Source organism: Conger conger, chromosome 14 (genome assembly GCF_963514075.1).
Source record: "Conger conger chromosome 14, fConCon1.1, whole genome shotgun sequence".
In the NCBI taxonomy this organism is placed as follows: Eukaryota; Metazoa; Chordata; class Actinopteri; order Anguilliformes; family Congridae; genus Conger; species Conger conger.
Genome location: NC_083773.1, coordinates 22,868,927 through 22,937,210, shown reverse-complemented (window position 1 = coordinate 22,937,210; position 68,284 = coordinate 22,868,927). Strand labels below are relative to the sequence as shown.

Below are 68,284 nucleotides of genomic sequence, written 5' to 3'. Positions count from 1 at the left end.
GGCTGTGTGGATCTTATTGTGGCTACACTGGGATTAGAAACACCGACCTTCGGTGACCCAGTCAAGTACCTTAACCACTGTGCTACAGGTCGCCTCACACCTGACCGTACCTTATTCACGCCTTTGTACACCTCAATGATTCTGGGTCCAGCTGGGGAAGGGGGCGCCCCGAAACCTCCGACATCACTGTTCCCACCTCCGTTTGCTTCTCTGTTATTTTCTCCATGATGATGTCCGCGAGGGTTCGCCTGCAAACACATTGAGAGTCCATCAATTTTGACAAGACCTGCATGGCAAATAGCTACAGTCCCTTATTCTGAATCTTATTTATTTCATATTTTTGTGAAGGGCAGACATGGGGGGGAAATATTCAAATTAATGTAAACTGCAGGCTGTTATTCTGTTAAAATGTAGATCCTTACATGTAAGTATTGCTGAAAAGATGAAAGATACCAACAAACACAGTGTCCAGTGGGTGAAGATGGCTGGTCATTTCGGGTTGAGAGGTTTGTACCTGAGTGGGGGGTTCTTGTTCATGAACATCTGCATGGCTTTCTCATCATCTGGATCCACCTCCACTTCAGTCCCACATTCGCCGTCATCTTCACCACCTGCTTGGCCGAGTGCTGGCCACTCTTCATCGGAGTCCAAATCCTGAGTGCCAGAACCTATTGGCATATTGCAGTTATTTCAAAACAACGAATGTTTACATGTGGTTCCAGCCCGACTAACATAAAAACAGACTTTAGGATCTAACGAACTAGGAATTAACGCCAGCTATGCATCTATCCAGTTATAGTGTAGTCAGAAACGGTTTACTCACCCAAAACAGTGGATGGCTGTTTCTTGATCTCAGGCTTTCCGAGTCCGTACTCTGTCTGAAGTTCCTCTTGCTGTATTCGGGCTTGCTCCAGGATCTTCCGCGACAGACGCTCATCCACGTACTCGTCTTCATCCTCTTGCCGGCGATCCCTGCTTTTCATCCGGCCACTTACCCTCACCACGTCCCCCTGTAGTATCTGATCAGCAAGACCCACCGTGACTCCACTTTTCTCCCCTCCTCCACCTTTGGACTTCTTCACTTTTGGCATATCTGTAATCCGACTTAACTTGCTATTGTTTTGGATAGTGTGTAGTAATATGTGGGAGATTTCTTATTCCGCCACACAAGGCAGTTCCGAGGGCTGATAGCTAACCAGCAGGCGAAATGTACATGGAGAGTTCACACACGTGCGTTCTAAACCCCGAAACGCAGCCCCTTGCCCTCATTAAAGATGGCGTAACAGGAAACTCAAAAGCTGATTCTAGGTCAGTTTGGGAGTTGTCCTCAAAACTACTTGGATTGAAAATAATGTTACCTATCTGATCCGGAATCACCAAACTTGAACCCGTTCAAGTCTTAGGGTTGCTCGATCTCAAATAGGTCAATTTATTAAATTCAGATTATGTGTGTTTATATATAGGCATATATATATACACTGTTGACATGAAAAGTAGAAAACTTTCGGCATTGACTAATTTATCAATTCGCGTATTTCCTTTCAAGATTTGTAAGTTACTACGTCATTTCCTCTTCGCTCAGGAAGAAATAGTAACTAGCCAGTAGCGGCACTTCAAAGATTAAACGTCATAGGGAATCTCAAAGAAAATATGGGGGTAACTTGGTAAGCTATTGGAGTAAAGACTATTTATGTAATTTATTATTAAGCCGATACATGTTGCGTGTATATAACTGTATTGACTATCTATCCGTTTATGGGAAAACGAAGCAACTGTTTTAGCTAGCTGGGAAAACGGATAACTTACTAGCCCGCTACCTCTCAAGAACAGTACTGTTCGAGCAGCATTCGTTCTGAACTGATGCAAGCAAACAAGCAGTACAATGTTCGCCTTTCAAGGGAGCAGATCTCGCAATGTTCATAACTTGTGGATGTTCTAACAGCTGTTAGCATGAGCCATCCATAATTGAGAAATCACAGTCAAACAAAATATTGTGAGCGATGCAAGGTTTTTTTAAAATGATGGGCTAAGATGGGGTCTTCATTTATGTACATGTTTTTTTAACACACTGGACGAAATTACAATATTATAGGCATCATTTGCAAAACTGTGTGCTTGTTAAATCATGCATATTTGCACTGTGTGTGTCTGCAAATGGCTTAACTTGTGATGCACAACCCTGTTCCTGGAGATCTACTGTCCTGTACTAATCTCTCCATTCCGTTTTCCCCAAGTGTGTGTCAGGTGCCAGTGGCAGAGGGGAAGAGTGTGCAGCAGACAGTGGACATCCTGCACAGAAAGCTGGAACAGCTAGGTGCCGTGAAGCAGGGCAACTTCTGTGTGGACTGTGAGACGTACCATGCTGCTGGCAGCAACACCAGTGGTATGGGCAACTGTGCCTGCCTGCATCCTTAACATCAGCAAGCATGTATATTATTCAAAAACACATCATTCAGATCGGTATCAACACACGGCTTTGGTCCTGTTCCAGTCCCTGTTGAGTTGGGTAATAGCCTTTGAAAGTGACTCACAGTGGCATTACATTGAGTCCATGTTCTTTTTTACTTTACAACTCTACTCACATTTTGCCATTTGTGCTGTACCTCATTTAAAATGGCATGCTCCTTTACTAATCTTTGGGGGTTGCTAAATATTTGTGAGTATTTTTTTATTAAAATATTTTCATAGAGCTTATGACATCTCTTGTAGCTTTGTATCAATCACCCTGTTTGGTTAAATAGTTTTGTCTTTCAGGGCATTGCAACTTGTGTGTGATTGCTTGTGGGAAAAAAATCCATGATATGCATAAATATTTTTGAGAAATACAAATCCTGACATGTTGAATTTCATTAATGTCTGGTTTGGAGCAAGAGTAAGTGTTACTCATTAATGTTAAGTTAATAGCTGGTTCTCCGATATGGCAAGTCTAGATTTAGATTTAAATATATCATTTTAAACTGTTATCAATAAATTGGGAAAGGTTTGTGGAATATTAATTTTGCACTGACAAACTCCAAAGAAAACATCTAGCAGTATGTAGCTTGGGCCCCCAGAACCTATATTTCTTAGCACACATTACTCCAACAGAATACTTATTTCACTTAATGTTCTCACTGCGACTCAAGTGGTTTTTAAGGTTAAGAATGTATACTGTGGGCTCTTCAAGTTTTTTGATCAGCTTTTAAATGTGTGTAGCCCCACACATTATAAAGCACATAACACAGCCCTTGACACAAATCTTTTTTAAAAAGGCAGGAATCTTAGAATCATTCATTTTTGCCAGCACTTAAAACCTTAAGATTTAAATGTAAAAAAATGCACATATTCATCAGATATTGCTTGTGCTTAAAATTGCCTTTTTTCCACTGTCCCCCACAGGCCAGCCTCCCAAATTCTTATATGTGATGCACAACACGGAGACTCCGCTCAGCTGCTTAGCCCTGTTTGAGGGAGGCCCGTACCTCACAGCTGATGGCAACTTTGATGTGCTTATGGTGAAGCTCAAGAGTCACTTCCAGAATGCTAAAGGCCACAAGGTGGAGAGCCGTGGTTCCCGCTACCAGTACTGTGACTTCCTGATAAAGGTGGGCACAGTGACCATGAGCTCCAGTGCACGGGGTATCTCTGTGGAGGTAAGTGATGGAATGGGACCTCATTGCGTGGCGGGACTGGGGGTATCACGTGACTGCAAAACAGGGAAACATTATAATGAGGAATCACCTACAATATAAAGATACCATCAGGTCTGGCCTCCTGGGTGGGTGGTTTGTCCAGCTACAGCACTCGTCCTAGAAGCACCCTGCTCTCTGTAATCACATCCTGAACGTGCCAGTGTTGATTATGGCCAAGAGTCCTGCAGGGTGATGTGCAGTTATGTATAGCATCAGTGCAGAAACACATTCCTTATCTCATTGACAAGTGCACCTGCAGTCTACCTGCAATCTGCCTGTGTCAGCTGCCCATGAACTGCAGTCCTATTTTTGAGCAATGGGTTGATATGCAACTACAGTTAGGGATCCAAATGAGGATATGAAGTGGTTTAAAATGATGTTAGCACAGTCAATTGACCTTTAACCGCATGGATGAGAGGCTTCATGAGCTGTGCCTTTGGACACAGGTGAATTGATGCCAAAGTTTATAGCACTGCCTGTATTGGGTAATTGCGGTGGCATACAGTTAGATCTGAAAATGCCGCCAACCAGGATTGTTTTACATATCTCAATGCTGCAGTTAATATAAGAGAGGGAGATGAATGGGTTCACTGGTATAAAGTTCCTGCTGCAGATACTTGACTTCACATCCTGGAGTTAGTATGAATAGAGAGAACCCAGTCAATGGCCACAGAGGACTTCAAAGTGAAATTGGAGATGGCTTTAAGTACATTAACAAAAGGGAAAAAACTGAAAGCACTGTAAAAAGCAACTACCTACGGTAAACTGCACCATATGACTTTTTTTTTAAGTCAACTGTAACTGTATAATTTGGTATAACATTTCCTTTGTTACTGAACACAGCCTATATGTTAGGAGGGGGCAGGAAGTCGGATGTGAATAAGTAGACAACTGTGCTGTTTCTAACAATGTGGTTGACGGATCCTTGGCTGGTAGGAAGATTTGTGGTGATAAAAGCTTGTCTGTGGCATTGTGTAGGTGGAGTACTGCCCCTGTGTTGTGCCTGGTGACTGCTGGAACCTGATGAAAGAGTTCATGCAGAGTTTCCTGGGTCCCAGCATCCCCGAGCTGCCCTCTGTCTACACCACAAAGCCTGAAGGCCTCTATGTACCTGTGGACTCCACCGACACCATGACTCAGTACCTGGAACTGTTTGGCAAAGTCCGGAAGCAGCAGGTGGTTCCAGGGAGCAGTGTACGCTGAGATACTAGTGGAATCTGGACCTGCTTACACCACATCAACCAATCACGTGCCTGGAACCCATGTAGGCTATAACACGGGGTACCTCAGCATGTTTTCTCCCTGAATTCTGAATACTTCAAGGACAATTGACTCTTGAGTGACTAGACTTTGCAGTTTCCAAATGGACATTTGGAAATTCAATGTGACATTTAAAAAATTATCTTTAGAGTCCAAGCTGTTTTTTGTGCCCCAGAGTTTATTTTGCTAAATAAGTTTTTTTTTTTTAAATATATCAAGGAGAACTTTGGTAAAAGTTTGTTCTAAATGGTCATTAGTATACAGTTTTATGGTTATCAAGAAATACAAAATTGAAATATGAATTTGTCCACCAAATTTCTAATAAAGGTATTTTTGAAGTATTGATAGTTTTACTTCTGTAAAGTGATCCTTTGGGAAGAAATGACATTTTGTCACTGGTTTCCTTCTTGTAAATTACCTGTGATGGTCAAAAAGCACCACATAATTATAAACAATATAATGGCAGGAGAGGAATGGCTAAATTAATTACATTAGCTAAATGAATACTCATTTTGGAGGATAAAGCGAGTAATCATGTTGTGCAGAATGGCAAGGCACATTTATTGAGTTACAGTGGGCCTGAATGTATATTTGAAAATGTGAATGGCTGTGATGCACATTCCATAAAAAAAATGTGTGAAATTTGAAGTAGATTTGAGTATAAAATAACCCTTTTGTCAGATGCATGAATGGTTTTTCTTTTACCCATCCATCCATCCATCCATCGTCACCAGCTCTTTAGGCAAAGCCGGGTATTCCAGGCGTCCCTCTCCCCAGCAACGCATTCTAGCTCCTCCTGGGGGATCCCGAGGCGTTCCCTGGCCAGGAGAGATATATAATCTCTCCAGCGGGCTCTGGGTCTCCCTCGGGGTCTCCGCCCAGTTGGACGAGCCCGGAAAACCTCCAAAGGGAGGCGCCCGGGAGGCATCCTGATGAGATGCCCGAACCACCTCAATTGGCTCCTTTCGATGCGAAGGAGCAGCGGCTCTACTCCGAGCTCCCTCCGGATGTCCGAGCTCCTCACCCTATCTCTAAGGCTGAGCCCGGCCACCCTACGGAGGAAGCTCATTTCGGCCGCTTGTATACGCGATCTCGTTCTTTCGGTCACTACCCAAAGCTCGTGACCATAGGTGAGGGTTGGGACGTAGATCGACCAGTAAATCGAGAGCTTCGCCTTCCGGCTCAGCTCCTTCTTCACCACAACGGTCCGGTGCAACGCCCGCATTACTGCTGACGCTGCACCGATCCGCCTGTCGATCTCACGCTCCCTTCTACCCTCACTCGTGAACAAGACCCCGAGGTACTTGAACTCCTTCACTTGGGGCAAAGACTCGTTCCCAACCCGGAGGGAGCAATCCACCGTTTTCCGGCAGAGAACCATGGCCTCGGACTTGGAGGTGCTGACTCTCATCCCGGCCGCTTCACACTCGGCTGCAAACCGCTCCAGTGCGTGCTGAAGGTCACGGTCCGATGAAGCCAGCAGAACCGCATCATCCGCAAAAAGCAGAGATGCGATTCTGAGGTCACCAAACCGGACACTCTCCTCACCTCGGCTGCGCCTTGAAATCCTGTCCATGAATACCACAAACAGGACCGGTGACAAGGGGCAACCTTGGCGGAGTCCAACACCCACCGGAAACGTGCTTGACTTTGTGCCGAGAATGCGGACACAGCTCTCACTTTGGTTATACAGGGACCTGATGGCTCGTAACAACGGCCCCGGTACCCCATACTCCCGCAGTACACCCCACAGGGTTCCCCGGGGGACACGGTCGAAAGCCTTCTCCAAGTCCACAAAGCACATGTGGACTGGATGGGCAAACTCCCATGACCCCGCCAGCAACCCTGCCAAGGTAAAGAGCTGGTCCACTGTTCCACGGCCAGGACGGAAGCCACATTGCTCCTCCTGAATCCGAGGTTCGACCGTCGGTCGGAGCCTCCTTTCCAGTACCCTAGAGTAAGCTTTCCCAGGGAGGCTGAGGAGTGTGATACCCCGGTAATTGGAGCACACCCTCCGGTCCCCCTTCTTGAAAATGGGGACCACCACCCCGGTCTGCCACTCTACAGGTACTGTCCCCGATCTCCACGCGACACTGAAGAGGCGTGTCAGCCAAGACAGCCCAACTATGTCCAGAGCCTTCAGCATCTCAGGGCGAATCTCATCTACACCCGGCGACTTGCCACTGAGGAGCTTTTTGACTTCAGGAGCTCCTCGAAGTGCTCTTTCCACCGCCCGACAATATCCCCAGTCCGGGTCAGCAGTTCTCCTCCCCTGCTGAAAACAGCCTGAGACAAGCCCTGCTTTCCCTTTCTGAGTCGTCGGATGGTTTGCCAGAACTTCCTCGAGGCCAACCGAAAGTCCTTCTCCATAGCCTCCCCGAACTCCTCCCATACCCGGGTTTTTGCTTCAGCGACTGCCGAAGCTGCAGCCCTTCTGGCCACCCGGTACCTGTCTGCTGCTTCAGGGGACCCCCGGGCCAGCCAAGCCCGAAAGGCCTCCTTCTTCAGCTTGACGGCCTCCCTCACCGCTGGTGTCCACCAGCGGGTTCTTGGGTTGCCGCCCCGACAGGCACCGATGACCTTCTGGCCACAGCTCCTGCTTGCCGCCTCTGCAATGGAGGCTTTGAACATGGCCCACTCGGACTCCATGTCCCCAGCTTCCCCCGGGATGCGTGAGAAGTTCTTCCGGAGGTGGGAGTTGAAGACCTCGCGAACAGGGGCCTCCGCCAGACGTTCCCAGTTCACCCTCACTACACGTTTGGGTTTACCGGGTCTGTCAGGCAGCCTCCCCGGCCACTTGATCCAACTCACCACCAGGTGGTGATCAGTTGACAGCTCTGCTCCTCTCTTCACCCGAGTGTCCAAGACATACGGCCGCAGGTCTGATGATACGACCACAAAGTCGATCATCGATCTTTGGCCTAAGGTGCTCTGGTACCAAGTACACTTATGAGCTACCCTATGCTCGAACATGGTGTTTGTTATCGACAATCCATGGCCAGCACAGAAGTCCAATAACAAAACACCGCTTGGGTTCAGATCAGGCAGGCCGTTCCTCCCAATCACCCCCCTCCAGGTTTCTCCGTCATTGCCCACGTGAGCGTTGAAGTCGCCCAGCAGAACTATGGAGTCTCCGGGTGGCACCCTTTCCAGGATGCCACCCAGTGACTCCAAGAAGGCCGGATACTCTGAACTGCCATTTGGTGCATACGCACAAATGACAGTCAGAGCCTTCCCCCCAGCGACACGTAGTCGCAGAGAAGCGACCCTCTCGTTCCCCGGGTGGAACTCCAACACAGTGGCGCTCAGCCGGTGGCTTGTGAGTATCCCCACACCCGCCCGGCGCCTCTCACCTTGAGCAACTCCAGAAAAGAACAGAGTCCAGCCCCTCTCCAGGAGTTTGGTTCCGGAACCAGTACTGTGCGTGGAGGTGAGCCCAACTATATCTAGTTGGTACCGCTCCGCCTCCCGCACTAGCTCTGGTTCCTTCCCCACCAGAGAGGTGACGTTCCACGTCCCCAGAACCAGTCTGTGACGCCGAGGATCAGCACGCCCGGATCCCCGCCTTTGCCTACTGCCCGTTGGGCAAAGCACCCGACTCCGATGCCGACCCCTGCAGGTGGTGAGCCCACAGGCAATAATTAATGTTGCTTATGATGAGGCAGATTAGAGGGCAAATAGCGGTTGATCTAAACATTATCACTTTGTAGGGGAACAGGTATGTGATGTATTAGACAATTAAAGCTAAATGTTATTTTTACAAATGGCCCAAAAATACATTTGTAAAGTGAACTGTGAACCCTGAGGCAATTATTTGGTTGTACAGTGAAGTCTAGTTTTGTGGAATGTCAGTCTTAATGCACATTCACAGTTATTTGCAGTGCATACAGCCCTAATTAATGTTGCCTGCGATTTAACATGTGCAATCTATAAGAGCAAAGTTCACTAAAGTCGTGAAAATGAATTGAAATAAAGTCTTAAATGTAAATTGACAAGCATGTGCCTTTGAGTGATTTTGAATAAAATGGTAAACTATGAAAACCTTAATGGGAAAGCTTAAACGGGTGTGTCTCAGAAGATGGACAAGCCACAGCGCAAACGCAATCGTGCAATCAATTACCTACACACCTGGGATGTGCACTTTTTAAGATGATTGGCAGTTCAGTAGACTGCTGGCAAACTACAGCAAAGAAAGAAGCTTGGGGTTGAAGATGGAAGCAAACATAATATTGAATTAATTTAAACTTATTTTGTGGACAGCAAATCATACAGGAAGTGGGTGCCATTCATGAATCACAAAAAGTACCCTCATGCTTACTTTCAAAACCTGCAATAACAAAAACAAGCACATGGAGTCATGTTTTTGTGTGATTTGCTTTCGATAGAGATCATGTCTATTGGACATGGGCCCACTCTTCACGGAAAACAGGTGATCTGAAGCTGGGTTTGACTGCAACGGTTGAAATGAAATCCGTTCGATGTAAAGCAGCCTCTTGCATTTCCCTACGGCCAGCATTTGACCCTGTGCTAGCTAGTCACAAAGAGGTGAAATGAGCTCACCGAGCCAGGACAGCAGTCCTTATAAACTTCACCACTTTCCGATGGCATTTGTGACCACCAGTACAAACCTGCTGGTTGGGCAGAAACTACGGATGTAAAACACCTGTTGGTTGTTTACGACTGCGTTCACATGCAACCCATGGTTATTACTTAAATGTACAGGATTTGTTGCATTTTAGTTTAAATTTTAAAAATGTTTGTAATTCTATTGTTACCGTGTTATCTTTATGTGCATAGTTGTCTGCTGTGCTGCTGGATTATCTGTACTGTAGCCCCACATTTTTCTTGTTCATGTTCTGCTTATCTGCGTTCAGAAGCTCCATATGTTGCCCTCGATAACGTCGTCTGTCAAATTAAATAATGAACGAAGTTGCCGCTAGGTTATAACAACAACAAAAAAATCAGAATTCATCGCAACATATGAACTTCCCTGATTGTCCGCAGAAGATGAGGCAGATTTGTAGGCGGAACACCTTAAAATCGTCATAAAACACACAACCAATGGCAGGCGAGGTATTTGTTCTCCGCCGGGTATGGTCCGTCTCCGGCTTCAGCTTGGCCTGCTGGCCTGCGTACTGAGTTAGGTATGTAATAACAGTTTTGCATTTCCGTGTAGCTAGCATCTTTGCTCCTTATCTGAGGAAATGTTTTACAAAGCCGCTTTCACTTCAAACCCAATCACAGATATAGTTACATCCTATTAAAATGGTTCCCACTTCGTTATCCTGAGACCGTTCAAGAGACAACATCTCTAAATAAATTGCCTTAAGCCCTACCGCTAGAATAATTTCGGTCACCACCGAAATCGGTGCTAATTAAGTGCTCAGAGTTCGTTTATAAGCTCTTCCAATACTCGACGGAATGATCGACACTGCGCGTACCAATGGGAGCCAAAGCTTGCAGGAAGATTGATCACTTTCACTCCAATCACAGCGACCCGGGTTCGGGCTTCGAATAGTTCGGTTGTCTCGGGGTCGGTGACAGCTCGCGCGTGTAGATGATGGCGGTAAATAAAAGCTACACACTATAAAAATAAATAAAACGGCTAATATGTTTCGCAAAAGAAATAGAATGGAGTAATTGTTTCGGTTTGGTCAGCGCATTTTACTGTCATAGCGATGAGCCTATAACCTCTTAAAGTTAAGGGGTTTTTTTCTTTAGGAATCAGTGACTTTAATCTGGGTTGACCTCCTGTTGTTTTGTTCAGAGAATATCATGAAAGTTGATTTTTAAAAATAATATTTTTGTAGTAACGTCGTTGTTTTTTTGGCCATCGCCGGGATACGTTCTGTGCCAGCGTGTTGTCGCCTACTTGAAGTTGACGAGTGAGTGTCGGAGAAGACTTTAGCTACGGTCTGAGAGAGTGGTCTTTGTTCTGGTAAGTAGCTAGCCAGCTAGCTATTGATACTGTCTGCATTGTCTGATAAATAGCTGAACACTTTCATAAGAAAGGACGTGGCTGTCAAATCCCAAATATAGTTTTACTAGCATCGCAAACATCTTTTCATAAGTCGACAGGCCATGTAACGGAAGTCTGTGTTAGAAATGGTTTAGTAGCTAGTGCCAGGTTAGCTGCCTAGCTATCTAGCTAGCTGAGAGAAAAAAACTAGCTAGCTAGTGCAGGCTTGTCCGATTACTATCTTGCTGGCAATCCAGATGGCTACCGGGCTCACGAACGTGCCCACAGTCACCACAGTGATTTAAAAGTTTTTGCCAGATACGTACAAGCAAGCAAACCAGACATCTATGCGTTAGCATGTTAATCAAAACCAATTGGCTTCAATGGCTTATTTAAAATCCGATAACCATTTGCTTAACATTAATAGCTGGCAAGCCACCCCGCTAGCTAGCTTTACTAGCTAAGGTTGTGTGGCTACGTAATGTTAGCAAGCTATCCCTGTTGCTCTTGTCAAGCGTGCTTGTTTGTTAGCTCTAGTTAAATAGCACAGGACTTGGGTAAGAAACTTTGTGCCTTACAATAGCCTCTCTGCTCACTTATTATGAAGACTATGTTCATTTATTTTAACCGTGTACTTAAGGGTATCAGGTAGCTGGTAAGCTAACATGCTACTGTCTAACATTATTTATTCGATCATTTTGTTTGCCAGCTAGACAGTTACTAGCCAAGTTTGCTAGTTGGCTCTAAGCTAACGTTATATAAACAGGTTTATATATAACATAGCCTGTAAACCTAAAGAGCTGTAAGTACATTTATTCTGTCGCTGAAGTGGATCGATAGCTGAATATACAGTATGTGAATATTTTTTTATACTGCTGGTTTGGTTCTTTTTTTTTTTTTTTTTTTTAAGTTGCGCGGCCACTGCAGATTTTGGAATGACCATTGCCTTGAAAGTCGAACGTTAGTTAGTTGATTTGTCGTTATACGGGGGATTGTTTTTTCTTTGGGAGGCAATTTGTAACAACCTTTTAATATTAAACAGCTCATCTTTATTTTACTCATATTTACTTTGAAATGTGAGAAACTTGCATTGATTCAAAGTTCGTGCCTTAAGATGGCCTAGTCCTCGACACGTGATTTCTGGGGTGAATTTGGGACAGGTCATTCTTTTTTTATTTACAACGTCTGGAAGTTTCTCTAGCAAGCTGTACTTATTTTATAACCGCCTTATTCCAACAGCCCACAGTCTTTTCTCTTTGTCTCTCCCTTTGTGCTGCAGCGCAAGCATTTGACTGGAACAGTTGCATGGGTCTGGGTGGCGCAGCAGTGTGTCCAAAAGCGTACTGAGGTTGCGATGTTGACGCTGTTCTCTGGTATAAAAGCGTCCTCAAGGCTGTTTTCACTGTAAGTGCAGCACTTCCTTTGCCGTTCGACTTTCAAATTTGACTTCCTTTACTTTTTGTCTCGATCTCAGTTCATGAATACGTGCTCATATTTTACGGATTTGACATTTAATTTTGGATGACCCCATTCACTGCAAAAGGCCATTCTATCTATTATAGCGCCTCTAATCTTACTTTGGTTGTGGATGGGGTGTGGTACCACTGATATGGCAAAGGGCTTGATCATTGGGTAAAATGCAGCAGCTAATAGTCTGCATTAATTAAGTCAATTAATTTATAGTTCATTTAACAGTCAGTTCATAGTTTTGTAATTTACTGATTACATAAAAGCAACAAAGCATTGAGTAGTGTTATTCTACTTAAGATCATCTGTTGTGTTAGTTCCAAATGCTGTATCTGCTGTTTAAATCTGAATGACACCCCACCCACCCCCCCTCCACCCTCAACAGCACAAGCCTTTGCCCCGCGCCTGGGCACGCGTCGTGATCGAGAGCACATGTGCATGCGGAGAGATGGATCGCTGTAAGCATGTGTTACGCCTGCGGCTGGCGCAGGATCACTCCATCCTCAACCCGCAGAAGTGGCGCTGCGTGGACTGCAGCACCACCGAGTCCGTGTGGGCCTGCCTCAAGTGCTCCCATGTGGCCTGCGGCCGCTACATGGAGGAGCACACCCGCAAGCACTTCCAGGAGTCCCAGCACCCGCTGGCCATGGAGGTGCGCGAGCTGGACGTCTTCTGCTACGCCTGCGGCGACTACGTGCTCAACGACAACGCCGAGGGCGACCTGAAGCTCCTGCGGGGGGCGCTGTCCACCGTGCGCACCCCCGGCCGCCGCTCCATGCGCTCCCTGACCTCCGCGGGCGACTCCCCGCTGCGGGGGCCGGAGGCGGGGAGGGACCGGGGCGGGACGCGGGCCTCCATGCAGACGGCCCTGCTGCACCGCCGCCAGGCCCTGCTGGGGGGCGCTCTGCGCGCCTGGAGGGGCCGGCTGCAGGCCGAGCAGGACCGGCGGGAGCAGGAGGCCAACCGGCAGAAGGAGGAGCTGCGGAGGAGGCGGCAGGAGGTGAAACGGCGCCTCCTGGAGGAGCTGGCCAGCGTGCCGCCCCGGAAGAGCGCCCGGCTGCTGACGCAGCTGCCCCGCCGCACCGCCCTCATCCCGCGCAAGTTCCGGGACCCCCCCGAGCGCGCGCCCCCGCCCTCGCGCCCCGCCCCCGCCCCCCTCCTGTCCCGCAGGCCCCTGGGGAAGGCCGGCAGCCGCAGGACGTTCCGCCGGTACTACTCCTCCCACGCCGTGTCGCGGCGGAAAGTGGCGCCGGGCGTGACGGGGCTGCGTAACCTGGGCAACACCTGCTACATGAACTCCATCCTGCAGGTGCTCAGCCACCTGCAGAAGTTCCGGGAGTGCTTCCTCACGCTGGACCTGTGCGAGACGGAGGAGCTCCTGGCCAAGACCAACCGTGCGCAGGGCGCGGGCGGCGTTTCGGGCAGCGTGCTCCCCCCCGCGGCCGCCCCCGCCCCGGCTCCCGGACGTCTGGAGAGGCTGGGCGGCGGCGGTTTGTCTGCGGGCAGCAAGCAGGGTCCCCCGCCCAGCCTGAGCGCCGCGGAGCTGGTGCAGCCCAAGGAGCCGCGCTCCTCGCCCCGCCAGCAGATGTCGCTGTGCCACGAGCTGCACACGCTCTTCAGGGTCATGTGGTCCGGCCGCTGGTCGCTGGTGTCGCCCTTCGCCATGCTGCACTCCGTGTGGAACCTGATCCCGGCGTTCCGCGGCTACGACCAGCAGGACGCGCAGGAGTTCCTCTGCGAGCTGCTGGACAAGGTGCAGCAGGAGCTGGAGTCTGAGGGCTCCAAGCGCAAGATCGTCATTCCCATTTCCCAGAGGAAGCTCTCCAAGCAGGTGCTGAAGGTCCTCAACACCATATTCCACGGGCAGCTGCTCAGCCAGGTGTGTGCAGTACGGGTGTGTGCATGGTGGAGCGCCTTTATTTACTGGAGTAATTATGTGTGTTAGATTATGTGCTATTTGCGGTTTACAGACTATGGTTGGATACAATCTTTCATTGTAAAAGTCCACTCTAGAGCTCAAATAGTCCTGTGATGCATTTGGTAAATGGTTGGCATTTATATAGCGCCTTTATCCAAAGCCCTGTACAATTGATGCTTCTCATTCACCCATTCATACACACACTCACACACCGACGCCGATTGGCTGCCATGCAAGGCACCGACCAGCATGGGGGTTGTCTTGCTCAGGGACACTTTGACACAGCCCGGGCGGGGGATCGAACCGGCAACCCTCCGACTGCCAGACCACTGCTCTTACTGCCTGAGCCAGGTCGCCCCCCCATTTGTGCGTATTGTTTACAGTATGACTACTGTCAGCGGTGATCTGCATTAATGGATCATGCTGATCATGCTGAATATATCATTATTAATATACTGCAGTAACTGGTTATATCACATTGCATTTGCAACTGAATGCAGTATAAAACTTAAGTTTAAGAAGGCAACTGGACTGTACCTATGAAGTCAACAGAACGCTAACATTTCTAATGCAACTTTTGCCTAAGCCAAATGCTGAGAGACATTCAAAATGATGACAAATATGTCCCTTCAAATGCCAGCTGTTGTGTTGTTCGCTGGGGATTTTAGCTGCTGTAATATCGCCTCTGTGCGTTATGGGTACCTGCATTCGCATTCTCACCATGTATCTAGAAGAGTGGAATGAATGAGAGGGCAGGCACCTCAATCTGCTTCTCCTCTCAGACAGAGCATCTGTCATCTGCCCGCAATCAGGAATGCTATCCAAAGTTAACCTGCAGTGTGTCTCAGAGGGAGGACTGGATGTATGCTTCACCCACGCAGCACGCTGTCATGAACCCTTTCTGTTCTGACCCTTCACACGGGTAAGCTGGCAACATATTCATGGGCAGTGTGTCTCGGTTTCCCTGCAGGTCACTTGTCTGTCCTGTAACTACAAGTCGAACACGGTGGAGCCGTTCTGGGACCTCTCTCTGGAGTTTCCGGAGCGGTACCACAGCATGGATAAAGGGGCTGGCTCACCAGCACACCAGCGCAGCTGCTCCCTTACCGAGATGCTGGCCAAGTTCACCGAGACCGAGGCCCTGGAGGGGAGGATCTACGCGTGCAACCACTGCAACAGTCAGTAATGTTACCTTTCAACCAATAATAACCACTGCTACAGTCAGTAGTGTTACCCCTCAACCAATAATAACCACTGCAACAGTCAGTAGTGTTACCTCTCAACCAATAATAACCACTGCAGCAGTCAGTAGTGTTACCTCTCAACCAATAATAACCACTGCAGCAGTCAGTAGTGTTACCTCTCAACCAATAATAACCACTGCTACAGTCAGTAGTGTTACCCCTCAACCAATAATAACCACTGCAACAGTCAGTAGTGTTACCTCTCAACCAATAATAACCACTGCAGCAGTCAGTAGTGTTACCTCTCAACCAATAATAACCACTGCAGCAGTCAGTAGTGTTACCTCTCAACCAATAATAACCACTGCAGCAGTCAGTACTGTTACCCCTCAACCAATAATAAACACTGCAACAGTCAGTAGTGTTTCCTCTCAACCAATAATAACCACTGCAACAGTCAGTAGTGTTACCTCTCAACCAGTATTAACCACTGCAGCAGTCAGTAGTGTTACCTCTCAACCAATAATAACCACTGCAACAGTCAGTAGTGTTACCTCTCAACCAATAATAACCACTGCAGCAGTCAGTAGTGTTACCTCTCAACCAATAATAACCACTGCAGCAGTCAGTAGTGTTACCTCTCAACCAATAATAACCACTGCAGCAGTCAGTAGTGTTACCTCTCAACCAATAATAACCACTGCAACAGTCAGTAGTGTTACCTCTCAACCAGTAATAACCACTGCAACAGTCAGTAGTGTTACCCCTCAACCAATAATAACCACTGCAACAGTCAGTAGTGTTACCTCTCAACCAATAATAACCACTGCAGCAGTCAGTAGTGTTACCCCTCAACCAATAATAACCACTGCAACAGTCAGTAGTGTTACCTCTCAACCAATAATAACCACTGCAACAGTCAGTAGTGTTACCTCTCAACCAGTAATAACCACTGCAGCAGTCAGTAGTGTTACCTCTCAACCAATAATAACCACTGCAGCAGTCAGTAGTGTTACCTCTCAACCAATAATAACCACTGCAACAGTCAGTAGTGTTACCTCTCAACCAATAATAACCACTGCAGCAGTCAGTAGTGTTACCCCTCAACCAATAATAACCACTGCAACAGTCAGTAGTGTTACCTCTCAACCAATAATAACCACTGCAGCAGTCAGTAGTGTTACCCCTCAACCAATAATAACCACTGCAACAGTCAGTAGTGTTACCTCTCAACCAATAATAACCACTGCAACAGTCAGTAGTGTTACCTCTCAACCAGTAATAACCACTGCAGCAGTCAGTAGTGTTACCTCTCAACCAGTAATAACCATTGCAACAGTCAGTAGTGTTACCTCTCAACCAATAATAACCACTGCAACAGTCAGTAGTGTTACCCCCCCCCAAGGTAAAATAAAATAAATGCCCAAGCCCTAACACCCCTAGGTTAGGTGCTTGGCACTGTAAAGAGTAATAGGGAATGTTCAGCCAAACACTCTCTCCCTGGGAAAAGTTTTGTGCTGTTGAGGGCTTTGTAATGTTTGGGGATAAAAATAAGGAATTCAGTTCAGTATTTTACAGGTCATTTTTTGACCGCATCCTTAAATTCTCATTAGGAAATCAGCGGAGGGTAGCATTTTATTGGGTTTTTATCGGCAAGGGATACAGTCATTTAGCCATAACCAGAGCGCAGTACTTTTGCGTTCAGTACAGCGGGTTGCTGGGGCGACGTTGTAAATGCTTAGATGCAGGAGGTGTGCTTTATCTCCGTGTCTGGTGTGCTGTCGTTCGTAGGGAAAAGACGGAAGACATCCCATAAACCTCTGGTTCTCACAGAGGCCCGAAAGCAGCTGCTCATCTACCGGCTACCTCAGGTCCTGCGGCTGCACCTCAAACGCTTCCGGTCAGTTCCGCCGCTTCAGCCTCGTTAGCACTTAATCTCACGATGACGCTTTCCGCGCACGTCGTGCAGCAGAAAGGGAAGTGTCGCACGACGCCGGTCATTTATACCTCGGTGAAGGCCTGCTGGGAGTGTTCTGTTATCTCCATGGTAACGAGACGTCAGACTCCTGACAGTTTGTTTACATTTGTATACTGTGTGATCGAAATATGATGGTGTCAACGATGTGACAATTCCAGAGGTGTGCGCCTGAGGGGGAAAAAGTGTTCTTTTCTCCGTGAAAATGTGTGGTGTTGTATTCAGTGACAAAGTGTAAATTAGGCTTTACATTAAGCTGTACAGAGCAACGGAATGGTACAGTGGTTAGGGGAGTGGGTATGAAAGCTGAGTACGGTACTTCATCTGAATTGCTTCAGTGAAATATCCGGCTGTATACATGGATTGCATGTAAAACTGTAAAGAGAATCTGTTTAGTGCTGTAATGTAATGCCAGCTATAGCTCTCTGGCTTGCCCTCCATGTGTTACAGTAACCTAGTCTCTGCATACGCATTTTATTAGTATGGCTTCTGTTCAAATAAATATCTGAGACAAAGGGGTCTTGGACAAGTGCCAGTCAGTTGTGCTTGTGATCCAGTTAGAAGGCCAGAGTCTCTGTTTATTGGAGCCTATGAGGTGCCTTTGTGCACAAAAGTAATTAAAAAACCCTAACTGATATTAAAGGGATAGTCTTGTTCGATTGTCATAGTTAGATTGATACCAATTTCATCCCTGTGAGTCCAGGACAAAAAATTGATATCATCAAGCTGTGCTACCTCTATAAATGGCTGCAGACAGAAGCCACAGTAGCTTTGCTAATTAATGATGTAAATGCACCTTCCTCCATCTCCAAAAGCTCAGTGATTTACCCCTGCATCTTGTGTGTTTAACAAGTAAAAGTAAAACCAAAAATCAAGATCTCGGTTGTTTTACAGGCAGCTAAATTCAGAACTGTAATTGACAAATCACCATGTGTGCATCCACTGGGCACAGTGATTAGTAGCTGTGCAGCGCTGCTTGAAGCATGAGTTCAGGGTTGCCAGGTTTTGCGCTACTTTTGGCAGTGGAAACCCCCAACTCCCCCTTGCAGTTCCTTCCCTTTGCAACGCTAACGCTGCTTCTGTCTGCGACCGTTCATAGAGGTAGCATGCGGCACTTAATGTTTCATGTTTTTATACTGGATGCACCGGGTTGAATTTCCATCAATGTTATGGTCTCGCTATGGGTAAGATGGCCAAAATGCTGATTTCACAGAATTTGGACTACCCTTCCAGTCCTGGAGGGCCGCAGTGTCTGCTGGTTTTCGGGTTGTTCCCGGCACCTGTGGTTCATTTAAGTAGTTGATTGGCTAAAGAATCCACTCACCTTGTTATCAAGGCCTTAATTGACTGCTGATTGAAAGGAAACTACAAAAGCCCGCAGACACTGTGGCTGCCTGGGAATTCAGTTTGTCACCCCTGCTTTTAGCTGTCTAAAATGAAGCTACCTTGCTATCTGCTACATTATTACATTATTTTGTGCAAGGTGTTCTTTGGCAGTGTGAGTTTTAGTCCTTCTCACAGGGTTTCAGTTACTCTAGCTGGAATTCTCACGAGGCAACTCAACCATTTTTGCGCAAGAGTGGTAAATTTCCTCACACATTTTTCTAATGACTTGTCCACAGCAGTGCCTTGTTGTTTATACCTGCTGGTACTTCATTCTGTGTGATATTTTGACTCCACGGTACATGTTTGTGTGTAGAGCTGCAGAGAGTGTGAGATCACCGTGCCGTGACCTGTTTTCATCTTGTGCATTGCCCCGTTGTAACCCAGCGTTCCTCTGTGCGGCTGTGTCTCAGGTGGTCCGGGCGGAACCACAGGGAGAAGATCGGGGTCCACGTGGCCTTCGACCAGGTGCTGCACATCCAGCCGTACTGCTGCACGGACTCTCTCTCCTCCCTGCAGCGAGAGGGCTTCACCTACGACCTGTCTGCTGTGGTCATGCACCACGGCAAGGGATTCGGCTCCGGGCACTACACTGCCTACTGCTACAACACCGAGGGCGGTGAGCGTCCGGGGCCCGGGGCCTGGGGGGGAACGGGCTCAGCCAGGGTGCAGCATTACGATTGGCTGGTAGCCCCCTCTTGCAAACACACCTGCATTTCTTTTCCCTTCTACTTTGTTTTGTGTTCCCTTTTGGAATGTGTGGTATGTTCAGTTGCACTGTGACCTCTGCTCTGTGGCGTGCTCACGCAGGAGCACTGCGGCTGAGGGCGGGTGTGTCCTCCTCCAGTGCACTGGCCTAGGAGATGGAGCTATTTCACTGGCCTATGAGATGGAGCTATTTCACTGGCCTATGAGATGGAGCTATTTCACTGGCCTATGAGATGGAGCTATTTCACTGGCCTATGAGATGGAGCTATTTCACTGGCCTGTGAGATGGAGCCATTTCACTGGCCTATGAGATGGAGCTATTTCCCGCTCTGCAGGCCCCACAGTAAACTGAATTTGGTGAATCGCTGGTGACCTGTAGGTGTGTCATGGCCAGCTTGGAAGCCCTCATGCAGCAGTAACCCGAGAAACATTTCCCATCCTGCCCCCTCCCCAGAACAAACATGCACATAATGAGCAATACCAGGCACCATGCCAGCCCTGAGACTCTCGCTCTCTCTTTTAACCAATAACAATGTCTTTACTGGTTCAAGGAAACAATTATCATGTGGTTGGTGGTTCCTATATGTCCATCTGTCTTCCATTAAAAAATACAAATAAAAGTGCATTCCAGCTAGGAGTGTTATTGAGAGAACTCCATAACGGAGAGAGTTATCCTGATGGATTAAGGTGTTGCAGACTGGTGCGGATGAGACCTTATTTAACCCCCTGTGTCGGCCCTGCAGGTTTCTGGGTCCACTGTAACGACTCGGAGCTGAACGTGTGCAGTGTGGAGGAGGTGTGCAGCACTCAGGCCTACATCCTGTTCTATACTCAGAGATCCGCCGAAGCCACCGTGGCCTGACTCCGCCCGCCATCCCCTGCCCGTCCACACGGTGGCGCTGCGCCTCCTCGCTGGCGCTGGGGTCTGCTGCTGCATGCAGATCAGGAAGTCCCCCACCCAGCAGGGGGCAGCGTGAGTGACTGAACAGTGAGTAGTACAGCTTCTCTGCAGGTCTCTCCACCATGAATGGACCCCACTGGCAGTGTCTGCCCCACACGCCTCAGTTTTACAGACATTTTGAGGAACGTGTGAGGTTGGAGAGGGAAGGCACCCAAAGCCAATAGATCTTGGGCTGTGACGGCTTATGAATCATGTGAAAGCCCAGGAATTTGGTCGGTAATTTTAGTGTCTGGGAGATGCCAGTCGCCATGCCTCACTGTCCAAGGTAAAACAGCTCTTGTGTGGGCTGAACAGGGAGACAGTGTGGCCTTTTTTAATTCGGTGGGGGTGGGTGGGGGTTGTCCGGGGGTCACATCACACCGAAGTGGGCATTGGAGCAATATTTTAATGACATCATGACATAATGACGGAAAGGAAATTCAGGAATTATTCTTCAAACTTTTTACTGGATTGTTTTCTACTCTGCTGTTTTTTTTATTGGAGTTCTTATCATTGTCTTGTAGACAAGAGATGTAATATTGCTGTCCTTGATATGGAAATAAAAATGGCTTCATGCACTGTAAATTCCGGAAAGATCCCGTGGCAGTGAATGTCCTGCTTATCTGGGGGAGATGCAGTTTTGCCGCTGTGCTGCATTGAGGTCCAGACAGGCTTGTTTGGTGGCTGGCTGTTGGCTTCTAACCTCTGTCCTGTATTGTAAAAGCACCAGGCGTCAGATTCAGGAGCCAGTGGGGCTGCCTAAAAAAAGGCAATTAAAAAGAAAAAATTGTTTTTTCTCTTGTGATTTTTCTGATTCCACATTTCTTGAACTTTAGGACATTCCAGTACACACAAGCATGTCGGGTGGTCAGGCTTGCCCCTTCATACACGTGTTCTGAGAGAATGCATTTTCAAAATCCGTTTCCATATGTGGAAACTGTATACTTGGGTCGGAGTGTGTTTAATTATGGCCATGCTGTTCCACATTTAAAAACTCTGTTGGTTGACAAACTAAATGTTTAAACTTTAATTTAAAGTAGCTAGTAAAAGTTATGGCTTGCCATTACATGAGGAATTTCTTGGGATAATGAATATGGCAATTCAATATTTTCATTTATTATTAGTAGTATTTTTTTATCAAAACACCATATAATAAATTACAATCGCTGTCTTTTTCTTCCCTGCCGAAGGAATTGTTAATGGTCAAACAGAAATATTTTAGACCTGATAGTTTTGATGTTTTCCGGGACTTGCTACTGTGGAAAGGTAAGTAAGTTACGAGTGTATTGGGTCATTTGGAGATAAGGTGATAAATTGCTATCAAAATAGGAAAGTGTATGTTGGTGGCTATTGGGATTCTGTCATTTTCTTGTCCTCAGTCAAGATTGTAGCTACAATGCTTATGAGATTGCCAAAATCTCTGGTGAAATATCCAAAATATAAAAGGAAAGGACAAAAAAAAATCCAACTCTTTTGAGGTTTTATGGAACTTCTCTTTCTGTTGGATAAGGAAATTTGGATTTGGTATATTTACTCTTGCACAAAATATAACCACCTTTTACCATGGAAGTGAATATAAATTTGTATACTTTTCCCTGTATAATTTTAATACTTTTATAATTTTAGACCTGTGCCAGTCCTCTGTCAGTTGGTGACTTAGCGCTATGGGACAAAATGGCGGTGGATACCCTGCTGGCTGAGGCCCTCCCGTCCGTGGGCAGTGCATCTACAAGGCTTCATCTAAAGGAATGACTGTACTCCTATATGTGTAAAATGGCTGCCGGTTGCTGGAAGTGAAATCAGTTGGCAAGGGTATTCACATACCCTTCTGCCTTCACTAGGGCCCGTACGGCTGATGTATATCCCAGCTGTGTGATTTGTGTTTCAGCCCTGATCTTCAAAGCGTCACGCGGTACGCAGTCTAATCTCAGAAATGATTAGATAAATGGCACAGGTACATGAGTAATTACTCCACAAAGGATGCATTACCCAAAGCTTGCCAACACATGTGAAATATTACTTTGTTAATGGGACTCCTTCCAATGCTGAATTTAATTGCAACTGAAACAGGCTGTGATGAGCTGAGGAAAGCAGAGCGTTCTGGACACGTTCTCCAGTTGTGGTTTTGATTGCAGTCTTTCCTACAGTGAAATATCCGCAAAGAAGCGGTTAACTGCATAAAATAATTACTATGACCATCCAAGTATCCGGCCTTGAACTGAGAGTCTGTGGTTTGAATTTAGGAGGGCAGTGCCCACTGCAGACTGAACGCTCTGAATCTGAAGGTTATTGAAAAATTATGTATTAAGAAATGGTCAAAAGCATCACCCGCCCAATATAGTCACCAGTCTCATAAATCGCTAGAAATATTCTACAAGGGTTCAAGTTTTATCCATGTGATCACTCTAGTACTTGGAACCGTACTTCCCTCTTGGGTTTTCAGCGCACTTGTTCCTGGTTATGATTTTCACTTTATTGTACGTCACTCTGGATAAGAGCCTCTGCTAAATGACTATGATGTTGAAGACTGCTGTCCTCTTAAACTTGTGAAGGGAGGGTGCACAAAGGGAAAAAGGGTACCAGTCTGTTTTTAGAGATAAAATGAGTTGGCACAATTTTAAGTTCACATGCTTGGTAGCTAAATTAGATTAATTGAAATGAGTTTTTACCTCAACCGGATCATTGTTTCACAGGAGGCTTGAGAACAGGGAACAGTGCCCTGGTAGGACTGATTAGAATTAGAACTACTGGTTACAACAGAACCGCTCTGGACATTTGCACTGTTCTCTGCGATCCTGTTAATTACCGCATGAGTAGGGAAAGCGTTTGGCGTCCTGTTTTATCACTGCGAAAGCCCAGGGTCACGATCAGCCCCCCGACAAAGTGAGCACTGATCGTATCTTCGTCCGCACAGAAAATGGCATTTAGAATACATTACTTTCGCCAACCATTTCTGTTTCTTGTCACTGGTAAGGACCTCTTCCCAAGAAAATGTAATGTGGTTTCTTAGCCTTCACTACAAGACATTTCATCCATTCAACTTGCTCGTCAAGGAAGGCATTTGATGCAGAATTAAACGGTAAACTTGTATTTTTCATGACCTTTTATTGTTTGAAAAACTACTGCTTAAAAATGATACTCCGCTAACTTTTTCAAATGTATGGTTTTAACAAAATCGGTGACCCCAAAACTAGACAAAAAAAGATGTTTTAACCAAGCACTTGACAAAAAACAAAATTAGCCACCAGGGGGTGCTCAAGTGTAAGACACCGTAAAAGGCCCTGTTTATTTTCAGGAAATCCCATTTAAAGATGCACATTAACATTCCTATGTTCACTTTGCCTGGTCACACGTGCAATTAAATGAATTCTGTTGAACTAGCTTCTATAGTAAATGTGGAGTTCAACCCTCATCTATCTGCCAAGCCTGTGTGCTTTCGGAGGAGATTCTGTACAACATATGCATCAACTGTTAACATTGGATTTACCTTTATTTTTCCTTCAAATTAATGTAATTTCCACGGAGGGGAAACAAGATTTTGGACCTCAAGCTTAAGGAAAGCATTTAGTTGGATGCTCTAAGCACTCATAAAAGAGATTGTGGTCTTCATATTTATCTAGCTGTTGATTTCTAGCATTTTTTAGAGGACAACCCAGGGTGAATGTTATTGCCTGGTAGTATACAGTGGATAGTAGCTGTTGAGAAACCACCTTTTTCCCCCAGAATAATATGTTTCCCAACTTACACAGACAACCTTTCTGCATTTTCAAAGTGACACAGAATAACACTAGCATTCATAATCTGTCGTATTCACATTCTGTTTCCCTGTCCACCTCCACCAGAGAACACGTACACATTCTTTGACAATTTATTCACTTTACAGTCATATGCAAAGATTTGGGCACCCCTGGTCAAGGAGCCTTTTACAATTAATATCTTGGTGAACAGAAGCCAGCTAGTTAAACATGACGCATTTCTTCATATTTTAAAGCAAGAATACTTTTTATTTACATTTTTTACAGTTTCAAAATACTAAATAATGAAAAAGGCCATGTGCCTGTAACATTTTCAGAAAGGTCTCATGTTCGACTCAAACATTTGCAGTTCAGGTTTGCTTCTGCTCACCAAGATGTTAATTGTAAAAGGCTTTTTGACCAGGGCTGCCCAGATATGCATATGACCATATCCTCAGGAAGATTACCCAACACAGACAATTGCATCTTATTTGAAAGTGATTTGTTTGACAGTGAGAGTCCTTGAGTTCACAAGCTCAGTTTAGTGCACCAACAGTGGAGAAAAATGGGATAAGAAAAAAGCAAAATCATGATGGAACTAGAGAAATGCTATTAAAATGTCATTTGAGAGTACCCATGAAAATACTGTGCTAAAACATGTCCGTTTTGTTACCTTAACCCTCCTATTATGTTAATAGTTTGACTGCTTTTATATTTGGGGTCTAATTAAGCCCAACAATTTAAATAAACCCACAATTATTGTAATATAAATAGTTTGACAATTTGGTTGTTGACTTCTTATTGCTTCAAAAATGACTATCCCTTTATCCATAAATCTGTGAGAAATCTCATTTTAGAGCCTGAAGTACAGTAAGCGAAAGTTCGAAACCTCTAATGGAAAGTGCCACCAGAATCATCCACAATGAAATCTGAGATAAAAATGGTTGTATATTTTACAGGTACAGAACATAGCATGTTCATTGCATGTTTACCATTTTATCCCTCCAAATGAGAAAAATCACGCAGTATCAATATGAAAGGTTTTGAACCCGTTTTTTAAGAGGTGTCAAATATTAAATTGGGTTAAATTGACCCCAAACATAAGAATATTTTCATGAATAAACATATAACCGTCCCATGCTTGTTAATATGCCAAATCTTTTGTGTCCATGGAAACAGATTGAATGCATATATAGTATGCATTTACATACTGGATAGCATCTATCTAGTTAGGTACATAGTGTGCTCTAGGTACCCCTTAGTAGTAGCTAAACACAGAGAATTGTTGGGCTGAATGGCTGTTCTCGTCTCTATTTTCTGTAATGTGTAGCCAAATAACAAATCAGTCAATACTACAAGATAAGTCTCCATGTGGACTTTTCATGGTCCAGTTTGGACTAAATATAATCAAATGTTTCTGTGCCATATATTTACCCCTGCACAAGTGGGATTAAGTTTGCCAGATTTGGCAGTCCTCTTGTTGAATATATAGTAAAGTACTGAGGCCAGCTGTGAGTTGTAACAGAATCCTTCAGAATCTGAATATTACAGGTACAAAAATACCCTTGGTCTGTTTGTTCAGAAGTTATTGCCCTTGGCTCAAGGCTGTTTTTATTGAGCCAAAGCTTGGTTTGGAATTGCAAGGTTGTAAACCCTGGGTATTGGACCCATACATGAACCTAAATCAAATTTATCTTAAGCCAGAGACCTTCATATGAAAATTGGTATTGATGTCCAAAGCCACATACTGGTATCTCTTATTGCCACATTGCGCCAACTTCCATAGTGTGTATTTCTTTGTTTTTTGAATATTTTATGGTAGGTATCTACAGTAATGGAGAAACAGTTGAAAGTCAAGCATCTGTTTCAAGTTATTTGTGTAGGCTCAAGAGTATAAAATCTTTAACAAAACATTACTTCATGTCTTCAACAAGTTGTTATTTGTTATAAAATATGTACTGTTGCAATTCAAACTTACTTTGTCTGCAAAGTTGATAATTATTGCGTTATTTGCATTGCTATATTTTCCTGATGTGTTTTTTAATATTAAATTCAGCCAAGCATTGGTTATTAAGGTAAAGGTAATAGCATGGGTCGTTTGTCATTTGCATTAATAAAAAAATAAAATAAAATAAGAATTAACACAAAACTTAAAAAACTGGTAAAATGCTTCTGAATAAAGGCAAATTCACAGCAGAGCAAGAACAAAAACGGACGATAACCTGTTTAAAGCTCTCTCAGATTCCAGTTGAACACTGCACACTGCAGGTTTTCGCTCTGATGTAATGAACTGTTCCCACTGAATGGAACACTAGGTCCAGGTAAACAAGGTAGACAACTGTATTGTGGATATTGAACTGGATAAGATGTTGAAAGAATCCACTGCAAAAGATCAATGAAATATCACAATCTAAGTGGCATGGAATTTAGAGAATATGGTGCAGCCAAATCGATGAGAAGTGAGGGTGCATTGCTGGTTAATCTATTTAAATATATTATTCTAGTTAATGTTGTCTGAATTCTACACTACACTAACTTTGTAGTAAACAAATACAGTTGTGCCAGACAGAATGATTTTTGTCTCTTTGCAACATGAAAATGTGGTAGTGAATTACTGTCTATTTGTAATAAAAGCTATTTGTTAATATACAACAATGAGATAAGATGATCAACATGCTGATTACTTTTGTTTTTTCCTGTCAAAAAATGGATTCAATTTTAATATTTAAAAAATAATCTTGATGTTTATCTATGGAAAGAAAACAAAAGCAAAACATTTGAGATTTTATATATTTTGATCAAGCATTCAAGCATTCAAGCTTAAACTGTGTCTTTCTCTACAGACAACGGAATATCAGCTTGCCAGCCAAAAAACAGTAAGTGCAGTAGATTTTACTACAGTTTCCCTCTTTATCAAGGTAAATGTACATCTCTTGCGTATGTGTGCATTTTGCTTATTGGTGCAAGTGTGATCCATAGTAACCGAAAGCTGTGGAAACAGTGTGTTCCTTTAAAGTGGAAGCCAAGAACAAAATTCTGAAGACACTGCGCTATGTTTGTGTGTGAGAGAATGCGAGTATGTGAGTCTGAGCGTGTGTGTGTGTGTGTGTGTGTGAGCGTGTGTGTGTTTGCAGGCATAAGTCATCAGATCAGGTGTGAATGTGTTTACAGTCTGCTTAAGAGGTAAACTGAGGTGTTGATCTCAGAATCTGAGAGCTGAATATCCCATTCTAGTGCTACCACCAAATCTGCAGTTTGGCTTTCTTTCTGCATTATAGCTAATAGAATCTGTAATTATATAGTTCATGCTGTCAAAAACCAAAATTGGGGAAAAGAACTTGCTGATTCACTGGAAAAAAAAAAGTAATTACCAAAAAACGTTTTTGTGGCAAGTCCCATCGTTTTACAAGCATGGGCTTTGTTGTTCATGGTGGTGTGTAGAAGTACTGGAGGTTGCCAAGTAAACGGTAAACGGTTGGCATGTATATAGCACATTCATCCAAAGCGCTGTAAAATTGATGTTTCCCGTCCACCCGTTCATACACATTTGGCTGCCATGCAAGGCACCAACCAGCTCGTACCATACAGACAATCGCTGCTCCGTCTCAGTCTCACCATTGATGCCAAATACCCCCTGCACTGGCACTCAAATCCTTTGTGACGTCTTTGTCCCTATGTAGGGGATGGTCACAGACAAAGTTTAAAACAGTTTGTGATGTATATTCTGTTCTGTTGTTCTCTCAAACGTGTTACCGGCCTTCCTAGTAAAAGCCCTATGGATAAAATGGATGATGGCTCTCCAAGTGAGAGGATGTCGCAGGAAGCCTGTGTGTGAGTCTGTGCGGCCCCACAGCGGGGCCCCGTGCCTGTCGCTCAGCCGGGCCCCAGCCAGGGCTCCAGGAGCCGCCAGTGTTTCCACAGGGAGCCCAACAGGACCAGGAGGAGCAGCGTGGCCCCGACCCGGGCCCTGGTCTTCATCAGCGGCGTGATGAAGCTGGCCAGCGTGGAGACGAACACCAGCAGCACGGCCATGAGCGTGAGGATGACGTTGATGAGCTTGCCCAGCAGGGCGCGGGCGGTGGCCTTCTCCACCCCCTCCAGCTGCACCGCCTGCTGCTGCTGCTGCTGCAGCTCCAGCTTACTGACCCGCGTCAGGCAGGACTCCACCGCCTCCTGTGTGCGCACAGCAGCCTGTCAGGCCTCACTGAGGGGCCGCTGGGGTAGGGGCCTCACTGAGGGGCCGCTGGGGTAGGGGCCTCACTGAGGGTCAGGGGCCTGAATCACTGGGGTAGGGGCCTCAGTGAGGGTCCGCTGGGGTAGGGGCCTCACTGAAGGTCAGGGGCTTGAATCACTGGGGTAGGGGCCTCTCTGAGGATCAGGGGCCTGAATCACTGGGGTAGGGGCCTCAGTGAGGGTCCGCTGGGGTAGGGGCCTCTCTGAGGTCCGCTGGGGTAGGGGCCTCTCTGAGGGTCAGGGGCCTGAATCACTGGGGTAGGGGCCTCTCTGAGGATCAGGGGCCTGAATCACTGGGGTAGGGGCCTCAGTCAGGGTCCGCTGGGGTAGGGGCCTCACTGAGGGTCTGCTGGGGTAGGGGCCTCTCTGAGGGTCAGGGGCCTGAATCGCTGGGGTAGGGGCCTCAATGAGGATCAGGGGCCTGAATCGCTGGGGTAGGGGCCTCAATGAGGATCAGGGGCCTGAGTCGCTGGGGTAGGGGCCTCAATGAGGATCGGGGGCCTGAATCAGGGTTTGGGGCTCAAATCGCACATGCACATTGGGGTCAGAAGGGGGGCTCTAATATGCTAATTAAAGACTCATTTTGAGTTGTTTGAAAATGAAAATTGTGTTACAATTTAATTGATGTTATTCATATTTTCATTAATTTTCTTCTACTTTACACGTTACCCTGGAGCATTCAAACTTTTTACCTTTAATCTTGTTAAGGCGGAGTTATTATAATAATAAGAAACCAAATTTTCACACTCAAATTGCATCATAACATCTACAGGTATAATGTATAGCTAAAATACTGGCAGGTGTGCCAAACTTGGATCCTTTGACAAAGGAGAGAAGAGTATCAGGAAAAGTATACCCCCTGTGTTCTGACTGTTGTGGAAACCTCCATAAGCATTAACTCCACCACACAAAACACAGTTTCTCACCTGTATGTCTCGCGCTCTCTCGTATGACTGATAGGCCACCTTTTCCTCCATGCTGGCGAGCTCCTGTTTGAGGTTGGTCATTTCATTCTGGTGCAACTCTGTCAGGTCGTTGAGCTGTTCCTCCAGACGCTCGTACCTGCGCAGAGAAGCCAAGCGTATGCAACCATCACACAAGTGCATAGGTCAGTGAGGAAGCCTGCTGCTGGGAGAATGCCTGCTAACGCAGGCTAACGCTTGCTAACACTGGCTAATGCTGGCTAACGCAGGCTAACGCTTGCTAACACTGGCTAATGCAGGCTAACGCTGGCTAACACTGGCTAATGCAGGCTAACGCTGGCTAATGCTGGCTAACACTGGCTAATGCAGGCTAACGCTGGCTAACACTGGCTAATGCAGGCTAACGCTGGCTAACACTGGCTAATGCAGGCTAACGCTGGCTAATGCAGGCTAATGCTGGCTAACACTGGCTAATGCAGGCTAACGCTGGCTAATGCAGGCTAATGCAGGCAAAGTGTCCCAGGCCCGGTGGCGCACCTGTATCTCTCCTCCTGCAGACACTGGGTCATGTAAGAGTAGTCGCTCTGCAGCTGGGCCTTCATGTCCTCTATGGAGTCCTCCAGGTGGGACTGGCTGCCCTTGATCTCCTGCAGGGCCTCCAAAAGGGGCTCCCAGGAGCTGTGGTGGAGGCCGTCCAGCATGGTGGACTTGGGGCTGCCCATGGCTGGGCCCAGGCCCGAGGCGGCCCCCGCCCCGGAGTTGCTCCCGGCGGGGGACCCCGAGGAGGCGCTGGAGCAGTCGTCCTCGCTGCCGTATTTGGGGCTGGAGACGAGGGTGGCGCTGCCGCTGAGGGCCCGGGGGGTCTCCTCCGGCTGGGGCCCCTCCAGCGTGTCCTTCAGCTGGGCGATGTTGTCGGCGCTGCCGAACTTGTTGCGGATCAGGCTGGCGATCTCGCGCGGCTTGGAGACCACGGCCGTGTGGGACAGGGCGGACACCCCCCCCTTCACCCCCTCCACCACCCCGCCCCCGAACCCGCTGATCCCCGCCCGCATGTTGGCCCCCACGTCCTTCAGCCCCTGCTGCATGTCCCGCAGGACGTCTTTAGGCTGCCGCGCGGGACCGTTCTGCAGAGGGGGGGGGGGGTGGTGGGGGACAATGCGGACCAGGAGCGGGGCGGGGTGGGGCAGAATAGGGTGGGTGGGAGAGATGTAGCTCCATCAGTAAAATAATAAACATGGCTTAGTGTGAATATGCCTTCCCACACCACATCTATTTATTTTAGCTGCATCAAAAGAAATCAATAGATGTGCTCCAGTACTGAAAACAAACGGTCAATTTGTATAGACGTCTGACTGTTACATAATGGATTTTAAAAAGATCTCCTGTTTATTTGAGCCAGGCTGAAAACGTTAACACAAAGAGTGTGAAGAGCCAGTGTGTGGGGTCGAGGGGAGGTGGAGGGGAGGGGAGAGGAGGGGAGGGGAGGTGGAGTGAAGGTGGAGAGGAGGGGAGGGGAGGTGGAGGGGAGGGGAGGTGGAGTGAAGGTGGAGAGGAGGGGAGGTGGAGGGGAGGGGAGGGGAGGTGGAGTGAAGGTGGAGAGGAGGGGAGGGGAGGTGGAGGGGACCCACCTGCTCGATCTCTTTCAGCTTCCTGTGGTAGTGCTCGAGCTTCTTGTGCAGGTGTGCGATGGTCTGAGCTGACTTCTGGTTCTTCTTCTCGAAGACCTGCTTGATGCGGGAGGCCTGCTGCTTGTCGGCGTTGTGCGCCAGCTTCAGGTACTCGGCCACGTTCTCGTCACGCGCCTCCTGCTCCACGCGCACCTGCTCTGTGATCTTCAGGATCTTCTGCTGCAGGTGCTCCACGGCGGCCCGCATGCGCTGGGGGTCGGGGGTCTCGGCCGCCTCGACGCCGATGCTCCCGTCCGAGCCGCCATGGCCCGTCGTCGGGGGCAACCCCAGCGTGGCCGCCTCGCCCTTCTCCGGCTGGTGCGGGGAGGACAGGGAGATGGGGCGTGGCGGGTCAGTGGCCATGGCTGATGGACAGACGTCTGGAGCCCGTCTTCAAACCCCTGGGAGACCCATTAGGTAGAGTTTGGGAAGGCCAGCTCATCCAAACTCTTGTGTGCTGTTGATATTAAAAATTGTATTTATAGATACAGGAAGTGGGTTAGAGCCAGTGCATAAATCAGGCCATTTCAAATTTGACGTCTAAAATTAAAAAGGTGCCAGTTCTGTCCTGTGCAGCACAGCTGATTTTTTTTGTCAAATGCATTGTGGCAATATATTTCTCCTCCAGCAGAAATGTGCACTAGTGTCTTAAGAGTCACAAAAAATGCTGTAATCATTTTTAACCTGTTGTTGAATCTGCTGACTAGCAAAATTGTTGAGATTAAAGGGAGTGCTGGTAGGAATAGCATTTCTGCTTTCAGTTGTGAGGAGGAGATCAGAATCTAACAGACAATTAAACATTTGATCTATTAGTATTGTATTATATGTTACTGATATATGTCCACTTTTCAGATATTTGCTTCAGACACACATTTTAATTGTTCAGCAGTACAGTATAATATTTATATTTCTTCTGCTATTATTGATCATGGAACAATTATTTGAAGTGCAGTTTGGCTGCATGAATGTTTATTTCTCTTCTGAAGTGAAATGCAGTGTCCAGCATAGCTATTTTCCTAGTATTTCCATTATTTTTTTATCAGCCAAAAACAGGTGCTATTTGCACAACTTCAGTCTGAGGTGTGGACTGCTTGGGACTCCTCGTCAGCTTCATTCAGGGACTACAATTCCCAGCTGCACAGTCCAGCAGATTATGTTCTTTATAGGTCCTTTCATAAAATAAATAGTTACAAACAACAAGATTCAGTCCTTTTATAAAATATGTATAATGATAACAAGACAAATGGATACAGTAGGTCAGCATGTCCCCACCAAACAGATGGAAATCAGTAAGCAGATTAATCTGAATTACATTTTACCATCTCTGCAAGAGAAATAAAAATGAAAAGTGTAAATGAAAAGAAATGTATACAATGAAATGTAAAAATATAAAAAAACAATCATCTGTACAGCCCTGTGTTTAATTCTGTACCCTAAATAAGCATGTTAATAAACCATTTGTTCTTCTCATGGCTGTGCTTTCCAGTCATCCAAACAAATCTGTGCTTGCCTGTCATTTCTAACCGAAATTCTTTTCAATTTGAAACATGTCAATTAACCTGACACCTTTTTAAAAATAATAAACACAGCCCTAAAGATTCAGAACACAACTCTAATGAATAACTGTAATCCAAGGAACCGGACACTGAATATGACTGGGTCATTCGGGCTTTGACAAATGTAAACGTTTCGTGTCCGATAAGCCACAGAAATCCCTCCAGGACGCTTGTGCAGGCAGCTCAGGATGGCAGTTAAACCCTCACAGGCGTGTCCTCATTTCTTTCACTGGGCCAACATCAGGTTTTTTCATTGTTGTTCCCTTGCGTGTTTTTTTTTTTGTTTTTTTTATCCGAGCAGAGGTGTGAGGGTACAATATGTACTATGGCCGTAAAGTGCCCAACGCCAGTCTTGGAGGGAAATTGATCGTAATAAACAGCACCGTGGAGACTGATTAACATGTGAATCCATTAGTAAACTAAACATTCCTGTCCACATGCCTGAAGAGCTTTTTCATGAATGTGTTTCCGCCCCCAGCCCCCCCGTCCGATCCACTCCATCAAAACAAAGAGCGTCCAGCATTCGCATTAAGAGACTGCTGAGGGGGAAGTAATGCTCACTGCCATCTCCGCAAGAAAGCAGCAGGAACAACCACTGCGAAGAAAAACGCTGCCACAGAGGTATAAGCATGGACCCATCCTCAAACACATTCGCAGGGGGGAAGAAGGCAGGACAGGAATGGACAAGACAGACAGAGAGAGAGAGAGATGTTGGAGAATGACTGGGGCAGAAGACTGGATGTTGTTGGAATTGAAATAAAAACAGAATCTGAGAGATGGATGACGCACAGACATGGAGGGGGAGACGCAGGCGTTCGGTAGATGGTTCTGGAAACGTTACCATACTGTTTAGTCCTGAACAGCCACGGCCCGAGCAGGTCTGATGGCGGGACGCATTCTTCTCTCCATGTCCCCCACACGAGACCCCCCCCCCCCTCCCCGAAAAACACACCTCTTCTCTCTTCCCCTCCGTCACTCTGTCAGTGCCTCATGTGCCATTGTTTACAGCAAACATGTTCGCGGTGTCTCTGTCTGCTGCTAGCTCGCCCTCCCTCCCTCCCTGTCTTGCTCTTTCTCTCTTTTTCCCTGCCTAGCTTACTCCTGCTCGGTCTCTCTTTCTCTCTCCGCCAGATGGAAAAAAACTGATCTGCTCATCCACATCAGTGCTGTGTCTTGAAGCATGGTGTGGAGGGAGGGGGGTGGGGTGTGGAGGGGAGGGGGGTGAGTTGTGAGGGGGGGGTTGGTGGAGGAGCCGTTTGCGCACGCGTGCAGGTGCTGTGTGACTGTGAGGGGGGGGGGGGGGGGGGCGTGAGGAGGGGAGCAGCAGGGGTTCTACAGCAGGCTCACTCATCCATAAGGTCCTGAAGCACAGAGCAGCCACACAAAAGAGAGAGTGTGTGTGTATGTATCTGCCTGTGTGTGTGTCAGAGAATGAATGCAGGGAAAACAGAACATATCCTCTTGTAGTGCTTGGGGGTTTTATTATGATGACCTAACTCAAGCACACAGACACATTAGATTTCACACTTTGTGCATTCCTAAAAATGACTCCAATGAAATGCTGCCGTTTTTTTTTTTTCAGCGAACCTGTGGGTGTGTTTGTGCAAGCCCTCTCTGCTTCCTCTCCTGCCCCGGGTGAACCACACACCGGGGGCACACTGAGCTCATACGTCTGGGGGAGGGGATGTTGTCAAATCTTCCCTTAGATACCGCTCATGCGGGGGGTGGAGGCAGGGGAGTTGAGAAGGGTAGAGATCAAACAGACCGAAGAAAATAGATGGAAATTGAAGGAAGAGTGTGAATAATTTAACGTGCTGGAGGCAGGAAGATTTTTGGAAAATGCTGGCAACTGGTCAGCTTTGGACGAGAAGCTCTGATTCAAGGCACTGGCTCTGCGTCACTGTCGAAACACCACAGTGAAAGACTATATTATATAATTCAAATAAGAAGACAAAAATGTTTAGCAAGCAATTTTAGGCCAGTATTTCAGTATGTTTGATGTAAACAGCATGTTTTAAATGTTTTTTCAGTATGGCAAATTATTCATTTTTACATTTTAAACTAATCTTTACATAAACTGTTTATTATTAAATAAACAGGATAGCCCTGGATGCTTTTGAAATCAATGGCACATGTAATCATTCAATCTATAAATATTTCATAAAGCACCATTTATTATCAGGTTACCAGCCTCACTAAATGCTTCACTAAATGCATGTTCCAGAAAGACTGGGTAAAAAATACTCTGATAAAAATGTATGCTCATAAAACATAATCAAACTGAACATCTGTGAAAAAGAGAGATTATGTGATTTTGTTTGCCATTCCCATCAACACAAGTAGGTGTAAAGCTAATTAACACTTCTGTTGTAAGGGCAGTCCCCTGTCAGGAGTTTTGCACCTCAAGGCTAATCATATCTAAGTGACTAAACTGGCCAGCATACTGCTGTTTAGTAATGTTCAGACTGGTATGTTCTGTTCAGAGGAAGGTCTGACTTTCTTCTGCTCTAATGAAGAAATCCTGGACACCTCAATGTGACTCCATATAATTGCTCCAGTTTATTTCTGATTGTACGCCAGATTTTCAATGCTTTTCTTTTTTGTTATTCACAGAAGAAATTGCTGACAGAGTATAGTTTACTTCTCATACACAGACTCATTTAAACAGCAATATTAATTTTATCTGATTTCCTATGGCATGTCTCAGTACTTTAGTACATCTGCACTATGTAGATGTACTACTAGAAGCACCAAAATACCCAGTCATTTGATCCTCCAACACTGAGCTTAAAAGTGTTATATTTATTCAATTTTGAACACACTCTTAAGATGGCTCAATTAAAGCACTGATTTATTTTCATGGCAGTATATTGTCTGGTGGGAGGATATAAAGCATAATTATATACATTTTAATTATTTAATATTGACAATATCTGTACTCGGTATTAACATTCTTCTTATGAAAAAAAAGAAGCAAAAACATAATCAGAGAGAATGCAAATATTTATTAATCTCAATTAAGAGACACACATCATCTACAGTATAACAATAAATACAACTTTATATATTTTGACAAAGTATATATGTGCATAATCTAATTTTAGGAATAAACAAATACAAGTGCAATTTAGGGAAAAGAGAGATAAAGCTGAAAGCTGAAAGATATTTCCTTAACATCATACAAAGAACATTACAAGACTATGTACATATTATAATCACAACTGCATAGTGTTGAGCTTGGCTGCCAATTCTCCTCCAATCAAATGACCAATGACACAAGGATTTTCCACCATACAAATAAATAACTATAACTGCACCAATACTGCACGTGAACGTGAAACACTTTTAGGTGTATCTAATTGCACTGTACTTGAAGCACTGTACTTCAAATAGTTTTAAGTACTCTTCGATAATCTTTTGTTTCTATACATACTTTTTGAATGAATTGTATGTACTTGTAGGTCGCTACATTTGAGTTTAGTGGATTTGTGCATGGACCTAATATTTTTAATATCTTGCACTGCGCTCATCATTAACAATAATGGATAAAAAGCTTATTACATCTCATAATTAAACCTCTTGTCTTTTTAAGAAGTTTAGCCGTTTATAGGCCACCTCACCTGCTTGTGACTGCACTCCACCTCATAAACTAGCTGACACAAGCCTGGTAGAGACTCTTTGAGACACACTTAGCATTGTGTCACCTTTCACATCTAGTTTCCAACTCCTCAGATTTGTGTAACTTCATATTAGCACCAACAGGAGTGTGACACACGAAAACTGCAGGGAAATTCAATGTTGATTCGAGGATAGGTGAGCATGGTCATTTGAACCCTAGTGGCCAACCTCTAGATTTGTATTTTCAAAAAGAATTTTAGACAGGAAATGCTAGCAGGAGAGGCAAACCGTTCTGATAGAGGACAAAAAAACCTGAAAAAAGGTATAAAGTTAAAAAGGTAAAAAAAAACCTCACCTTAAATAACATTCACATGCATGTACAAAGACGTGTGCATAACCGTGCCTGTTGACTCATCAGCATCACTATGAAGGATGTTTAGATCTGTGGTGCTGGCCTCTGAGTGTCCTCCATACTCCTGTCTCCAGGATTACATGGTCTTCCCATGAGGCAGCTCCAGAGATTCAAACAGAATGTGACCACATCATAGGGTGTGCCCCAATACCCAAAAAATGTATCCTCCTTTCCTCCACTCATCTCCTCCCCCTCCTTTCCTCCAGATACTTTGGGGTAGGAGCAGGGTAGGAGACAAGTGTTAGTGGATGAAAGGGGGATGCATTTTTTGAGTATCTGACCCTCTACTAAGACTAATGATGTGTACCACTATGAAAGGAGCCCGCCCCTTTGACCTTTCTCTATCAGGTAGTATGAGGCACACATAACGGGAAGGCAGCACAGACAGACATGATGTCGATGGAATAAAAAGCACTGAATTTGCCCTTCTATATACAAAGATACACATGTTCAAGTCCTTCTGGTGAAATAGTTTTACAGTCTGTGTATGACTGAGTTCCTGAGAGGCAGTAGGGTTTCTGCGGTATTTGGGGACCGTTGGCCCTCCTCACTGCCCTGATTTCCGTGGCGAGTTTGCTACCCGGCGCTTCACCTGGTAGAAATCTGTAGGGAGAGGGACAGGGAAAAACTGAGTCAGCCCATTGCAATATCATATAACACACGTATATATATATATATATATAACCACACCCTATCCACATAACCAGTTCCCTTTGATTATTGAGAAACGCAGAAGACATGAGTCACTATCTGTTCACAGTCTCCACCTACTGGCTGCAAAGAGAACTGACACAGGACAAGACTGAACATGCCCTCCTAGCTTCTCAATGTGACCAACAGAAGACATTATAAAGCATTAAAATAAAATGATATAGGATATTTCAAAGTCAGGTCATGGAGGGCAGCTCAGATGATTTATCTAGACATTTTCAGTAGTCTTATCTACTTTTAGAATTTTATATCTTTGAGAATATATATCTTTTTATTGTTCTGATGTAAGCAGTTCTATGATTTTCTATTAGAAAATGTTGAAAAACAGGAAAAACTGCATGGCGGTATTTCACGGTTGCCCACATACCTGTGATGTTGGTCTGTTTCCTCTTCAGTATTTGGCTGGGTTTTTTCTCCGGCGTCACCTCCAGGTTCTGGGGCTGGGCCTTGCACCTGGTGGGGGTGCATGGAGTGTTTTCCTTGTCGGTCTGCCCAGATTTTGCCCTCGATGTAGACCCTCCTTGCCTCTTGGACCTGACCTTGCCTACCATACAGGACCGGTACAGTACTGGCACCTTGGCCCCCACCACCCCTTCCCACTGGAAGTCCCCGCCCTCCAGGGGCGTTTCCGTGGCGAAGTCGAAGCTCCAGCGCCGGGACGCGTCCTCCAGTTCTTTCTGGATGAGATTCTGCCAGTCCTCCTGCAGCTGGTCCCGGTCCACCGGCCCGAACAGGTTCCGGCGGGTCGGCCTGTTCCTCAGAGGGGTCAGGATCTGCTTGTTGATGACAGACATGGTTCGGCACTGGAGGGGCGAGAAAACAACAGAGGGTCACATATGCCCTACACTCCGCTCCACATCCCCTTACCTCAGCCTCAGGAGCTCAGCAGCGACTCACAGTTACTCATCTTAAGAGTGAAAGCGATAACTTGGAAAAATCCCTAATGGGACGGACAGTCCCTGTTTCTCCTAAAATGAAAGTGAATGGCACATCTGATGAATAGAAAAGATTGATACTTGAAACCTCCACTTGAAGCAGCTAAAAGTGCTTTACTGTAAAATTATTTAAAAACAATATTGGATTTGTTCTTGGAAGCTCGTAATTTTAGTCAACTTATCCTCTCTCCTCCACAGCAACACAGTCCAACCAGAAATAATCTTATACCTCTTATATATCTGATGCTGCCAAGCCATATTGGCATCCTATTTACATATTTTACATTGCTCACTGTGAATAACTGGCCTACGCATTATACCAAACATCATCATTTAGTATCAGTGCAGTAGGATATATTTTGGGATTAATACTTAATGTACAAATAATTAAATTAATTGTTCACATAAAAAGTACAATATCAAAGAACAAACACCGACATTTGTATTCATGTCATAGAAATTTAACCATGATACAATTTAATTAATCAACTCACCATAGCTAATGGTCTCTCTCTCTGTACCGGTAGGAACTTAAGGGACTCTTTAAGGTTATTCCTTTTGAATGACTGTGGGTATTAGTATGGTGCAGTATTTAAGTGCTCTGGCTCAGTAGGTTTTCCTACTTAAGCTAAGGGGTTGGGCCAACAAGTTAGGTCGGCCTGCAATAGCAGCACAGTGTGACTTCCACATGTCCGGGCAAATTCCCCACAGCGTCATGTACGGGCAAGTCCTGAGAAATGGCTTCATCATTCTACAATTAGCACAGACATGTCATATCACACTCTGCCCTCTAGAGGTCACCATTCCAGCAGAGAAAAGTAGATCGCAAACAGTGAAGGGATCGCAGCGCAGAGAGGGCCACTGGGGTCAGTTTCATATGGCCCGTTTTTGCTTTCTTATATACGTTCATGTGGAGATAATCATCCGAGAAAGATAAAATTATATCGGTACAAATAACATACCATTCAGAAAGATTTCATTTATATACCACAAAATATTACCTATGATATGTCTAGATGGTGGTAGGTACAATTCTATATAATCACCTTCAATGTTCTTATGATCCTTCTGTGGTCCATCAGACAAGAACTGTTATGTAAGTTAGTCGGTTCTGAAGGCGCCATAACAAATGTAAAGTGAAATAGTCTGGAGGTGGTAGGGGATTGCCCAACCCTGGTGTGAGCACAGCAGGAAATGAAAGGAACCCAATTACAGGAAGGACGTGGTCAGGGAGCGTCTACACTAGGTTTCGTCAGACATGTCATTCACACCATAAATCGTACCGTACAATTAATTTGAATAATATGTCTGCTCAGTAATTGTTTAATAAAATAACCAAACTGCTGCCTCGTTGAAGATCTGACATTATCAGATTTGAGAGGGGCAGAACAGCCTAAGGTAATAGCCTGGGACATGTCATCAGGTCTGTAGGCATGTCTGCTGTGTCAGAGGAATACATTGGCAAACAAGCCTCCCAATCGCAATTTTATAAAACTGAAAACATTCAGAAAATACTGACACCTATTTTTATTTTCAACATTATTTCTAAAATAAGATAATATAATAGTGGTAATAGTGGTCGTTTTCTTAGAGTAGCAATGAATTGTAAAAATAAAAAAGAACCTATCCGTGACGTCAAGGAAATGGGCGGTCAAGCGGGGATAGATTCAACTGTGCAGCGGGAAGACGAGAAGCTGCGTGATTGGTGAGAGAGAATTTACTCCTGCCCACTTTTCCCTTTCCACGTGAACTCAGAAAACGTGGTAGCGAGTCAGCTAAGTTCAGACAGGGGCCATAACTTTCGGGGGGAAAACCTACTGGTACAGGGCGAATAGGAACAGAGCCAACTGGGTAATTAGGTCATTTTTTTTCGAAACATTGCTGAGCTAAAATAAAGCTAGCAATGGAATAATAGATCAACTATCAACTATCAACTAACTAACTAACTAACCAGAAACAATTGATTATAGTAGCCTATAGCTGGTTTATAGTTAAACTATGGTAGGCTATATAGTCTACTGTAGAAGACCAAAATGCAAAGAAAAAATCCCGATAGCCTATTCTCCATTATAAAATGTAAGGTGTTACAACTCATACTGGCTGTTGTACTAAATTGACATGCCTTAAATAAACTATTGTTAGATTAACAGATTAGCTAGGCTACTTCTACAAAATAATTTAATCATTACTATTTTAAGTACTTGACTGACATCATTGACGCTGATCAATGTTACATTATGTTATGTTACATTTTACATTACATTGTGTTATGTTACATTTAAAAAAATAGAAACTTACAGTCTTTGAACTACGCGCGATGTCGAATGACGTCCGTGCAGTCAGTTTCGCTTGAAGGCAGTCTAGAATGAATGAATGGAGGCTGAAAAGTTGTAGACGGTCGTGGGCAATTGTTGATATCTTATTTTGAAAGCTAAACAACTGTAATTTGTCGTTTCTTTACAGAACCTGATTTTCGATTACAGTTACTCTTGTTTGTCGAGAGGACCTTCGTATTATGTCTGCCAGTTGCATATGTCCAATATTCCACGCGAGCAGTTCAGTTTATATTACTTTGGTGGGCGTGAACCCAAGCCAACTCGTCCCCAGGCGGAGTCTATTCTGTAAAAACGTGCTACTATCCGAGTAAACACAAATGAATAAATTCCTTTTTCCCGGCTTCAGGAAATACCGGTTGGCTTCATTCCACGCCCTCAGTGGTGTTTATTCCTGCAGTTCCAAAGCTCTCCCACACATTCTGATAGTCCCAGACTATTTTAAGACCACTATTTTGTCAATAGGTTTTCAGACGCTTTTTAATAAATAAAAGACCCTTGCATGTTTGAAAACATCAGATTTTTCAGGGAAGGGAAGGCCTACAGTTAGCCTACAACCTATAATTGTATTTTAAAATGTTCACTTAAGTCTAGCACTTTTTGACGCGTTGTTATTAGACAGATATGGTAAGGAATCAGCAAACTGTTTTCTAAATCCAACAAGGTGTAGTTTAGCCTTACTGTTTGTGAAATTGGCTATATGCCTAAACATAGTCTAGTTGATACGATGGGAAGCTTCGCAAATGAAACAAATCCTGTAAAATCCCCAGAATTTTTTTTGATGGTAGCCTAAGACATGACGATTTGTAATAAAAATGTCAAAAATTAATGTCATCAAATTCAAAGAAGTATTTTTGTCAGAAAATTAATTGGTGACCCAATAGGCCTATAGAAAAAGAAATAGGCCTCAATAGAAAATTGGTGAAAGATTTGATAGGCATTTACAGTTGAAAAGTCTAAAAATATCTTCTGCCCAAAAGTGAAAAATGCAAAAATTCAAAATGTGTAATTTTTTCAATTGAGGTGGGTACAACGTGATGCATATTGTTCTGTATACTCTATATTATATAAAACATGTGAAAAAACCTAAACATGACATTATTCAGTAAGGTACCACATGACAAACTCATTATCAAAATGAGGAGGGTAGGAATTGTAGGAATTTTAAAGTGGGTTCGGAATTGGCTAAGGGAAAGGACACAAAGAGTAGTAGTAGGAGGGGCCTTATCCGAGCAGGGTATTGTGGGAAGTGGAGTCCCACAGGGATCGTGCTGGGGCCACTGGTCTTCCTCATTTACATAAATGACCTAGACATGGGCATTGAAAGTAATTTAGTTAAATTTGCAGATGATACAAAACTAGGAGGTTTTGCTAATAGTATAGACTCTACTAAAGTAATCCAGGAAGACTTAAACAGAATCCAGAAGTGGGCAGAAACCTGGCAAATGAAGTTCAATACAACTAAAGTTCTACACATGGAAAATAAAAATATAAGGCAGGATTACTTCATGGGGGGTACAAAATTGGATTGTGCTCAAATGGAAAAAGACTTGGGGGTCATAGTTGACCAAAGCCTTTGGGTTCTAGTCAATGTGCGATAGCAGTAAAGAAGGCCAATAGGATGTTAGGATACATAGCCAGGAGTATTGTTCAAGGAAGTTATACTCACCTTATACAATACTCTTGTTAGACCACACTTGGAGTACTGTGTGCAGTTCTGGGGACCACACTATAAGAAGGACATAGAGGCGTAAAGGTTCAGAGAAGGGCAACCAGATCGATTCCATGTATAAAAGATAAGAGTTACGAGGATAGTAAAACTGTTTAGTTTAGGGGGGATTTGATTGAGGCTTTTAAATTCATTAAAGGGATTAACAAAGTGAATTATAGGGAATTCTTCAGGTTGAGTTCGGTTAGCAGAAGGAGAGCACACAAATGGAAATTGGCAAAGGAGAAATTCCGTACAGATATTAGGAAGTATTTTTTCAAACAGCGAGTGGTCAATGTGTGGAATAGCTTGCCAGTGCATGTAGTGGAGGCACTTAGGGGTAGGAAAAGGTGAGCATTGCTGGGCTGAATGGTCTGTTCTCACCATTACCTAATTTTATGTTATGTTATGTTATTTTATTGCTCAGATGAATGAAAAATCATACTTATTCAACAAACACAGTAATGTAAATGAATGGAAATTTGTTTATGTACAAAACATTTCTGTATGGTGGCACAGAGATGCAATATTATTATATGATTGTAATCATATTAAAAACTTAACAAACTGTGCCATAACCACCATAAAGCTCCACCCAGTCAATATCTTTTCAATGGGGGTTTGTTTATGTCAGCCAGTTTAGCTGTCACAATATCAGCAATGTAATCCAAACAACCTCTATGTCTTCTCTTCTGAACTATTGCTGGCAAAATGCCCAGTTCTTCTCACATTTGCGTACAATAAATGGTGTCTGTAATTCTTTCAACCAGAATAGGAGGCTGTCTTGTTGCTCACTAGTGGCTGATTAATGATTAGTGGCTCCTCATTAACCACTAATGCCTTTGTTAAATTATGAACCAACTTAATAGGAGCGTGAACTTTGTTTCTGATCAATCCTGAATACCAGTTTTGTTCCTTTGCCAGATATTTAATTTCTTTTGTTTGCATCTCCAATTAAATGAACATTCCCACAGTTACAGTTATCTTTTGGTTGACAGCATTAATTGAATCGCTACTCTTCAGGGGGGTGAGATTCCCATAAAGAGTTTGTGTAGGGTAAACTCAGTATGAAGGAAAATGCCCTGAAATGAAGCCACTTGTTTGCTAGAATGTAATATTTTCATTAATTCAATAAATTGAACTTGAATCTTGAGTGAATTAAATACTCAGTCTTTTTAGAGAAATCATCCTTTTTTAAGTCTTGAGGAAGAAAATCTCATTATATTTATATGATACATATGATAAAATCAGAAGAATTATACCTTTTTTTATTCTGAAACATTTAATATTTTCAGTTTATTTATTTTGGGAAAACTTCAAGGAATGCATAGTCTTTAGCAGTATAGCTTCATGTAGTCACTGTAGGTGGTGTATGCAAGATGTGCTGCACCATTTCCAGTAAAACCTAAAGAAAGAGGCTTTTCAGAGTAACTTCATATTGGAGGTTCAGTTCAGGCTACGGGAGTGGGAACATGATGAAAGCCTTGAGAAAGACAACAAGCAGGCACTAGGAGACCTGGCACTAGCAGTGAGAGGGAGGAGCAGGGAGCTCTTATGTGTGGATTTCTGAAACTTCCCTGCGAGAACTTCTGGTTGCCCCGGACACCATGAGTCATGCTGGTGTGACGTCAGGGGGGCGGTTTGCCATGAGAGAAAGCGCGCGGGATTTTGAGTCTGTCTCAGCCTCCCACAGTCGTATGTTTTCACGTGGAACATGTGCCTGGAGTGGAACGTGAGTGAGGCCAGCGGGGGAGGGGTGGGGATGGCTTCCACGCAATTGGTCGGGGCAGATAAGCTGGTGAGTCAGGAAGGTGGGCTTCAGTCACAGAGGACATTGTCTCCTAGCTCCATGGGGGGAGGGGAGGATGAATAGCATTCCCGGCTTTAGGGAGTATTTCACTTTCAAAGCTTTCTTCTTCATCTTCTTTTCTTCAGTGAATAATTTCCCCACCCCACTTGTTCCCCTATCATATTTAAACAGATAGATTTGTAATTAGTAGTCAATTTCTGTGATGAGTAGTGGAATGCTTAGCGAGTCTTCACAATGTATTAGAAGGTTTTACAAATGCAATTGTTTTCTTACAATGTTTTCTTGCACTCCATGCAATTGCACACTAAAATGTGCAAAAACAAAATACTGTAATTCTCTGATAGCCTGCAAAGAGAAGCATTTATATAAATGCCTAAATTAACCATAAGAAACAGCCAAATTTATGCTGGAAGCGAGCCAGCATTAAAATGTATAATTCTGAGAATTTACTCCTCAAAAAAGTACTGAGAAAAATGTCCTTTAGTTGAGCTGGCAGGAAGGAATTATGGGTAATTTGGGGAAAGGCAGAGCGGGATTTATCCACAGTGGGAGAGAAAAGGCATTTAACTCTTTAGTGCCCTGGTACACTTGTAGAGAAGAAAAAAACGTGCTATAACAGGATGCTGGTTCAGATGTCATTTACTTTCTAAAATGTTAAATAAATCCTATTTCTTCTTTGTCTCCATGTAATAAAGTGAGTCACAAAAGGTCTCCTTAAGTAGTAATGTAAATATGTAGATAAACACATTTGGAAGCAAACAATAAAAATTCAACAACTGAATGCCATACACTTCTAGGCTCAAGACATTGAACTTGTAGTGAATGATTTGTTTAATAAAACAGCACCCATGCTACTGACATTATTACTAATATAATATATGAGTTTGCAGAAGCACAAGGCTGACAATTTTTCTCTAAATATTTTGTGATCTTTGGTGTGAAAATGCACTTCAACTTCATTAACTGGGTCCATGCTGCATCTAAATTGTAGCAGGGAAATAGGTAGTAATAATAATACAACACATTGGATCATTTAATAATATGATGAAAGGAGGATAAATCATAAACAGTATATGTAACTTAAGCATTGCTTAATTGCACAGATGGGGCTGGGGGGTGGGGGATGTCTCTACCATAAAATGACACTCTGACTCAAGGACAAAGAACCATTTTATAATGAGGTGTTATAAAGGTCAAAGGTTTCTCAGGAAAAGGCATGTAATGAATGCAACAATGGACACCAAGGGCCTCATTTATAAAATGGTCTTACGATCAAAGTCCTATCTTAAATAGTGGCTGGCACAGAAAACCAGAATTAAGTAGTTAAGACACAGAGGAAGGATTATTTCCGAAACTTTCATTATTATATTAAAGGAGGTCCAAGTTACCGATGTCATGTGTGCAAACCTTATTCCCTTTTTAAGTAGTATTTATAAAATATTCATACATGGATATAACTGTACCTCTAAAAGTACACTATTTATCCCTCCCCCGTATCTGTAAATGAGCAACAATTTTCCACCAATGAGCTTGAATTATTGTACAGTTATACAATGTTATACAGTGTCAGGCCATCAACTGTATATTTTGAAACCCGAAATTAAGCACCAGGCAAGCAGAGGGTGAGTCAACATGTCAGTGAGCCTTTTTCAATTAAACTATTATGTAGTCATGGCTGCATTATTGGAGTTCATTTGAGATTCATATACAACAGCTGCGTACAATGCAGATATGCCACTTTAAAACAACATAAGCAATTTGTGTCAGATATTTTTGTAATAAATTAAGCCTAAAATTGCATTTATATTCAAATCCAAGAACATTTTTATGTGGGACCAGGTCTTACAGGGTTAAGAACAAGCCATGAGCTTTTTCATCTCTGGCCAATAGGGGCTCAGTATGACCTATTGGGTGTGGTGTCATGTGACCCAGGTCACATATTGGGAGTGAGTCACATGACTGAGGACTGGAACCTTGTAATCACACTGTTGTATGTGTTGTGCTGAGGCTGTGCATGTCCAGGCTATGACTGCATTGAACATACACATTAACAGTTCATACATTTGTTGTAGTTTTATTGTGAGCGATTATCACAAAATAGACAAAACCCATGAGCATAAATGGAGTCAATACCAGCACAACTATATCTTAAAAAAGAGGTAAAGTATCTTTCCCAAGCTTGCTCTTTGTCACTTGTCCATTGATCTCTACATAACTAAACTATCACAGATCTTCACATTTGTTTCTAATTAAAGGTGTGCTTCACTGAGCACATTGATTTTTGAAGAAAATCTTTCCTGCCAATATAGTGGAGGTTTAATTGAATATCAGGGTTGCCAGCAGAGGGAATGGCATACAAAGGAGTGGCCCCAGGAACGTGTGTGCATCCACACAAAATACTCCAGCTATATAAAATGTCCAAGAATTCACGATTTGTTTAAGGGTTGTACCCTAATTCACTTCAGGATATCTACATTTTACACGAGTTATGCTTTCCTGCAGCATGTAACATTACCTAATCTTTTGACCTTATGTCATGTAGGAGTCAAACTAAAGCATTTTATAATTGGGGGCGACATGGCTCAGGCAGTAAGAGCAGTCGTCTGGCAGTCGGAGGGTTGCCGGTTCGATCCCCCGCCCGGGCTGTGTCGAAGTGTCCCTGAGCAAGACACTTAACCCCCAAATGCTCCTGATGAGCTGGTCGGGGCCTTGCATGGCAGCCAATCGCCGTGAGTGTGTGAGTGTGTGAGTGTGTGTGTATGTGTGTATGAATGGGTGAATGGAGAAGCATCAATTGTACAGCGCTTTGGATAAAGGTGCTATATAAATGCCTGCCATTTACCATAATGTGCTCATGCTACCCTTCTGACACTTACAAAAACAAGATTCACTTGACAGAAGTGATAAGTATATTAATCCAGGTTGTGTATTAATGCAGGTTGTGGCAAATAGGATACCTCATTACCACATGTGTGCTAAGTACTAGCCAATTGCCCATCAGTTAGAAACTACTGAAAAGGAGCCAATAAGTGGGGATGAATAGAAAGAACACAATTTAAAATATAGTGGTTGGGTATTGTGGCAACATTAAGGCTGGACCTTAGGCACTGGAAAAGCACCAAAGCTCCACTGTTTATTGAAAGGATGGATTCGAAGAATGGAGAATATCAAGATGGGTTTGAAGATTGTAGAATTATGACAAAGAGATAAGTTTCCTATTTTTTCTTAAAGACGCATTAAGGGAGTGTACATACAGGACATATATTTTCCATTGCGAACAAAATAAATTAAAAATTGTGCAATATCCTCACCATGTATAGTATGTTTGGGTGCATTGTTGCACAACTTGATCATTCATTCATTATCCTAACCCGCTTATCCTGAACAGGGTTGCAGGGGGGCTGGAGCCTATCCCAGCATACATTGGGCGAAAGGCAGGAATACACTTTGGACAGGTCGCCAGTCCATCGCAGGGCACACACATCATTCAGTCACACACTCATACCTACGAGCAATTTAGACTCTCTAATCAGCCTAACCTGCATGTCTTTGGACTGTGGGAGGAAACTGGAGTACCCGGGGGGAAACCCACACAGACATGGGGAGAACATGCGAACTCCGCACAGAGAGACCCCGGCCGACCGAGATTCGAACCCAGGACCTCCTTGCTGTAAGGCGGCAGTGCTACCCACTGCACCATCCATGCTGCCAACTTGATAATTATGAAATACAAATAGATTATATATAGTCAGCGAGCACTTTATTACTTATTTATTAGACTTCTACTGCTGTAGCCTCTAACTTAAGAGTTATGATGCATTGTGTGTTCAGAGATCCTCTTCCACTGTTCCATACCACTGTTGTTGTTACTGTCACCTTCAACCAGTCTGGCTATTCTACTCAGACCTCTCTCATTAACAAGGCATTACTGTCAGCAGAACTGCCGCTCACTGGGTATTTTAGTTTTTTTGCACCATTCTTTGCAAACTCGAGAAACTAGTGTGCATGAAAATCCCAGGAGATCAGCAGTTTCTGAGATACTGAAACCACCCCGTCTGCCACCAACAATCATCACATGGTCAAAATCACTTAGATCACATTTTTTCCCCACTCTGATAGTTGACGTAAATATTAACTGAAGCTCTTGACCCGTATCTGCATGACTGTATGGATTGCACTGCACAATTGGCTGATTAGATAATCGCACGAATAAGTAGGTGTAATAAAGTAAAAATGTGCTCAGTAAGTGTATATAAAAAAACAATGGCAAACACACTAACATTCTGTCCCCAGTAGATTAATGGAGGCCTTGGGGAGCTGCCAGTCCCGTCACAATCCATACCCCTATTCCTGCTGAGGTACACTCAGCCAGTATGGATTAGGTAAGGCTAAGGAAACAGTTTGAGATCATAACCCCTTTATCTTACACTTCACAATCATTTATAGAACCATTTATTTGCAGGAGCACTCATGGTTAATATTCAATCTCAAGACCTTGAGTCTAGCCCACGGCACTGCATTAAAGACCCTATATAGCCAGCTGTAGCATTCTGCCCTTCAAGCAAAAGGAAATCGTTCAGAGCTGTATTTACAAGATATGAAAGTTGAATTCTAATCTACGTACACAGAAATTAAATGTTTGGTTAGAGTACCGTTAAGAGATTTGTTGGCCCGCAGGGCTTTAAGGCACAAGCCACACCATGATATGGAAATCTGCCTCACGACCATTGATAAATTCGCACTGCACACTCAAGTTCTAACTTGTCACCAGAGTACAGCAAATACTGCAGAGAAAAAGAAACAGAAAGGGAATCATTTAAGGAGATTCTTTAAATGTCTGGGGGCTGTTAAGTATTTAAAAAAATTACTTAAAGGAATTATTATTATTTTTTTAGATACTTTTTAAGGCCTTCTTTTCAGCTTTATTGGACAGTATAGTATAGAGACAGGGAGGGTGGGAGTGAGAGAGGAAGACATGCGACAAATGTCAGACGGTCGGATTCGAGCTGCCGACGTCGCGGCTCGCAATGAGCATGCGGTCAGTGCTCTACGGGCTGCGCCACCGAGACACCCCTCCTTAAATGCATTCTTTATTAAACAAAATAAATATTTAATTAGCATTTAATAAAACTCAATGGCTTTTGTGTCAAAAGAATCAAATCTCACACTCATTCCAAACCCTCATTTCTGTCGAAGGAAAGCTAGGCAATTCCTAATGACTACCTCTAAAAAGGAACATTTAGACTGGAATGCTGTTAAAGATGGCAGACCTTGATTGATTTATGGGTGAGGAGCAAGTAAAAGAAATGTGAAAAAAAAGCGATTGGAATGGGGCGTGTCCAGTAAGCTTGCACTTCCTTAACAGTAGTTTGACCGGTGTCATCCACTTCGATTTGCAGATTACTTAAGTAAATCTGACCTCTAGTGTAACAAGTGGGTAATTGCAACCAATTGTCTAATGTGGTTCTGATAAGTGTGGGCACAGGCTGAAAAAGCCAAGAGCCCATTCTACATGCCAAATGTGCACAGAGCAGCCAGCAATTCTTACACACATGTATAAAGGGGTCACCGTCCCCAGTGGCCTGTGGAGCAATCTCCACATTTGTATTACCAGAAATTGCCCAATTTTACTCCAGAGTCAAAGCAAATGTTCTGTATCCAGCTTTAATTCAGAGAACATTACAAACAGTACAAAGAGCAAAAAAAGAAAAAGAAAAAGGATTGTTACAGGGCATTTCTTCATTACACCACCACAAGGTTTGCTTTCGCAAGTTCATGGGGCAGGGGGGGGGGGGGCTCTAACCCTACAACTTTGGGTGTCATCGGTATGAAACAACCAAGCCCATAAATGCAGTATTGACAAAGGGCATCACAAGCACAGTGAGAATTAATCACATTATATCCTGGGACTGTTCCTGACCAAAGTCATTTAAAAAAATAAAATCAAAAAAGGTATTGGGAGTTTGCCTGGGCATCCAAACAGTTTACCCCATAATCTCCGGCGTGTGGCTTGTCTGTTGGACGAGACTGGGTTTTACCCAACATGCTTTTCATACATTCAGTCCTCTATATACACAAAAAAGACACAGAACAGCTTTGGAAGAGAATTTAAATGCTTGTGCAAGTGGGTATGGAATGCTGCAGGGGGACATTTAGACTAAAACAGTACTTTGCATGTAAAGCATTTCACCTGCATATACCCACTTATATACAAAATATGAAGGAACTAGGTACCTTGCATGTCACCAGAAAAGCAAAAACTAAACCGCTAAAAAGACCTTTAAAAATAAAACAAACTTCAGGGCTCAAGGTCCATGACATCCAACTATCTAACGAGACCATCTTCTTGCCTTCCAGTCCTTTATTTCCTGTCCGGGGACCTAGAACGGCTGAAAAAAGAAACAAACATTTTAAAACCAATGATGAGGGAGGGGTGTAAATCTGACCTCAGAACGATTCAATTCAATTACAATTCCTTACAGAACCGATTCAATGCCTCGTGAAATCTTATTTCACCATGATTCCATTTGGAAACTGGTATCAATACAAGGAATACACAAATGTGACTGGAGAAACTGATGTACTCCGGATTAATGGAAAACAGAAACAAAAGGTAACGCATGTAGACAACCGTGCCAACTTTGTGGAATGCCACATTTCACAACTTTTCTAAAAAGAATTGAGGTTGATTACAATGTGGCAAGAAATGTGTATGCTAGCATGAGAAAGCACACTTGCCTTCGTGACCTAGAGAAGGAGCGTGAAGGTTTGTGGTTCCTGTCTCGTGACAGAGATCTTTCCCTCCTTCTGTCTCTGGAGAGAGATCTATAAAGGAAAAATACAATTTACCCTCAGGAAATCAAACATTCAAGTTACAATACAGCACATGCACTACAAGAGCGTCTCCTTACACCATCAGAACCATTCTGAGACGCTTTCTAGGGCTGAGAAATATTCTGTACCACTAAAGAGAATTAGTCAGTAGAGAAGTATAAACATTCATTAGATGCATTACAGCACTATTTGGGGCATTAAAGAAAACCAAAACTGTATGAATTTATGTTTTCACAAAAGACAGCATGTCTATAGCAGTTTAACCCTTTGAAGCTCATCACTTCAATATGAAACTTACTTGTTGCCAAAGACAAAAAAACTGGTTCCTGATCATGCTAAAATACAATTGTTATCCAGATAAATAAAAAAGGATAATTGTTAAATTCATGAAATTTAGCAACAGTGAATGAAAGGGTCCTTACCTGCTCCTGCTACGACTGAAGCTCCTCCTACGAGGTGATCTGGAGGAGGGAGGGGCAAGAAGGCAATGTCACAATGGGGCGGAAACAAAATGGCGGCCCTCTGTTACCCAGCATGCCTTGGTCCTGAACCCCCCTCCCTCCACCCAACACTGCTCTTCCGTTAGCGTTCCCTTTCAGTAGGGACATGCCCCTCAGTCACCACTACCCCCCGTCACCTCTGATAAAGGGAGGGGGAAAAGGAAGGTTCTGGAAAACAAGGTTTCCCCAAACGGCTGAGGGTGTGAATTTTCAATTTCAGAGATTCATCCCTCTTGATTTCTGGTTTCATTTCAATATGTCAGCTTCTTTGAGATCATAGCCAAGGTGAAATCTAAACTTCTGTCTGGGAGCCTGTGTTATACTTAACCACAGTGGCTGAGAAACAATAAAACAAGAGAGAAAAGCCAAGTTCTTCAACACCAATTAAAACTTAAGTGGATTGGAAGGGAAATGCAAATACTAAGAACGGCATTGCCACTGCAGAAGAATAAAAGCTACACACTTTTACACAACCGCACACACAACCAAGTCAATGGCCAAATCTTTCAAAAAGAAATAAATTAATACTGATTAAGAATTTTAAAGCAACCTTTTCTAAACTGGGTTTAAAGGTGACGGCTCTCCGTGAACAAACCAGGGAAGGCAGGCAAATTTAGAAGGCAACGTGGTCCAAATTCCCTGGAATAAGAGCCACTCACCTTTAAACAATTGGTCAAAAGGAAAAGCAAACTCTTTGCTTTAAAATAAAAATGATTCCTCTTATGTAGCAGCTCTCTTCACTAATAATTTTAATCAGCAGTAAACTGTACGAAGCAGGTAAAACTTACTAGTCTTTTGGTTTTCAACAAGCTAGAAATGACGAAGGGGAGGCCAGACTGGCAGGCAGGAAGGTAGAATTTGCTGAAAAGGTTTTGCCAAGATGTTGCGAGCTGATTAGTTGGCTGGCGGATGGGGGTTGGCAGTGGATTTTTCCTGCTTTTAGCGGTTAGCCGAGGGCTGCTGCTTGTAGGAGGTTGATGTGTAGACATTTGGAAAAGTAAAACGCTGATTGGTCGGGAATGTGAGGTAGGCCGCTGCCGATTGGATTAAGGTTGGAGAGGAGGCTGAGAGAACAGCATGCTCAGGAACCAATGGGCGGTGCAACCTGACGACTGGCCATGCCTGGGTCATGTGATACGACACCAGCCAAGCTGATTGGGGCACGCTGGTCACATGATGCTGAAAGAGGGCTAGTTGACTGACTCAGAGGGTGGTGAGAAGAGGCATGGTGGTGACTCTGAAACGGGGTTCATTTTTATTAATATAGATGGTAAATAAATAAAAGCAACCTTCAAAAAAACAAAAGCTTGCATCACAACCAATCTACACAGTGTCAATTCTGAATTCTGCCCCTTTTCATCTGAGAAACTGCTGTACAGCAATAGGACTGGGCTCAAGAAATTAGTGCAGTTTCTTTTGGACTCCCAATTCCTGTTACCCACTTATTGTTTATTTCAAAACAGCAAGCAGGCTTCTCCTGTGTTTGCCCTTCTCAGCCTTAACAGGAGGTAAAAATTACACTGAAATCTCTGGCAAAACATAACTTCACAAAAGGTTTTGTATCATGTGACATTCCACCGCATATAAATGGGTCTGGAGCGGCAAGCAGCACGCCTTGTTCCGCACAAATGAGCCCAGTCTTATTAACTAGACCTTGAAGACTCGACAGCCCCCCATATTGCCTTTAATGTTAAATGACTAAAAAATGACAATGAAGATGAACTGCATTTTTAAACCGCATGCCGTTCAGATTAGCATACACATGGCAATTGGTCACCCGACTGCCAAACTGACATAAGGACAATGGCCAATCAAAGTTCAGTACAACAGGACAGGCAACTCTGAAAGGAGTAGTATTTTCAGTGCGTTTTCTTAAAGCCAGTTTTAAAGTGTTGATGGCACTACGGGCAGAGGCGGTGACCCGGCGGGCGGGGGAGGCTGGGGGGGGTTACCTGCGCCGGGGCGGGGGGCTGCGGCGCCGGTAGTCGTCTCGGGCTCGCCGGCTCCAGGAGGGGGGCGGGCCCCCGCGACTCCGCGAACGTTTCTCTCCGTTGGAAAGCTCCACTCTCACCCTGCACCCACACAGCGTCCTAAACCCAACAGCAAAAAGTTATCAGCCAAGCAACCATTTACTAATTCTGGGTTTAGTTTTACTCCTCAACCAAAAACCATAATATGCTGTACAAAGTTTGTATCCATCTTTTGTTCCAGAAGACACAAGATTTGCAACATAAGCGTTCTATTGGATTGCTACCCTTTCAGAACAAGATTAGTTACAATAGTCACAAACACTTCACTTTCAGATGCGAGCAGACATTTCCTGCCTTTCTACTAAGGCCTGAAGACCAGATGAATTCAATTGTGTCACCAAAGGGGCTGAAAGGGAAAACCGGCTGAACGAGCCAAGCCAGATAGTGGACTACAGGTGAAGTTCCGCCCAAAACACATCTTTTGTCTTCCAGATCATTCAGGGGTACATACTTCAATTATCATGAGGTATGGACTTGAAAAGATCAATTCTGACAATTAGTTAATTTGCAGCAGTAAACAGAAAAGGGAAAATTTGGCAAAAAAATGAACAGAAATGAACAGAACCTTAATAGGCCTAGTAAGTAGAGGGCAAGTATTAGACAGCTGCAGGATTTTTAAAAAGTAAGAATTTGACTTCATGACCACAATTTACAGAGATATTCCCACACCGTTCCACCTCTAATCAGCAGAGAACTTAGTTCCAGCATGCTGCCCATGGACATTTTTTGGCATTAAACAAATGCTCTTATCCAGATCAATACAGAAAACTTTGTACTTATTGATAACCCTTATGCACTTTGCTCAGTGGTACAGAAACTGTGCCACACCTGGCAATAAAACCTGCAATCTTATAGTTGACAAACATTATGCTAGACTCCTTCATGCACTGCCAGGAAAACATAACAGGTCATTCATTCGCTGCCCTATCCACGTAAACACGCATACATGCAGGAACCACTGCACAGCAGTTGGATTGGTAGAACAGGCACACCTTCAGCAAAGCACTTCCAGAGCACCAGGGTCACACTGCCACAAGCTCATAGTGCTCCAAGCACCTCCCATGATGCCGTTCATTACATTACATTACATTATTGGCATTTGGCAGACGCTCTTATCCAGAGCGATGTACAACAAAGTGCATACCCAAAGTGCATAACCCATAACCCATAACGTTCACCCAGCCTCACCTTCCATCCAGCTCTCTCACTGCGTCCGTCGCGTCACGGGGGTCCTCAAACTCCACAAAGGCAAACCCGGGGGGGTTCCTGGCAACCCAAACGCTGCGCAAGGGCCCGTAGTAACCAAAGGCCCTCTCCAACTCCGTTTTATTTCCATTGTTCCCCAAATTCCCCACGTAGACCTTGCAGTCGAGAGGACAGTCTCTATGCATGCTTGGATCTGCAAAGCAAAATTGTCCACAGGGACCAGATTCAAAATTGGAAATGGAACGGCTAGAAGTGTAAAAATTCAAGCACACAGGAGCAGTCATCTCGAGCTGGAATTATTTATTTATTATTTATAATGTATTTAAGAGAATATATTAGGGAACTTTGTGGAACTAACATGCAAGCTCCCAACCCCTAATGTGTGAGACAAGTCATGAGCTGCTCTCCCACAGACAAAGGCTGGAAAAGCTACATCAAACAGTTCCAGGTCAGTATTGTAGACACTTATTTTCAGCCAAATAACAAATACAATTCAAATTAACATTGGCATGCAAGATAAGAATAAAGATGTAATTACCTCCCATTTCAACAGGCATCAATGCGCTAAACAAAAAATGTTACTCCACAAACTTCTACCAGAAACTGAAAGAAGAAGTTGTCCATTTAGATTTTCATGTATTACACATTTCCCACACATTATAAAACAAAGCAACAGTAGAAATAATAAAATGCACCATTAAGGCAAAAACACTCCTGATCAAGTTGTCTAAATGTGGCAAATCACAGTAGCTAGCGCAGATGATTGATTCTAGGTTCTCCCACACAAAGCCACATCTATACAGCAATCAAATGGTTTATATGCAAGTTGATGTCCGACAAATCTGGTTGAATTTGGGACGGCAACAAAGGGCCAGCAGCAAATGGGTGACTACAGGTAGGCGTATGGTGAGGAAATGCGTAGCACATGGAAATGCATCAAAGCTAGCTAGCTAGTTTGCTACTCCCCATTGCCAGTACAACCGAAACCAATTAACTTTAGCTGATATATCGGATGACCGTGTGCTTCAGGGGCTTTGAGTGCCCCACTTTCTGCGCTTCAACGAATGCTAACAACCACTGGCCAATAATGGCGGTTCTTTAAATCCACCAAACCAGTGTCCTAAGAATTACGAATAACTAATTAGCTAGCTAGTTCGCTAAAATGTTTGCTAAATTCTGCAGGCCCATCGTCATTTCATACTCAATAATTTGACTTTTTCAGCCATCCAACTGGTTAATAAATGTATTATTAGCAAGCTAACTTATTGCTAGCGACATTCATTAATTAGCTAGCCAGCCGGGATAGGTTAACTGTCCCGGCAGCTGGAGAAATTCCATTCGCTAGCCACATGCAAGCGATTAGATCGTCTAACTTAAAGCTACCCAATTACAAATTGTAGGTTTGCGAAAATAAATGCAGTTATATTACACTATTCAGTTAACGGCTTGAATCACAAAACCAGTTGGCTAGCTAGCAAACTGTGCTAAATCAGTGGTTACAATAAAGCGTTGGCTACCAATAGCTTTTGTTCGTTCAATGATGCGACCAAAATGGCGAACAGGCTGGCTAGCTAGAGTAGCTATATGACCTAGCTAGTGACCCGACCATGGTCCCAATTAAACCCTCAGTCACATTAATTATAACAAACATGAAATATTGAATGTGAAGGCATATGTGCGTTATTCCACAGCCAAACAAACTACATTTAGATAGAAACACACGCTGCGTAGCAATGTTTGCAACGAAAAATATCAAAATTAAAAAATGGCTGCCGCTTTCACACAATGCCCACCAGCAAAATGGCTAACTGTTGAACTATCAATAGTTTCACGTTATTTCGTATACATTAGCTGCCGCAATTATCATTTTAGAACACCTCCAGCATTATAAATAAATTCCACTAGCTATATTACTCTCATTACTTACCGTAAACGTGCGCCCAACGACCGTCTTGCACAACTCTCCTCGAATGCGTGTTTTTCTCCTCAAGGAAGCACGAAATGGCGTTTTCCGGAAATCCTCGTTAGATAACACCGCCCTACTGCAGACGTACTTCCTACTAAAAAACGTGTAGTTTTTCTCACATCCGCCTTTGGACCTCAAGAAGGAATTCCTCGCAACATACAGGATCTTTTGGTTTTTCTTTTTTCGGGAAAGGGTATTTGTAGCGCAATTATATATTTAGAAAAAAATATATAATTTTTTTTTAATGTATTTTCTTCGGGTTTGCAGCTTTGCACATAAAACTTCAATAGCTGAATATTTCTATTAAAAGTGAGCATACAGCAAAAATATAATTTTGGAATAGAATATGCTGTAAAAGCAATCTGTTTAGGCTATACCTCACTCAGATTCTTCAATTATGCCATAATTTGTATTGTTTTAAAAAGAGCCATGACTACGTATATATGTATAATATTGACCAGCTGCAGTTATGTATAGAGAAAGGGAATCCTGATACAAGTAAATATTGGTCTCATATGTCCAATGTCTACAAGACATTGTAGCCTTGACATCTTGTTTTTGTGGCTAACTTCGTTCTGTCTGTTGCGGACAGTAGTCACTAATACAACCACAGCTGCCTCCTGAAGAGTGTTTCTGATGTTGAGCAGGTGTTTCTGTTTTTTTTTTCTTCATTATGATGACAGTTCTACAGTCATTACATTACATTACATTATTGGCATTTGGCAGACGCTCTTATCCAGAGCGACTTACAACAACATGCAAATTGCTTACCCATAACCAGGGACAAGTGTGCTGAATGACCCTACAATTTTCAACAAAGATAAGGACTAGGGCCTATTTGATCATTAGACTTTGTAAAAATATATAATACCGTACCACGCAAATATGAATATACAGCTTATCTAGCCAGACAAAACTAACAAAGGTATCATCCTTATAACACAAGTAAAGACAGCAGTTAAGGTTTACAGGGAGGGGTGGGGAGAGGTGCTGCTTGAAGAGCTTCTTCAGTTTTTGATGCAAGCCATGACAGGCAGCCAGCAAGCAGGGGGTTGACATGAGAGTGTTTGGGAATGTTTGGGAATGTTGAAGACCAGACAAGCTGCTGCATTCTGGATGCAACTGTCATTAACTGTAGAGGTCTTCCTTAACCAAGGACTCCTTTTGTGATTAGTGAGCTCACCAGTACCTCAGGAATCCACTGATTTGGTGTGGGTGGAGATGCCGGTTTGAGCAGCTGATCCATGGATGTACAACTCAGGATTAAAATGCATGAAGTCGAAATGATCAATTATCATTTAAAAAAGAGTCATAAAATATTATCATTTTTAATATAAGCACTTCATTTGGAAAAATGGTTTGTGTACAGTTTCGCTTTTCATTAGAGCCTACACAATAAATTCTTGTTAGAAAATACAACCCCTTTTACCAAAAGGGGTGAGGCTTTTAATATGAAAACATGGGGCCACTACACAGTGAGACATTCTTGGTTTGCTGAATGGGGTCCTGGAGAAGTCGGGTACAAACAGGACAGCTGGTTGCTATCCATTGGCCGATATTGTGCAGTGGAATCCTGCGAACAGCTACAGCAAAGCCAAGCCTTTGTTCTCTGTATGCTTGCCAGCCATAATAAGTGCCAACATTCCTAACTGAGGGAATCTGTTCATAAAGGTGTTGTCAAGATAGTTTCCAAGGGATGTTCTTCAGAATCAGTTAAGCCAATGTGGAGCAATTGTTAAGAGAGTCAAATTGTGCTAATGGCCAACAGCAGCTCCCAGAGAAAAGCATTTAAACAAGATGAAACAGGGCAATACGTGTATATCTGGGATATATACTATAAATTGTTGTCTAATCAATAGCAATAAATGTATTCGCTTTCCAGACGGAAAACATAACGACCTACAGAATTCCTAAAGTTGGATGAGATGTATTCATATCAGACTAAATTTGGAGCTTCTGACATTGCAGCAATTATCACTGATGAGAAATAATGAATCATTAATCATCCTTCTGCCGAGGAATCCAATTGGTTGATTAAAAAAAGCGTGGGTGAATGACGGTGCCTTTTTTGTTTGAGGTAGGCTAGCTTAGTACTCATGAGTTTGAAAGGTCAGTGCAATCGTACAGCTGGATATATAAAGCAGCTGGCCACTGAATGTGAATTCACTTCAGCGCACAACAGCAGTGGGATAGCAAAGCGTCTTGTTCACCTGAGGCCGAGGGGAACAGTGTGAGTAGCCTTGTTTGATGATATTGCAGAAACATCCCAATTAAGATGAGTTCATCCTTTTTTTCTTTGCAGAAACATTTGATCTGTTTCATAATGCTTTTTAAATATTCTCACATTCAGGGAAGAAACAGAGTTTTATAAGGTGTTTTAAGCCTTGTGATGCGACTGGACTCAAATATTCTGTTGTTGAAGTGAAGTACAGTATGTTATTTTTATGTGTGGTCACAAATTGTAGGTTTAAACAGGCTAGAACAATGATGGAAATATTATAATATTATAATATTATAATATTATAATTTAAGAAACTATGAAAGGGACTATTTCAAATATGTTGAAATGTAAACATCCATTTTTACCACCACCTACACACAGCAGTCTGTTAAAAAACTGTTAATATAGTAGTTGGATTTTTGTATTCCTTTCAGGTCATATACAATGCTTGTGTCGCAAAAACTAATCCAGTCCATGGCTATTATGGTCATCATTGTATTGTCGTTGGCCCGATGTCAGGAGAATGAGAGGTAAGTGGCTTAGAAAATTTGGCTGCAAATGTGCTTGAGAAATGCAAGACATATTTGGTATTATAAAATATGATCTGTATATTTAATATGCTTTAAGATATGTTTGTTCCACTACAAACTCAGAGAGCAAAGCAAGTGACAGAGTCTTCAATAGGCCCTCATACAGCAAATTCTATGATATCCAACCAAATTCAGCAATGAATCTAAATGTGTTACTGTTGGACCCGACAAGTGCTCTCAGTTTCTGTGATGTGAATACTTTATTTATGTGCAAGGATATTTACTGGATTCTCTGCAAATCTGTCACATGTACTGAGCGCACTCATTTTCATATGTGTGATGCCTCCTGGGTGCGGCAGCACAGTGCTATAGGTATGAATATGAGCTGTAATTCTATTTTTTTAAATGTGCTTTATAAAAAATATGAAACTACTCAATGATGCAAATCTATAGAAATAGCTGCTAAGACGGTAAATATGGCTCTCAGAATTGACTCATAATATTGTTCATATGGCGCCCGCTAGTGGACCAATATCACAAATTTCATACAGATGTTAAACACAACAAATAGCTCGAAGTATTTTCCTTCCCCACGTGAAGGCAGCTGCTTTTCCACATAGTGAACGAATAGCAACAGATGAGCAAACACAGTAACACAGTAACACAGTAACACAGATACATTTGATAAAAATACATCAAAGAAAAACTGCCTGTGAAGAGGTATGCACACATCATCTGTGGATGAAATCATGGGCTGAGCTGCTGTTTGCAGTCTTGGGTGCTGCAGCTGCCTTCCAGTCATCACTGAGGGAAGGAAAGTACCATGGGTATGTAATCTCCCCTGTTTTCCCCGTGCAGAAGGGCAGTGGCTGAACACCAGTTTATGCATGACCGGGGGCAGGCTGTGCAGAGTCTGAAGAGGCTCATGTGGCTTTCCAACACCATAGAGGGGCTGCACACTGCCCAGGCCAGGACCCTTCAGCTGGAGCCTGACCCCACAGAGTGCGGGCACGAGGGCCCCCAGCAGTGTCTGTCCCAGCAGGAGAGAGAGGTTAGACACAGCACCCTGGCAAGCCTGCTGCAGATTCTGTGTGACGTCCACAAGCCCCACCTCACCAGGCTTCCAGAAAGCAAGAAATAACCCCCAGTGAGAAAGGCCACTGCCACCTGATAGATCAGAACTGTATAGCAGAGCATGCATTGTGTTTGTCATTTCTCCCCTGGAATTCGAATGACTTCTTTCTCATCCCGTCCTTCGTGTAATGGGATTTCAATGAACCTATGTAAGTCCAACCAATTTGGTGGTAGCTTGTGAGCATGCCATAGAATTGAGACCTTACCAATAAGTTAATCATTAGTCCCAGCTTTCATTCATTTTGTTTGATTGACATGCGTGGCAGGTATCTGGATAATTAATTACATTTCTCTTCCAAAGAATTTCAGTGTCTCATGCTGTACCACCTTCTTTCAGTATGTCATGTGAGAGAATAGAAAAAGTAGTGAATTCAGTTTAATCAAAGTAGACAATACTTTGAATACAAAAAAGTAAGACTAATGGAAATTAATATTCAATGTTTTGGTATTGACCTTTTCAATCAAATATCAATATGCTTATGTGCTGTGTATAAGCGTCTACACATAATGCGCCTTGTGGAATAATTAATTGCATCTTTTCCACAATGTCAAAATCGTTATTTATTGTTTTTGTTCATTGTCACTGAAGAGTGTAATTATTATGAATTGATTATGAAGTAAATCTATCTGCAGAATGATTGATTTTGTGAGATTATTTTGACGTGAGCTGTAGCCTTTTCTTGCTACTCTGTTTTCTCATTGGCTGCTGAAGGTCTTACCTGAGATGCAAACAGTGTCTGGATGCATATGTGAGCTGTGTGGAATTTTAAACTGAATAAAAATCCTGTGTTCATTTTATCATTGTAAAATAATTTACCCTGGTGGAATGTATACTCCCTTCTCTGTAATCTCCTTTGTAAAGATGAGTGATTATTAGAATTTTCATTTCCAGTTAAGAAGCACAATATTGACTATTAACATACACGAAAAGGAAGAGAATCCTGTAATTTGCTAAATGAATGAATACATTATGAATTAATGGAAAAAAAAAAATTATTCCGACCACATATACCTAAGTGAGTTTGTAAGAGTCCCCATTGGCAAGTCTCTACTGTCATTACACTTTAATGATCTCTGAAATGAGTCGGGAGCAGTTACTGCAAATTCACTAACGTGAACGAAAGCTTATGAGACTAAATATTCAACAAGAACAAATCAGTGGAGTCCACATATTCATATATTTTTTTATATTCTGAAAAGCATTTATTCAATTTCTATTGCCTGTAACCTATACCATGAAAACCTAGGCATAATCCTAAGGAACTATCCTTAGCAGTCATTTTAATGTACAATATTGCAAGCAAATCTTCCAGTACAGATTTTTAAAAATGGCTATTAGCATGATTATAATCATTGCTTACCCTTTATGTCTAAAATTATTCATTACAAATGTGTATACATTTATAGAACAGATTCATAAAATAACATGAACATCTCAGCTTCTTGCTTTACTTTAGTGCATTGTGAATTTAATTGCACAAAAAATATGTTGTAAACAAAAGATAAACAGTAGTCCAAATAATCATTATGAAAACTATCAGTGGTTGTTTTAAAGAGAATGTTCTCTATAATACGAAAGTTGCATGAAAACAAATTAGTCTATGTAACAAATATAGGCTATGTGTTTCATGAACATTCAAAAAATTATAGTTCATTCTCAATGTGCTTGAAACTGTACCAAATGTGTATTTTCCCAATTTAAATGTTTGAATCTTGAATTATTGAATAAATCAAAACATAAAAAATATAAAACCTAAATATCTGAATAGAAGCATCAAAACCTAAGCATTCTTGGTATGAATTAAGGTTTTTTTTAAATATAAAAAACAACAACAATGCCATTAGATATTTTAAATTGATCTGTTCACTAATAATCAATTTACAGTATTTTGTTTTTCATTAACCCCAAAGGTGTTGAGAAAGACCACACTGATGCTTCAGCAGAGGTCAAAGCAGGTGATAAGGTTGACAGACGTTTCTTAATGTAGGCGGTACATTCAATTTGGAAAGGATCAGGTGTCATGGAAGCATCTCAGTTTGTGTTGACAGAGGCTGAGTGCTCAGTGCTGACGGGCAGGTTGGAGATTACTTGTGTGTCCCAGCTCTGGGGTTTAAAAACAGCCCCTTTTAGGGCAATGCCCCTGACTTTAAAGTATGGGTTTGAGAATAGAATGTACCTCCATAGTATCCATACAGTGTCTGTAAGAGGAAAGGCTTTGTTTCTATAGCAGGGTGAAAGGGGGGGGGGGGGCAGCATACTCCGGTCGTAAGGCAGAGGTTGAATGCCAGAAGCTTGTGTGTGCTTTCATTTATCAGCAAGCCCTGATAAAGAGAGGAAGAGGAAAGATAGAAATGAATGTTAAGGGGAGCATATTTGTGTCAGAACACCAGAGGTGGAAAGTCAAGGGGTCTGAAAATAAAAGTCCTGCCCATATGTTCCTTCCATCAATGAACTAATGAGCCATCTGATTTCAATAATGACCTCCACCTCTGAGGAATTGTGCTAATGAGCAAATCCAGGAGATTAGAACATCATACCAGGGAGGACTTTTAATTTCTGAAGCAGGATTTTCCACCTCTGGAGAACACCTATATTCCTAGGAGGAATTCTGGGGCTGCATACCCATGAGAAACTCAACATTTTTCCTCATCAGTGTTTTCACTGCACACACATCTCTTATGCAACATGTCCCCTAGCCTTCACTGCAAGGCCCAAAAAAGCCCCATGCATTTCACAAGTGTGTTTAGAGGACACTAATGAGAACGTGAATGTAGAGAATATGCCCCTGGGTGGATTTAATTTCCACTAATTGCATCAGATGTTCATGTTGACCCTTTAGGAATCAGAACTCCCCAGAACATTCTCATATTCTCCTGTCATGAAACACCAAGGCTTCAATTATCACCTAACACCCTGGAGAATTATCAGCAATGATAAAGTGAGCACTACCACCATTATTCCTCTTGCCTAAATGAGATTAAATATTGCTGACAGTAATATTTTGATCGTGTCCTGCTTTAAGAATTTACAGTATATATCTCTCTCCATCGAAATGGCAGATTAATGCATTTGCAGAACTCTCAGATTAGTTAGCAATGTCATTTTCCCTTTAGTGCGAATAACACTTGAAAGCATAAACAATTTAGAGAACAGGGCCAGCTTTTCAGCTTTTTCCAGGACTGAAGTTAGTAGCACTTTACATTACTACATTACATTACAACTGCATTAGTTAATGCCAATTCATGAACCTTATTGTAAAGTGTGGCCCTGAATTCACATATCCAATACTGTAATTACCTCAAGGGCAAGTTCCCTGCCATTTCCTTTTCCATGTCTATGACTCAGAGGGACAGAAAGACTGCTACTCTGCACTCCACCTGCTGCTGCTCCTCCCGGCTCCTCCAGCTCCCTGACTCAATAAACCTGGCAGTTGCTCCTTGAGATGATACGTTATATACAGTATCTGATCCTAACTAGATTAGGCTTACTGTCATGATTTACTCAGGTATATAATTAGGCACAGTCTTAGCATCACAGCTAACACAAAATGTTCTCACAATGTTACTGGAATGTTTTGTGAATGTAATAACCATGGCACTACATGGCAGCAATATTGCAAGTGCATCTTGTGTCAGCTGGGATGTGACCTGCAGTAATCACCATGCTCAATAAAGCAGAGCTGATTATGTGCTGATATTGAAAGTTGGATGAAATTGTTGGTAATGTAGCAGCTGCATATCCTTAAGAAAATTGGTATTTTAAAAATATTTGTATGGGTTAGTTTGCATAGTGCAGCATACACATACAGCACTATCGTGTTAACCACACTTGTTTAAATACAGAACATTTTGCACAGTAAAATGTCTAGTGTTCATTCAACTCTCCATATGAGTCCAATAGGCACCGTATGGAACCTGTAAAAATGAATTTAACCCTGAACATTTAAGGCCAGTTTATAGTCCAGTGTCGCTCAACTGAAATCACAGAGCGTTCGTGAAAGTTTTATTGTCCCCCGACATAGACTGTGGTCTTTGTCCTTTGCAAAGATATATAAATGCCCTCCACTGTCGCTGGACTATAAACCGGCATTTACCGTGTGTGGGGGGGAGGAGCACTCACTGTTACTGAAGTATGTCCGCCAGCTTCTCCTGGTAGTACTCGTAATTCTCCATGCAGTCCTCCCAGGGCTCAAACTTCTCGTCCTCGTTCTCCACGAAGGTGTCCCAGGTGTAGATAAAGTCTGTGGGCTTCATCATGCGCAGCTTGCAGCCTGCGGCGGCCAGGGCCTTCAGGCCCGCCTGTGCCTCGGGCTCCTCCCACATGAAGATGCGGGCGGAGAAGATGGTGAGGCGCAGGCTCTTGCGCGCCCGGAGGATCTCGGCCAGCTTGACGCAGCAGGCCGGGCAGGGGCTGGAGGACACGTACCAGGTGACCGTGTAGCGCAGCGCCGGGTCATACTTGGGCATCACCAGGTGGAAGAAGGCCTCTTCGGCGTGAGTGCCCGAGTGCTCATCCTCCAGGTAGCCCCGCTTCACCTCGCCGTTGCCTCCCTGCGAGTCCACCAGGAAGCACAGGAAGGTCTTGTTCCGGCCTGAGGAATACTCCACGTTCTTAAACTGGAACTTGAAGAAGAAGGGGCTAATTCGATCTCTGAAAAAAGGAGAAAACGGATCATTTCAGGATAGATAAATCGACCCATTTATCAATCAGTCACTTCATCTTTTTTTGTGTAGAGCTATTTGCACGCAGCACAGTGAGTATTTCAGAACTATCATATTTACACCAAAATGGAAAAAACTGGATAATTATTTCCTGACCCCTTGAAAATACACATGATTTTCTACCCACAAACATATGAAAAATAAGAAGTACCCATGCCATTCCTGCTACATACCCACAAATAATGGAAAACAAATAAAATACTACCACTAACTAAAGAAAATGTCAATTTAACAAATGTTTTCCTCAATGACTTCAGTCAGTGCTATAGCTACAACATTCTCACAAAGTTTAATTTCAGTTCTGGATATAAGCCTCTGTGAAGGCAGTCAAATATTTATTTATGCATATTGATTATGGCTCTGATTCAACCCCCAACACCCTCTCAAGCATTAATAATTTGTATTACTTGCGCAATATCTTTCTATGAACTCAGTGACTTTATTGCCAGCCCTGCAACAGTAGCGCTGGAATCCATGGCTAGTCAAAGCATACTGTTATCACAAACTTATGCCAATGTGTCGTGACAACAGTTTCAAAAGAAAGATTAGTGTGATAAAACGTTTAAACATTACAATCAATGTGGCATGTTCAAAGAGGCTTTTCCAAAAAGTATCACTAACTGTGGAGATAAAGGTCCAGCTCTGCTGGGCCCACATGTGGGCTGTTCTGCTTTTGGATCTGACACTTTGACATTATGATCGGGGGGAATGACCAGCACTGCAACTCCGGGCTAAATCTGGCCCGCTATCCCACCCTGCCTGGTATGTCAAATCCGTATTATTAGGGCCCTGACTTCATGACCCAATTCTTTTTGCCCGTTGTCACGATTTAGCTGTCAGCAGGCATTGTATCGTTCCCCTTAAAGCCCCCCTGTGGAATGTTGAGGAATTCCTCAGAGGGTCTGCCCGTCTGTGTAGTACATTAAAGTTACTCTGGAGTCGGAATCCTGACCGTCGGAATCCAGTTCCATTTCATTAATTGAACAAATGAACCAATGGCTTTGATCAAAAGACCAAAGAACCGGCAGGCCCGTGTTTACGATTGTACGGAAATACCACTCAGAAGAAAGATAAACACGGTCAGGGAATGGGGGGGGGGGGGGGGTTTTGGGTTCATGGACATGTCCCTAGGGTTAGACCCCTACCTCCACCAGATCTAAAAAAAACCCAAACAAAATACAAACATTGTAGCTACCTGCTGACCCTGAACCACAAGTTCCAAGTTGTGAAACTTGCAGAGCTTGGTAAAGGTATGTATTATTGGAGAGGTCTAGTTCAGGCAATAGATCAGGTGCTATTGCCATTGAACACAACCCTTTACCTGGATCACTATGAACACATATAGACCTTATATTTTCATGGGAAAATATAGTAACATATGTACAACTATTTTAAATTGAAGCAATTAAATGTCATATACTGTATCTAAATAAATAAATTCCCATTATTTATTCAAAGCTATCAAAATAAGAGCACCAGTGCAAGGTGTGCAAAACAAATGCCTCATTTAGACAAATTTTTATTGCCACCTGTCATTTGAACCTTATCCAACCAAACACCATACTGTCCCAAAAATCGATAACTGTAAATGGCAGCTTGAGACATAAAGAAAGATGAAGCCCAGAAGCTTCAGCACGAAGTTGGATGTTACACAACTGGCCTTTGTCATTGACCAGTCAGCTATTGTGGAATGTATTTAACAATTTACGGTTTGGCATGACTATCATAACTATTTCAGCAAAAGACAAACATTTATCATTATCCTTGTTCTTTTAAATTATTACAACAAATAGTTAGGTCAGTGCACACAGCTACAAAGACAATAAAACAACAATGGTGGTGCCTACATGTTACATCATAGGCTACTATAATCTGTCCCATAACCACTGCAGTTAAGCAAACAAATACCTTTATAGCTCGCCTAGTACTTCTCAACTTCATAGCTATTTCTACAATCCCCCTTGGCATATTGTATAATAATTCCTTCACTTATTTTCATCCATGTTTTTTCTGTTCTGCCCTAGTGGTAGACCATACTATCCAAGTAGCCAATGACTTACTCTAAAGACAAAGGTAGCCATTTTGTTTTCTGGTCCAGCTTTCTGGCTCTCCTATCTCTCTCCTTTACTATAATGCCACTACTACCACTATGACCACTATAACATTACCAGTGCCTCCATCACTACTGAATTGCCAATATTTCTACCTCTTTGTAATATCTCTAGGTTCTAATGTTAGTTTGTGAGAACTTAGGTAAGGTGTGCATTTGCCTGTGGCGATAGTGAGAGTAGGTGTGAGTATAGTCTTTAAGAGAGCATACACCTACCCCTCAATGATCTCGAAGGGAGGCAGCTCAATGGGCTGGAACTGGAACTCTCCATTCTCCCCACTGGCTGCTGCCCCTTCCGCGGCCCCCCCGTTCGCCGCAGGTTTCTCCCCTGGCTTTTCCCCCTCTGCCTGCACCGGCTGTTCCTCTGCTTTCTCTTTCTCCTTTGCCTTTTCTGGCTCCGGAACCTTCTCTGCTTTCGCGTCTTTAGCCTCTGGCTTCTTCTCCTTCTTCCTCAGCGGTGTTTTGCCGGTGCCCTTCCTGTCTGCCATGACTGGCCTGGGAAACTGTCCGTGTCCGTCTGTCGGTGGGGAGGGGTGGTGGTGGTGGCGGGTGGGTGAGTGGGGGGAGAAGGACGGGACGAAGCCAAGATGGGACGCCGGAGATAGAGAGGCAGACAGGACAAGGGGGCTGGCCCAGGGACTGAGAGAGCGGGGACAGCTAGCAGGTGTCAGTGACCACTGGCAGCTGCTCCGCTCCCTCCAGATAAAGCTATAAAAAGAACCAGGAGAAACGCAAGGGGAGGGGAGACCGTTGATTGATAATTGATACTGTGTGAGGGCTTCCTTTAAAAAAAAAGAAAAAAGAAGCAGGCCAAGACTTATTTTACCTCTTGCTTGTCACTGCCGCTGTCTGGAACAAAGGTTTTACCACTGTCATGGACACAAAGGCTAATTCCACACATGGGTGATGAATTTACCAGACTGCAT

At 43.5% G+C, this 68,284-nt stretch overlaps 8 protein-coding genes across 14 annotated transcripts; 3 read left to right on the top strand and 5 right to left on the bottom strand.

Moving 5' to 3' along the window:
* Window positions 1–107: 107 nt before the first annotated feature.
* Window positions 108–1,319, bottom strand: bysl (bystin-like). Its single transcript, XM_061220313.1, has 3 exons — window positions 824–1,319; window positions 515–668; window positions 108–248 (listed from the first exon to the last, which is right to left on the bottom strand). The coding sequence occupies exons 1-3, from the start codon at window positions 1,089–1,091 to the stop codon at window positions 116–118; spliced, it is 555 nt and encodes a 184-aa protein (XP_061076297.1). The 5' UTR covers window positions 1,092–1,319; the 3' UTR covers window positions 108–115.
* A 258-nt stretch (window positions 1,320–1,577) lies between these two features.
* med20 (mediator complex subunit 20) lies at window positions 1,578–5,708 on the top strand. Its single transcript, XM_061220594.1, has 4 exons — window positions 1,578–1,664; window positions 2,235–2,383; window positions 3,379–3,632; window positions 4,650–5,708. Exons 1-4 carry the CDS (start codon window positions 1,651–1,653, stop codon window positions 4,872–4,874), a joined length of 642 nt encoding a protein of 213 aa, XP_061076578.1. The 5' UTR covers window positions 1,578–1,650; the 3' UTR covers window positions 4,875–5,708.
* A 4,293-nt stretch (window positions 5,709–10,001) lies between these two features.
* Window positions 10,002–21,255, top strand: usp49 (ubiquitin specific peptidase 49). 6 transcript variants are annotated; one of them, XM_061221045.1, is made up of 8 exons: window positions 10,117–10,497; window positions 10,789–10,869; window positions 12,170–12,294; window positions 12,743–14,236; window positions 15,246–15,453; window positions 17,251–17,359; window positions 19,231–19,436; window positions 20,269–21,255. In XM_061221045.1, the coding sequence occupies exons 4-8, from the start codon at window positions 12,806–12,808 to the stop codon at window positions 20,385–20,387; spliced, it is 2,073 nt and encodes a 690-aa protein (XP_061077029.1). In that variant the 5' UTR covers window positions 10,117–10,497; window positions 10,789–10,869; window positions 12,170–12,294; window positions 12,743–12,805; the 3' UTR covers window positions 20,388–21,255. The 6 variants fall into 6 exon arrangements, with proteins under 6 accessions (XP_061077031.1, XP_061077029.1, XP_061077028.1 ...); XM_061221044.1 differs by having other exon boundaries at window positions 10,742–10,869; XM_061221047.1 differs by lacking the exons at window positions 10,117–10,497; window positions 10,789–10,869 and adding an exon at window positions 10,002–10,075.
* A 5,624-nt stretch (window positions 21,256–26,879) lies between these two features.
* Window positions 26,880–31,385, bottom strand: tmcc2 (transmembrane and coiled-coil domain family 2). The gene is made up of 4 exons (XM_061218728.1): window positions 30,984–31,385; window positions 29,893–30,479; window positions 29,359–29,494; window positions 26,880–28,372 (listed from the first exon to the last, which is right to left on the bottom strand). The coding sequence occupies exons 1-4, from the start codon at window positions 31,383–31,385 to the stop codon at window positions 28,073–28,075; spliced, it is 1,425 nt and encodes a 474-aa protein (XP_061074712.1). The 3' UTR covers window positions 26,880–28,072.
* Window positions 31,386–35,563: 4,178 nt separating this feature from the next.
* On the bottom strand, window positions 35,564–40,771 carry cdkn1a (cyclin dependent kinase inhibitor 1A). 2 transcript variants are annotated; one of them, XM_061220333.1, is made up of 3 exons: window positions 40,553–40,771; window positions 37,687–38,122; window positions 35,564–37,211 (listed from the first exon to the last, which is right to left on the bottom strand). In XM_061220333.1, the coding sequence occupies exons 2-3, from the start codon at window positions 38,111–38,113 to the stop codon at window positions 37,156–37,158; spliced, it is 483 nt and encodes a 160-aa protein (XP_061076317.1). In that variant the 5' UTR covers window positions 38,114–38,122; window positions 40,553–40,771; the 3' UTR covers window positions 35,564–37,155. The 2 variants fall into 2 exon arrangements, with proteins under 2 accessions (XP_061076317.1, XP_061076316.1); XM_061220332.1 differs by lacking the exon at window positions 40,553–40,771 and adding an exon at window positions 38,749–38,860.
* Window positions 40,772–49,749: 8,978 nt separating this feature from the next.
* Window positions 49,750–56,733, bottom strand: srsf3b (serine and arginine rich splicing factor 3b). The gene is made up of 7 exons (XM_061220545.1): window positions 56,603–56,733; window positions 55,214–55,278; window positions 54,658–54,868; window positions 53,392–53,529; window positions 51,362–51,400; window positions 50,844–50,930; window positions 49,750–50,494 (listed from the first exon to the last, which is right to left on the bottom strand). Exons 2-7 carry the CDS (start codon window positions 55,230–55,232, stop codon window positions 50,467–50,469), a joined length of 522 nt encoding a protein of 173 aa, XP_061076529.1. The 5' UTR covers window positions 55,233–55,278; window positions 56,603–56,733; the 3' UTR covers window positions 49,750–50,466.
* A 2,573-nt stretch (window positions 56,734–59,306) lies between these two features.
* pth4 (parathyroid hormone 4) lies at window positions 59,307–61,248 on the top strand. The gene is made up of 2 exons (XM_061220947.1): window positions 59,307–59,392; window positions 60,251–61,248. The coding sequence occupies exons 1-2, from the start codon at window positions 59,307–59,309 to the stop codon at window positions 60,531–60,533; spliced, it is 369 nt and encodes a 122-aa protein (XP_061076931.1). The 3' UTR covers window positions 60,534–61,248.
* Window positions 61,249–61,698: 450 nt separating this feature from the next.
* On the bottom strand, window positions 61,699–67,942 carry apobec2a (apolipoprotein B mRNA editing enzyme, catalytic polypeptide-like 2a). The gene is made up of 3 exons (XM_061220946.1): window positions 67,575–67,942; window positions 64,647–65,177; window positions 61,699–62,848 (listed from the first exon to the last, which is right to left on the bottom strand). Exons 1-2 carry the CDS (start codon window positions 67,844–67,846, stop codon window positions 64,649–64,651), a joined length of 801 nt encoding a protein of 266 aa, XP_061076930.1. The 5' UTR covers window positions 67,847–67,942; the 3' UTR covers window positions 61,699–62,848; window positions 64,647–64,648.
* Window positions 67,943–68,284: the final 342 nt, after the last annotated feature.

Bases quoted from the DNA above. Each gene is read 5' to 3' on its own strand.
- apobec2a (XM_061220946.1), bottom strand. From the start codon at position 67,846: ATGGCAGACAGGAAGGGCACCGGCAAAACACCGCTGAGGAAGAAGGAG. The intron at 65,178-67,574 runs GTAGGTGTATGC...TCCTTTTTTCAG, and splicing joins CCCTTCGAGATCATTGAGGG to AGATCGAATTAGCCCCTTCT.
- pth4 (XM_061220947.1), top strand. From the start codon at position 59,307: ATGCTTGTGTCGCAAAAACTAATCCAGTCCATGGCTATTATGGTCATC. The intron at 59,393-60,250 runs GTAAGTGGCTTA...TTCCCCGTGCAG, and splicing joins CGATGTCAGGAGAATGAGAG to AAGGGCAGTGGCTGAACACC.
- srsf3b (XM_061220545.1), bottom strand. The intron at 50,931-51,361 runs GTAAGGACCCTT...TTTCCTTTATAG, and splicing joins TTCAGTCGTAGCAGGAGCAG to ATCTCTCTCCAGAGACAGAA. The intron at 50,495-50,843 runs GCAAGTGTGCTT...TTCTTTTTTCAG, and splicing joins TCCTTCTCTAGGTCACGAAG to CCGTTCTAGGTCCCCGGACA.
- usp49 (XM_061221047.1), top strand. From the start codon at position 12,806: ATGGATCGCTGTAAGCATGTGTTACGCCTGCGGCTGGCGCAGGATCAC. The intron at 14,237-15,245 runs GTGTGTGCAGTA...GTTTCCCTGCAG, and splicing joins ACGGGCAGCTGCTCAGCCAG to GTCACTTGTCTGTCCTGTAA. The intron at 15,454-17,250 runs GTCAGTAATGTT...TGTCGTTCGTAG, and splicing joins CGCGTGCAACCACTGCAACA to GGAAAAGACGGAAGACATCC.
- cdkn1a (XM_061220332.1), bottom strand. The intron at 37,212-37,686 runs GTATGTGGGCAA...CTCTCCCTACAG, and splicing joins GAAACAGACCAACATCACAG to ATTTCTACCAGGTGAAGCGC.
- tmcc2 (XM_061218728.1), bottom strand. From the start codon at position 31,385: ATGGCCACTGACCCGCCACGCCCCATCTCCCTGTCCTCCCCGCACCAG. The intron at 30,480-30,983 runs GTGGGTCCCCTC...CCCCCTCTGCAG, and splicing joins AGCTGAAAGAGATCGAGCAG to AACGGTCCCGCGCGGCAGCC. The intron at 29,495-29,892 runs GTGCGCCACCGG...TTCTCTGCGCAG, and splicing joins CTGCAGGAGGAGAGATACAG to GTACGAGCGTCTGGAGGAAC.
- med20 (XM_061220594.1), top strand. The intron at 2,384-3,378 runs GTATGGGCAACT...TGTCCCCCACAG, and splicing joins TGCTGGCAGCAACACCAGTG to GCCAGCCTCCCAAATTCTTA. The intron at 3,633-4,649 runs GTAAGTGATGGA...GGCATTGTGTAG, and splicing joins CACGGGGTATCTCTGTGGAG to GTGGAGTACTGCCCCTGTGT.
- bysl (XM_061220313.1), bottom strand. From the start codon at position 1,091: ATGCCAAAAGTGAAGAAGTCCAAAGGTGGAGGAGGGGAGAAAAGTGGA. The intron at 669-823 runs GTGAGTAAACCG...ATATGCCAATAG, and splicing joins ACAGCCATCCACTGTTTTGG to GTTCTGGCACTCAGGATTTG. The intron at 249-514 runs GTACAAACCTCT...ATGTGTTTGCAG, and splicing joins AACAAGAACCCCCCACTCAG to GCGAACCCTCGCGGACATCA.